At 32.5% G+C, this 72,089-nt stretch overlaps 1 pseudogene; it reads left to right on the forward strand.

Moving 5' to 3' along the window:
- Positions 1–37,175: 37,175 nt before the first annotated feature.
- LOC124994305 (probable mitochondrial glutathione transporter SLC25A39) lies at positions 37,176–39,612 on the forward strand (annotated as a pseudogene).
- Positions 39,613–72,089: the final 32,477 nt, after the last annotated feature.

Below are 72,089 nucleotides of genomic sequence, written 5' to 3' on the forward strand. Positions count from 1 at the left end.
TTGAAAATCTATACTCCAACAAAAAAGAAAACCTCGAAGACATCAACAAATTTCTAGAGACATATGAATTACCTAAACTGAACGAGGAGGACATACACAACTTAAATAAACCAATTTCAAGCAATGAAATAGAAGAGGTCATCAAAAGCCTACCAACAAAGAAAAGTCCAGGACCAGATGGGTTCTCAGCCGAGTTCTACAAAACCTTTAAAGAAGAGCTCATTCCAATACTCCTCAAAGTATTCCATGAAATAGAAGAGGAGGGAACCCTCTCAAACTCGTTCTATGAAGCTGATATCACCCTGATACCTAAACCAGACAGAGACACATCGAGGAAAGAAAATTTCAGACCAATATCCTTAATGAACATCGATGCAAAAATTTTCAACAAAATTTTAGCAAATCGCATACAAATATATATTAAAAAGATAGTGCACCACGACCAAGTGGGTTTTATCCCAGGGATGCAAGGTTGGTTCAACATTCGGAAATCAATAAATGTCATTCACCATATCAACAGACTTGAAGTTAAGAATCACATGATTATTTCAATAGATGCAGAAAAAGCATTCGATAAAATACAGCATCCCTTCATGCTCAAAACACTAGAAAAAATTGGGGTAGTGGGAACATTCCTTAACATTATAAAGGCCATCTGCGCTAAGCCCATGGCTAATATCATTCTAAATGGTGAAAAACTGAAAGCGTTCCCCCTAAAAACTGGAACAAGGCAGGGATGCCCTCTTTCACCACTTCTATTCAACATTGTCCTTGAGACTCTAGCCAGAGCAATCAGACAAACCAAAGAAATTAAAGGGATATGAATTGGAAAAGAAGAACTCAAACTATCCCTGTTCGCTGATGACATGATTATATATTTAGAGGAACCTGGAAATTCCACCAGAAAACTTTTAGGACTCATAAGTGAATTCAGTAAAGTAGCAGGTTACAAGATCAATGCTCATAAATCCAATGCATTTTTATACATAAGTGATGAATCTTCAGAAAGAGAAATTAGGAAAACTACCCCATTCACAATAGCATCGAAAAAAATAAAATACTTGGGAATCAATCTCACAAAAGAGGTGAAAGATCACTACTATGAGAACTACAGAACACTAAAGAAAGAAATTAAAGAAAACCTTAGAAGATGGAAAGATCTCCCATGATCCTGGATAGGCAGAATTAATATTGTCAAAATGACCATACTACCTAAAGTGCTATACAGATTCAATGCAATTCCAATTAAAATCCCAATGATGTACCTTGCAGAAATAGAGCAAGCAATTATGAAATTCATCTGGCAGAATAAAAAACCTAGAATAGCTAAAGCAATCCTCAGTAGCAAGAACGAAGCAGGCGGTATTGCAATACCAGATCTTCAACTCTACTACAAAGCAATAGTAACAAAAACGGCATGGTATTGGTACCAAAATAGACAGGTAGATCAATGGTACAGAATAGAGGACATGGACACAAACCCAAATAAATACAATTTTCCCATACTAGACAAAGGTTCCAAAAATATGCAATGGAGAAAAGATAGCCTCTTCAACAAATGGTGTTGGGAAAACTGGAAAACCATATGCAACAGAATGAAATTAAACCCCTATCTCTCACCCTACACAAAACCCAACTCAAAATGGATCAAGGACCTCGGCATCAGACCAGAGACCCTGCATCTTATAGAAGAAAAAGTAGGTCCAAATCTTCAACTTGTTGGCTTAGGATCAGACTTCCTTAACAGGACTCCCATAGCACAAGAAATAAAAGCAAGAATCAACAACTGGGATAGATTCAAACTAAAAAGCTTTCTCTCAGCAAAGGAAACTATCAGAAATGTGACGAGAGAGCCTACAGAATGGGAGAATATCTTTGCCACTCATAGTTCAGATAGAGAGCTAATTTCCTGAATCTATAAAGAACTCAAAAAACTCTACACGAATAATACAAATAATCCAATCAACAAATGGGCTAAGGAAATGAACAGACACTTCACAGAAGAAGATATACAAGCAATCAACAGATATATGAAAAAATGTTCAACATCCCTAGTAATAAGGGAAATGCAAATCAAAACTACCCTAAGATTTCATCTCACCCCAATTAGAATGGCGATTATCAAGAACACAAGCAACAATAGGTGTTGGCGAGGATGTGGTGAAAAAGGAACACTCATACATTGCTGATGGGGTTGCAAATTAGTGTAGCCACTCTGGAAAGCAATATGGAGATTCCTCAGAGCTTGGAATGGAAACACCATTTGACCCAGCTATCCCACCTCTTGGCCTATACCCAAAGGACTTAAAATCAGCATACTACAGAGTTACAGCCACATCAATGTTCATTGCTGCTTAATACACCATAGCCAGATTGTGGAACCAACCTAGATGCCCTTCAGTTGATGAATGGATAAAGAAACTGTGGCATATATATATAATGGAATATTACTCCACAATGAAGAATGATAAAATTATGGCATTTGCAGGTAAATGGATGAAATTGGAGAATATCATGCTAAGTGAGGTAAGCCAATCTCAAAAAACTAAAGGACAAATGAATTCGCTGATAAGCGGATGAGGACATATAATGGGGGGTGGGAGGGGTTAGCATTAGGTTTAGGGTTAGGTTTAGGGTTAGGGATAAGGAGTGTGGTAAGAATGAAGGAAAGAAGGTCTGTATAGAGGGAAAAGAGGGGTGGGAAGGGTGAGGGGGGAAGGGAAAAAATAGTGAATCAAACATCATAGCCCTATGTAAACGTATGATTACACAAATGGTATGCCTTGACTCCATGTACAAATAGAGAAACAACATGTATCCCATTTGTATACAATAATAATAAAAATTAAAAAATAAAATAAAAAAATAGCATAATATCAGAAAATTTCCCAATAAATAAATAATGGAAAATCCACTGCAAGAGACTTACAGGACTCCAAATGTACAAAATGACAGCAGACCCACACCAAGGCATATTATAATGAGAAAGACTAACATACAGAATAAGGATAGTATTTTAAACACTAGGAAAGGAGAAAGTCAAGTTATATATAGGGGAAAACCAATTCAACTCTCAGCTGATTTCTCAACCCATACCCTCAATGCCAGGAGGAATAACATATATCACACTCTGAAAGAAAATGATTGTCAACTGAGAATTTTATGTCCAGCAAAACTAAGCTTCAGATTTGAAGATGAAATTAAAACCTTCCATGATCAACAAAAGTTAAAAGAATTCACAAATAGAAAGCCTTCACTACTGAACATTCTCAGTAAACTATCCCATGAGGAGGACATGAAAAACAAAACAAAACAATGACAACTACCAAAGGGAGGAACTACACTCCTTTGATTAAAGGAGAAATAAAGTGAAATTACAAGCCAAAAAATGAACCAAAATGACCAGGAATACAAATCATATCTCAATAGTAACCCAGAATGGTAATGGACTAAACTCATCAATCAAAAGACATAAACTGGCAGACTGGATTTTAAAAGAACGATCCAACAATATGCTGTCTTCAAGAGACTCACCTCCAAGGAAAAGACAACAAACTGAAGGTGAAACGTTGGGAAAAAACTTGTCACTCACATGGACTGCATAAACAAATAGGAATCTCCTACTTCATATCAGAAAAAGTAGACATCAAGTCAAAGTTAGTCACAAGAGACAAAGAATGACACTTCATACTGCTTAAGAGAATCATACATCAACAAGACATAACAATCATAAATATATATGCCCCAAACAATGGAGCATCTATGTACATCAAAGAAATCCTTCTCAACTTCAAGAATCAAATAGATCACTATACAATAATACAGGGTGACTTTATCACATGTCTCTCACCAATGGATAGAACTTCCCAATGAAAATGAAAGAAAGCATCTATAGAACTAAATAATACAATTAATAATTTAAATTTAACAGACATATATAGACTACTTCATCCATTATTAAGCAAATACTCTTTCTTCTCAGCAGCACATGAATGGATCACTCTCTAAAATAGTCCATATGTTATACCACAAAACAACTCTTGGCAAATACAAAACAATAGAAATACTACCCTGCTTTCTATCAGGTCATAATAGAATGAAACAAGAAATCAATGTTAAAATGAAAAATTGAAGCTACTCCAACACGTGGAGGCTATTTAACATGCTATTGAATGAGGAATGGATAGCAGAAGAAATCAGGGAGAAAAAAATACCTAGAGAAAAATGAGAATACTGATACAATGTATCAAGATCTCTGGGACACTATGAAGGTAGGTGCTATGAGGAAAGTTCATTGCAATGTATTCCTTCATTAAAAGAATAAAAAGTCAACAAATAAATGACCTAACATTCCATCTCAAAGTCCTAGAAAAAGAAGAAAAAATCAATACCAAAGGCAGTAGAAGACAGGAAATAATTAAAATTAGAGCTTAAATCAATGAATTTGAAACAAAACAAAACAAAACAAAAATTCCATAAATTGACCAAACAAAATGTTGGTTCTTTGAAAAACTAAATAAAATTGATACACACTTAGCTACACTAACAAAGAGAAAGAGAGAGAATACTCAAATTAATAAAATTAGTAATTTTAGTAATAAAAAGAAATATGACGGACACTACTGAAATACCAAAGATAATTAGAAATCATTTTGAAAATTTATACTCAAATACAACAGAATATCTCAAAGACATCAACAAATTTGTAGTGAAATCTGATTCACCCAAAGTGAAGCAGGAGGACATACACAATTTAAACAGATCAATTTCAAGCAATTAAATAGAAGATGCCAACAAAATCCTATTGATCAGGAAAAGCTCAGGATCAGATGGATTCTCAGGTGAGTTATACAAGTCCTTCAAAGGAGAATTAACACTAATACTTCTCAAATTATTCCATGAACTAGAAAAGGACGGAAGGTTTCCAAAGTTATTTTATGAGGCTAGTATCACCCTGATACCAAACCAGCAAAAGCCACATCAAGGAAAGAAAACTTCAGAACAAAATTGCCGATGAACATAGCTGCAAAAATTCTCAATAAAATTCTGGCAAATTGCATACAAAAAAAATATTAAAAAAATAGTACACCATGACCAAGTGGGGTTCATCCAAGGGATGCAGGGTTGGTTCAAAAAACTTAATGGAAATCAAATCAACCTATGGAAATAAAAAAAAAATGTAATTCATCTCATCAATAGACTTAAAGACAAGAATCATATGATCACCTTAATTGATACAAAAAAAGCATTTGACAAAATACAGCATGTCTTCATATTCAAAATAGTAGAAAAACTAGGGATGGTAGAAACATACCTTAACATTGTGAAAACTATATATGCTAAGTCCAAGGCCAACATGATTCTAAATGGAAAAAAAAAAATGAAAGCATTCCCCATAAAAACTGAAACAAGACAGGGATGCCCTCTTTCACCACTTCTATTCAACCTACTCCTTAAAATCTAGCCAGTGTAATCAGAGCAATGAAGCAAATTAAAGGGATAGTAATAGAAAAAGAATAACTCAAACTATCACTACTTGTCAATGACATAATTCTATATTTAGGAGATTCAAAACATTCCACCAAAAAACTTGTAGAACTAATAAACAAATTCAGCATAATAGCAGAATATAAAAATCAATAACCATAAATCAAAAGCATTTCTACATATCAGTGATTAATCCTCTGCAAGAGAGATTAGGAAAACTACCACATTCACAATAGCCTCAAAAAATTGTAAAAGAAATGTTGGATTCAATCTAACAAACAGGTGAAAGACCTCTACAATGAAAACTACAGGCCACTAAAGAGAGAAATTGAAGAAGAACTTATAAGATGGAAAGATCTCTCATGCTCTTGCATAGACAAAATTAATATTGTCAAAATGGTCATCTTACCAAAAGTGTTATACAGATTTACTGCAATTCCTATTAAATCCAAATGACATTCTTATGTCAATATGTCTCTGTGGCTTCTATCGTGTACCATTGGTTTACCATGCTGCTTTTGATACTATTGCTCTATAGTAGAGTTTAAGGTCTGATATTGTGATACCTCCTGCATCATTCTTTTTTTTTTAATTTAATTTTTTTTAATTGTAAACAAATGGTATACATGTTATTTCTCTGTTTGTACATGGCGTAAAGGCATACCATTTGTGTAATCATAAATTTACATAGGGTAATGTTGTTTTATTCATTCTGTTATTTTTTTCCCTTCCCCCCACCCCTCCCACCCTTCTTTTCCCTCTATACAGTCCTTCCTTCCTCCATTCTTGCCCCCCTCCCTAACCCTAACTCTAACCCTAACACTAACCCCTCCCACCCCCCATTATGTGTCATCATCCACTTATTAGCGATATCATTCGTCCTTTGGTGTTTTGAGATTGGCTTATCTCACTTAGCATGATATTCTCCAATTTCATCCATTTGCCTGCAAATGCCATAATTTTATCATTCTTTATGACTGAGTAATATTCCATTGTATATATATATATATATATATATATATATATATATATATATATACGTATATACCACAGTTTCTTTATCCATTCATCAATTGAAGGACATCTAGGTTGGTTCCACAATCTGGCTTACAGAAATAGAGCAAGCAATTATGAAATTCATTTGGAAGAATAAAAAACGCAGAATAGTTAAAGCAATCCTTGGCAGAAAGAGTGAAGCAGGGGGTATCGCAATACCAGATCTTCAACTCTACTACAAAGCAATAGTAACAAAAACGGCATGGTATTGGTACCAAAATAGAAAGGTGGATCAATGGTACAGAATAGAGGACACGGACACAAACCCAAATAAATACAATTTTCTCATACTAGACAAAGGAGCCAAAAATATGCAATGGAGAAAAGATAGCCTCTTCAACAAATGATGCTGGGAGAATTGGAAATCCATATGCAACAGAATGAAACTAAACCCATATCTCTCACCATGCACGAAACTAAACTCAAAATGGATTAAGGATCTCGGAATCAGACCAGAGACCTTGCATCTTATAGAAGAAAAAGTAGGTCCAGAGCTTCAACATGTTGGCTTAGGACCAGACTTCCTCAACAGGACTCCCATAGCACAAGAAATAAAAGCAAGAATTAATAACTGGGATAGATTCAAACTAAAAAGCTTTCTCTCAGCAAAGGAAACTATCAGCAATGCGAAGAAAGAGCCTACAGAGTGGGAGAAAATCTTTGCCAATCATACTTCAGATAGAGCCCTAATCTCCAGAATCTATAAAGAACTCAAAAAACTCTACACCAAGAATGCAAATAATCCAATCGACAAATGGGCTAAGGAAATGAATAGACACTTCACAGAAGAAGATGTACAAGCAATCAACAAACATATGGAAAAATGTTCAACATCTCTAGTAATAAGAGAAATGCAAATCAAAACCATCCTAAGATTCCATCTCACCCCAATTAGAATGGCAATTTTCAAGAATACAAGCAACAACAGGTGTTGGCGAGGATGTGGGGAGAAAGGTACACTCATACATTGCTGGCGGGGCTGCAAATTAGTGCAGCCACTCTGGAAAGCAGTGTGGAGACTCCTTAGAAAACTTGGAATGGAACCACCATTTGACCCAGCTATCCCACTCCTTGGCCTATACCCAAAGGACTTAAAATCAGCATATTCCAAAGATACAGTCACATCAATGTTCAATGTTCATAGCTCCTCCCGCATTATTCTTCCTGCCCAGGCTTGGTTTGGCTATTCTGGGTCTTTTCTTCTTCCAGGTGAATTTCATGATTACTTTCTCTACTTCTATGAGAAATGTCATTGGGATTTTAATTGGAATTGCATTAAATCTGTATAACACCTTTGGAAGTATGGTCATTTTGATAATATTATTTTTTTCTACCTATCCAAGAACCTAGGAGAACTTTCCATATTCTAAGGTTTTCTTCAATTTCTTTCTTTAATGTTCTGCAGTTTTCATTGTAGAGATCTTTCACCTTTATGGTTAGATTGATTCTCAAGTAATTTTTTTTTAGGTTATTGTAATGGAATTGTTTTCTTCATTTCCCTTTCAGATATTTCATCATTTATGAAAGTTTTATTTATTTATAAATTTATAATTATATATTAATAATAAATAAATAATTAATAAAATAATAAATAATATAATTTATTAATCATCTATGAATGTTTTAGATTTATGCATGTTGATTATATATCCTGCTATTTTGCTGAATTCATTTATGAGGTCTAGAAGTTTTCTGGGGGGTTTTTTGGATCCTGTAAATATAGAATCATGACTTCAGAAAATAGTAACAGCTTGAGGTCTTCTTTTCCTATTCTTATCCCTTTAATTTCTTTGATCTGTATAATTGCTCTGGTTAGTATTTCAAGGACGATGTTGAATAGAAGTGGTGAAAGGGGCATCCCTGCCTTGTTCCAGTTTTTAGGGGGAACGCTTTCAGTTTTTCTCCCTTTAGAATAATTTGGCCTTGGACTTAGCATAGATAAGATAGATGTTGAGGAATGTTCCTACATTCCCTATTTTTCCTGGTGTTTGAACATGAAATTCATTTGGAAAAATAAGAGACCTAGAATAGACAAAGCAATCCTTAGGAAGAAAAGCAAAGCAGGAAGCATCACAATACCAGATCTTAAACTATACTACACAACTGTACTAATAAAAATAGCATGGTATTGGCACCAAAACAGACATGTAAACCAATGGTACAGAATATAAGACACTGGGACAAATCCACATAAATTTGTTACTAGAAAATGGTGCCAAAAACATATATTAAAGATAGCCTCTTCAACAAATGGTACTGGGAAAACTGGAAATCTATATGTAGCAATATGAAATTAAATCCCTATCTCTTACCCTGCAAAAGAACCCAGTCAAAATGGATAAAAACTTAGGTACTAGAACAGAGTCTTTGTGCCTAATAAAGAAAAAGTAGGCCTAAATCTTCATCATTTTGACTTAGGATCTGACATCCTTAACAAGACTCCTAAAGTGCAAGAAGTAAAATCAAGAATCGATAAATGGGATAGATTCATACTAAAATTTTCTTCTCAGGAAAGGAAACAACAAATAATGTAAAGAGAGAGCCTGCAGAATGGGAGAAAATCTTTACCACATGTACCTCAGATAGAGCACTGATTTTTAAGATATATAAAGAACTCAAAATACACCCAAAACACAAATAACCAATTAATAAAGGGGCTAAGGACCTCAAGAGACACTTCACAGAAGAAATGCAATCAATCAACAAACGTAAGAAAAAATGTTCATCTTCTCTAGCCATTAGAGAAATGCAAATCAAAACTACTCTAAGATTTCATCTAACTCCACTCAGAGTGGCAATTATCAAGAATAAAAGCAGTCATACATTTTGGCGAGGAAGTGAAGGAAAAGGTACTCTCATACTTTGTTAGTGGGAATGCAAATTGGTACAACCACTAAGGAAAAGTAGTATGGAGATTCCTTAGGGAATGGAACCATTATTTGACCCAGGCATCCCTCTCCTCAGTTTATACACAAAGGACTTAAAATCAGTATACTACCAGGACACAGTCACATCAAAGTTTATAGCAGCTCAATTCATAATAGGTAAATTATGGAATCAACCTAGATGCCATTCAACAGATTAATGGAATAAGAGAGTAAGGTACATATACACAATGGAATATTACTCAACCCCAAAGAAGAATGGAATTATGGCATTTGCAGGTAAATGGAAGGAGCTGGAGATTATTATATTAAGTGAAATAAGTCAAACCCAAGAAAACCAAATATCAAGTCTTTTCCCTGATAAGTGGATGCTTATCCATAATGGAGTGGGTAGGAAGGAATGAAGGAACTTTGGATTGTTCAGAGGGGAGTGAGAGGAGGGAAGGGGTGTGGAGATGGGAAGGATGGTGGAATGAGATGGATATTATTAACCTGGATATATATATATGATTACTTACTAGTATGATTCTGCAACATGTTCACCCAGAGGGAGGAGAAGTTGTGCTCCATTTGTGCTCAATGTACCAAAATGCATCCTACTGTCATCTATAACTAATTAGAACATTTAAAAAAAAAAAAAAGAATAGATTTTGGGGGGTCAGGTTTCAAAATGGTTTTCTACAACAAACAACTTTTTGTTTTTGAAAAAAAAAAAAGTATTCCAGGAAGGAGACTATAACATCTTGGTTTTATGGGAAGAGAAGGGTTGATGAAAGCAGAAATAAAGAACAAGAGACAAATTGGTGAACCCAAAGTTATTTTCCTTGAATGGCACTGGTGGGTTGACAAGATAATTAAAATCTAATTGGTTTTCATCAGCTTACTTCTAATATATTTGAAACATCATTATCACATCTATTGAAACTGACCTGCTTGGGAAAGGTGATTATTATCTCTCCTTCAGTCTTGAAAGTTCAGATAACAAGCTAGTTTTGGTTTTATAAACTGGAACTTGAGTATGAGAGACTCCACTTCAATTTTTAATCTAGTCTGTTGGCACTCAGTCCAGGAGTCTAGTCACAAGAATGGCCTAATATGTCGGCTCAACACTTAATGTTGATTACTTTTAATATACTTCTCATGAAAGAAAGTAAATAGAAGTGGAATTTTTGTGTGTTTGATTTTACAAAATTATAAAACCAAGATCCATGTTTAAGTAGTTTTTTTGAAAAAAATTAAGGTGTGGAAATTTCGATTTTTGACAGGAAGTGTTTCTAAAGCTACAAAATTAGAATAATTCATTGATCAGTTGAATTATATAGATTTGAAGGGAAAGGAAAATTCTGTAGGAAAAATAGCAATGCCAAGAATCTTAAATCCTTATAATTAATACCTTTAGAACCTTTATATAACTCTTCCTGCAATGGATTATACCTAGTTATGAATGATATGCTCAATCAACAAAAATGTATGGAAATTTTATTATTTGCATTTACCAATCCTAAATTTGTATTTATTTAGGATAAAGCACTTTAGTAATTCATTAAGTAATATTTAAGCACAAGTAAAAAGATGTTGAATCAATTCTCCACCACAAATGATTGTAAAATTCAACAAAATATATGATTCATTTTTTAGATGTTAAGCAACAGATAGTGAAGGTCTATAATTCTTGACAGAGGTAGAGAGGCAATGTGAGCTTCTCATTTTTTCATTTCATCCTGCCTGGGGGCATACTGTATGGAACATGAACATAGAGTACAGACAAAACCAGTGGGACTCAGAAGAGAAGAAAAAAATCAAAATTCTGTGCTACTTAAGTTGCTTGAACTTATAAGGCAATAAAGAAGGATCTGATCAGAAGGGAGTATTCAGAAGACTGCATGACCCTGACCCATGATTGACATATGCTATACACAAGATAAATTTTCATAATACCAAACCAAAAGTATTTGGTGAGACACTAAAAGCAGAATGGAGTTACTACTCATTGGAAATATTGGTGCTCTGGAACAACTACTATACACATACTTCACCAAGGAATTTAGTTACTTGAGACCCCCAGATAGGACAAAGAGTGACAACTATAGCATATTGTAAATAATATGTTCAAGGATCAATGAAAAATCCAACATACAATAGCTGTAACAAACAATAAATCAAACTTGAAATACTCAGATTGATCCTGTCATTAATTGAGCCATCTGCCAAAACAAAATTCAATACTATTAAAATTAAGGTCAAATTATTTAATGTATCATGCAAATATTCAGTTTTCATGGGTATACACTTATTGACAAATTCACCAAATTTTATATATATTAAACATGCACATCTCTTCATATGTTAAACAAGCCCAGTGAAATGGTTCTAAAGCCATATAGCATAAAACAAAAATTATGTTATGTGAAGACACATAAAAATGTGACCCAAAAACAAAAATTATGTTATGAGAAGACACATGAAAATGTTTTTTAAAATTAAATTGATAGAGACTACAATTTTAAAGATCTTGAAACATCAACACAGGTATTTTAAATAAGTTTAACTCCTATGAAAAAATAAAATGACACCTCAAAAACAGTGGCAGGAAGAATAATAGGGAGTGGCATTTTCAAAGTACTGAAAAGAAAGCAAACAATAACAATGACTCACTCAATCAATCTAGAAATCGATATCCAGCAAGAACATTCTTTACAGAATAGGTAAAACTAGCATATATTCTGATGATTCGAAGATGAATTTGTCCTCAGTAAATCTGTACCATTAAGTTTTAAAATCACTTCTTCAGGCGGAAGGAAATGGATTCTTAACAATTTTAATGAAATGGAACAATATTATGAAACACAACCAAAAATACTAAACACAAAAATAATAGGATGCATATTGTAACCCAAGGATCTGTGAGACCAGCAGCATATGGGAGAAGAGAGAATATGTCATTGCAATGTGAAACATTGGAGAGAGTGTGATTTGAGCGCGCTCTCTCTCTGTCTTTCTCTTTCTTCCCATATAATTTGGAAGAGGCCTAAATATCAGGTCCTGAGGACACTGAGGTAGCCACTGAGAAGACCCACATAGTGAGGGACAGAAGCTTCTGAACTTCAGCCAGGAGAAATCACCACCTCTCAACATTCCTGTTAATAAGTTTTGAAGCAGATTCTCCAGGCCCACTTGAACCTTAAGATGATTGTTGCCCCATCTCCCAAACTGGATTCTGACCTCTTGAAAGATCCTGAGCCACAGTTACCAGTGAATTTCTCTCAAATTCCTGATTCATAGAAATTCTGTGAGATAATCTTTGTTGCTTTTTAACTGCTACCTTTAAAAGTAATTTACTGTTTAAGAATATTAACTAATACATGACAATACTTTTGACTAAGTGGATAATATAGACTATTTTCCTAGAAGTTACAAACTATCAAAACTCATCTAACAAGAAATAGATAAACTATATATCCTTTTATGTATTAAAAATTAAAATAAAACATAAAAAAGAAAACTGAAAAATATTGCATTTTCAACTGGGAGAAAAAAAATCAACATTAGACATCCAAATAAACAGGTTTCAACTGAAGCAGTGCTAAAAAGGAACTTTGTTTTTCTCTACTCTTTTGTTAGAAAAGAAGGAGGGCTTTCAATCAATAACCAAAGCTTAGGAAATGGGAAAGAAAAAGCACAAGGAAAGAAACAATAAAAAGTAGAAGTCACTCTAGAGAAAGAAGGATACTGTAGAAAAGTTAATGAAATCAGAAAATTAATATTAAGAAGATCAATAATATTGGTAATGTCCTTGTTTTACTAATTCAGGAAAAATACACAATTTATAGTATTAGATATTTTACATTATCATCTATTTCAAAAATCTAGTAAGCACAGTATCTGTTGAATAATAGGTACTTCCTTCAAAAATTATCACTACTCATATGAATTCTTGAATCAATATTTCTTATATAAAGTTCATTTTCATTAATATTTTTATGTTATAAAATTGTGATGATGTTTCAATTGAATTGGAATAAGAAATTTCCAATATTATAGCACTAACTAATCATGATAATTACAATATGACAAAATATGCATTTCTTGTACCACTAAGCCATAGGACTGGTAAAAATTGGTTCATTTCATTGACATCTATGCAACTTATTGAATTACTGGTATGAAATGTAGGAAATCAATACATTTTTGTTGTATAAAGAACATTTTCAGAGTGAAGGTTTAAATGTTGTTTACTGTCTAGATTTTTATAAGGAATATTTCTAAATATTTGCTGGAGTAAAAAACTTCTCAGGGTTTTATTTTAAGTTTAAGAAAACAATGTTAAATTTCAGCTAAAAATATAAAACAATTATATGACAAACTATTGTTCTATTATTCTTAGAAGAATGGTTACTAAGTTGGATCTATAAAAGCACGTTTATTTATGTGGTGGTCTTTGATTTCTTTCAAGTAATTGTTAATGACCAAATTCATGGGCAATATTCTTATTCCTATTTTCTTTATATGATACCATGTTTTCCAAATTTGGATGTGTTGATATCCACTGCACTAGTGCACATTCCAAACAGAATCTTGAAGACATGCCTAAATCCTTCTGTTTGATGATTTACTCTGCTTGACTTTTTAAAACTGAAATCAATGGATTTCTCAGGAATCCCATCAAATAGTATTCTCTTGACCTTAATTCTTTATGTTTAAGCATACCCTTTGATTTACAGCCATTATTACCACTTTCATTTTTAGATAAGAGCATATTCTTTTCCACGAAATCTTTGCAAACTTTTCCTCTGAGCAGCATCGCTAACCTTACTAGTTCTCTGTATATTAGTTTGTATTTTGCTATTGGGGACTAGCATTCAATCTGTAACTATGACCAAAACTTACATCAATGTCAAAAACAACATTTCATAATTATCTGGTATTATATGGTAAAAGAGGTTGTTATAATTGTTTAAATAATAATTTTACTTTACATTTTAGTTGTACAGGTTAAGATTATTTGAAATTCAGCACTGAGCAATTTATATTAAAATATAAATAAATAGTTTGTGCCTTAGTATTAGAGGGATACATTTGTGAAGTACCAGTATTAAAACTGAGGAATATAAACAGAATATCTGTAATTACTCTTAATTAGCTATTAAAGGCCTATCAAATCAAAAGCTCTTACATAGTGTCTTAAATTAGTACATTGCCATAAATCTTGGAGATAAATTGCTGAGGTATTTTCTTATGAGATACAGTCAAATAAGTCTATTTCTGTCATAGGAAGAATGGAAGACCACTGAAAGGTTTTAAGAAAATAAAAATATTGAACATGTATTTTAAAAATTATTTCTACCACTCCTCAGTAAAGAACAGATTATGAAAATAAGAGAGTGAAAGAAAGAAAATTAGTGGCTCAGTTTTTCTAGCTGTCCAAGAATAAGATAATGGTAGCTTTGGGCTAAGACACTGTTTTTGTTTTTGTTTTTGTTGTTGTTGTTGTTTTACCATGTTGTCTTTTGTTTATTGAAGCCATATACATGTAACATAGAAATTACCATTTTAACCATTCATAACAGTATAATTCAATAATGTCAAATACATTTACATAGATATGCATCCAATCTCCAGGACTTTCTTCATCATGCAAAACTAAAACTACCATGATATCTTTTAAAAGGCAATTCTTAAACTGAAGAGACATAATTTTCTAACATGAAATTAAAGTAGTTCCTCCCCACTACACATTGATATACACTAGTTTTGTCAGAACACTTTCAAATAATTCAAGATTCAAGCCTGAGTTTAGCCTAGTCCAGCGCAGATAACACCATTAAACTTTTGAACAGTTTTCCAAATTATACTCTCTTTAAATTTGTGCATAGAAGCATAAACATCTATTTTTAGTCTATAAAAATTAATCATTTCAATATTTTAACATTTTAATATTTTGAAATATTCATTGAATGGCTCCTACTAAAATGTACGTGTCCTTCCCTAGGAGCTGACACATTATAACCATTATTTCCACGTCTCTTTTCTTTTTTTTAATTATTTTTTTATTTAGCTTTTAATTTTTTAAGACTGCATTTTGATATATTGTACACAAATGGGGTACATCATTTCATTTCTAAAGTTGTACACAATGTAGATTCATACCATTTGTGTAATCATACATGTACATAGGGCAATGATGTCTGTCTCATTCCACCATTTTTCATACCCACCACCCTCTCATTTCCTTCTACATATTCTAAAGTTCCCCTATTCTTCTCTCACTCCCCACTCCCCGACCCCCATTATATATCATTCTCGACTTATCAGGGAAAACATTTGGCCTTTGGTTTTTTGGCTTGTCTTATTTCACTTAGCATGATATTCTCCAATTCCACTGATTTATTTGCAAATGCCATAATATTCTTCTTTATGACTGAATGGTATGGATAAGACTTCCTCAACAAGACCCCCAAAGCACAAGAAATCAAAGTAAGAATCAATAAATGGGATGAACTCAAATTAAAAAGCTTTTTCTCAGCAAAGGATACAATCAGGAATGTGAAGAGAGAACCTACAGAGTGAGAGAAAATCTTTTCCACACACTTCAGATAGAGCACTTATCTCCAAAATTTATAAAGAACTTACAAAACTTTGCACCCAAAATACAAAGAACCCAATCAATAAATGGGCCAAAGAACTGGACAAACACTTTACAAAAGACACACAGGCAATTAAGAAATATATGAAAAAGTGTTCGACATCTCTAGTAATTAGAGAAATGCAAATTAAAACAACTCTAAGATTTCATTTTACTCCAATTAGAATGGCTATTATCAAGAACACAAGAAATAATAGATGTTGGTGTGGATGTGGGGGAAAAAGGCACACTTTTACATTGCTGGTGGAGTTGCAAATTGGTGCAGCCACTCTGGAAAGCAGTATGGAGAATCCTCAGAAAACTTGGAATGGACCCACCTTTTAACCCAGTTATCCCACCCTCAGTTTATACTCAAAGGACCTAAAATCAGCAAACTACAGTAACACAGCCACATCAATGTTTATAGCAGCTCAGTCACAATAGCTAGATTGTGGAACCAACCTAGATGCCCTTCAACAGATGAATGGATAAAGGAACTCTGGTATTAGACACTGGTGTTTAAGGTGAGGTCCTTGAACTTTTCAGTGAATACAATGAAAGCCTTCACCATTTGGAGAATAGAAGTTCCTTCAATAAGTTTTTATACTTGGTCTGAAAATATAAAAAGAAATTGTGCCAAAAGCATGCAAAACTGTTAAAACCAAAAGAACTTTTTTTAAAAAATATGTTAATGTTAAAAAGAAAAAAAGGAATGGGGTCAAGTCTAGAAGTCAAAGTGTTTACCAAAGACTGCATTCAGAGATTTAATTGAAATGCAACCTTTGTACAGTATTTGAGAGTATAAACTACAAAGACAAATTTAAAGATGCCATGAAGCAAGTGCTTTCTTAAGAAATTTCTGACAGTTCTGATTCCTAAGGTATTTTACCTTGCATTTATTTTCCTCTAGAACGCTTACTATATATGTATAGTATGTGTTTTCTTCTTTGTTGATGGTTTTTTTTAGCTACTAGTCTATAAGCTCCTCGAGGGTAAAAACTTTATGACATTTGTCAACTACCGAGCCCTAGTGATAAACACAGTGTCACATGGAATTCCTCTATGGACACATGTTGACTGCATAAAAAAATATGGTACTTCCTCAGAGCACAGGATGCTTTTCCTTTGTGGCACTGACACACTGCTATTTTCCATTTTTGCACATTTTTAATGGTGTGATTATCTATGATGTACTTATTGCAGTCAACACGTGGGAAACATCTAAGACAATATGAACCATGGTTAGTGGTGTTCAACTATGTACATCCAGTACTTTTACACAAAAACTAGCATTCTCAAGTAAATTAAAGGACTCTTTAGACTATCTGAAGGTGAATAGAAGTAGATGATTCCCCTTATACATGGTTCTGAAGAAATGAATTTAGAAGACATTGTTCTAAGGAAACTCTTCATTGTTACATAGTTGGAGGTAGGGGAAAGGTAAAATATCAAGTTATACGTTGCTTATTAAATTTTTCTTTGTAAAATCTGAAATACTGAGCAGATCAATGACATAGATTTAAGTGCAAACTCCCGCATAGGCAGATAATCTACTGCATGTATGTTTAGTGGCTAATTACTGACTCACACAGGGTTTGACCTCAATCATTTACTGAGCTATAATGAAGAATAAAAAGCCGCCTGGGATCTTATGGTTTTGTTGACCTTGTGTTGGTAGATTTAAGTAGTATTTTGCTGTAGGTTTTTTTCTTGAGATTATTAAAACAGTATATTTTATTCTTTTGATCAAACTTTTATTTATAACCCAATTGCAATTAAGAAAAATGAAAGGTTTGCTACACTCATTTATCTTTTCTTTATCTTTCTTTCTTCTATCACGTAAATACAACTCTCTCACCTTTACAATTTTCTTTCTTTATAACTAATTTATTAATATTTGGTCATTATTTCTCCTTCATATTTAAAATAGGTTTTGTTGTTATACAGAGATTTTACTTGGTAGATTAATTTATCTCTCATCCTTTTAAGTATTTCATACCCTTCTCTTCTTATTGATGTTGTATCTGAGGAGAAAACAAGTGTAATTTCTATTTTTATTACTCTCTATATGAGGTGTTTTTCCCTCTTTTTCTCTCATTTAAAATGACATGTCAGTTATACAGTTATACCTAAATAAAATGCAGTGTGTTACTATTTATCCTGGTTAGTGTTCTCCGAGATTACTTTATTTGTAATTTAGTGTCTGAGATTCATTTAGTGAAATTTTCAGTCATTGTTGGTTTAAATGTTTCTTCTGTTTCTTTCTCACTCTCTTCTCATTCTAAATTTTCCAGTATAAAAAAGTTAAAAGTTTTAAAGGAAAACGGAAGCGAAATATTGTAACAATATCTGTGATTTTAAATGTAAAAGTCTTAAAACTGCTTTATATAATCTGCACATTTTGAAGATGCATTAACAGGTTTCTATAGAGTCTTATTTCTCAACTTATTGTAAGTGTGTACCCATTTTTTAAAATAGTTTCGTTAGGTTCACAAATGTGTCCATCACTCATTCAGTTTAATAGCAATGCTATGGACTTGAAGCACCTCTCTGCCTATCACAAGGTTACTAATGGGAGAACCAATAACTCAAACCGCAGCATAAAAATCTCTAACCCTTTACTCAAAATTCTGTCCTCACATGACACTGACTTAAGGAGAGTTAAATTCTTCCTGCCTTTGGACCACACTTGTTGCTTGCCTCTTATATAGAAATTCTTACTTTTTATATACCATTTGTAAATGTACTTCCCACAAAAATATACCCCTACATTTAAAGAGTGTATTTGATACAGTTTCTGAATATTAGGGATTAAAAATTGTTTGCTGAATAAATATCAATGCTAATGAAACATACACTGAATTATATGAAATTTAACAACACTTAAATTAGTGTCTAAATACTAATAAAGATTCTAAAATAAAATATGTACACATAAATGTATTATGTATATGTGTGTGTATAAAACAGTTTTATTGCATGATATGGGTGTCTAAGAAGCAGACATCTAGATGTTATCACAGTAAAAGATTGGTTGGGCTTATAACATCTGTGGAAAAGGAAAAAATGAATGGAATTACCAGGTTTTGATGGTGATCAGGTGAATTCTTCATTCACAGGGTCACATGAGTCTTCAGACCATGATACAGATGTGATGAAATGTGTACCCATCCAGTGCATTTGAATAATGTCTTTTGAAGGGGAATCTATGGCATATACCCCATCTCGTCCACCTATATTTTCTGAGTGCATCACAGAATGTTCTACAAAAGTACTGTTGAAAGTTTCACTCAGAGTCAAAATGTCTAAAAGATGTTAATTATTGTGAGCATTGATAACCGCTAATAAAACTATAACTGTTATTATTACAAAATTAAAGTTATCTGTGAAAAAAATTTAACATCTTTTCAGCTATTTTCTTTCAAAAATTGTTGGCTTTTGGAGTACATAAATGTCATCCTGAAAATATTTTCACATACTTTCTATGTAATGTGAATGCCAAATAAGAATCCTGGAAAGTTAAAAATAATTAAATCTCTAACATCCATCCTGGTTCAGCAGAACATCAGACACTCAGTAAGATAATCACAATTCAATATCAAAACTTCCTGCTGAAAAAGAATGTCACATGCTGACAGAACAACTCAAGGAAAACCAATGCAACCAACCATCACTGAATCATATTTCTCAATTTTCCATCAAACAACCTACAGCCCTTCAATTTTAATTTGGAGCTATAGAAGTAACTTTTATTTTTTATGTAATCTTTAAAAATATATGACAAAATATTTCTTAAATATAGCAACAAAAGTTAAAAAATGAGACCTCAAGGATTTTTTTCTTTATTTTATTTTTATTTTTCAAGTACTTGGGATTGAATCTGGGACTTTGTGTATGTTCTATCCCTGAGCTGTATGCCCAGTCCTTAAAGCCTTGATTGGTCTTCATATTGTCTCAGTCAATGGTTGACTTCAAACTGTAAGTCAGTCACTGAATATACTACATAGTGTAAGAGCTGCCTATGTCTGTTTCTTCTTAAATTACTGTCATTGACCTATTCAGTAATTCTGATATTAGAAAGAAATATTTAATAAGCAAAAAATATATTTTGATAATTTAATTGTTTGTATGAATCAATTGTTCATTTTGGGGACCAAAATATGGGACAGGAATAATTTAGAGGAGGAAAGATTTACTTTGTCTCATCGTTTCAGAGGTTCAGTCTATGGTTAGTTGACTCCAAGGCAAAAACATCACAGCAGAAATGTAAGATGGAGGAAAACGGCTCACCTCTTGACATGTGGGAAGCAGAGAGACAGAAAAAGAGAGAGAGGAAGGGTACATGGAGAAGATAAACCCTCCTGGGTTATGTATACCCCTGGTGATAAACCTACTTCTTCTAACTAGGTTGCACCTCCCAGAAGTCTGTTCATCTATGGATAAATAAATAATTTGAAACTAATTGAATGGATGAATCCACTAATTAGGTCAGAGTCTTCATAGTGCAATCATCGCTTCCAATCCCCACCTATGAACTTTGCTGCTTTGGGGTCCACGTTTTCAACACATGAACTTTTGGGGGGAACAAACCATAACACTTTTCCCTACTTCTAACTATGTATCTTTAAAGAGCTTCACTTAAAGAATATCTGTTAAGTTCTTCCAGAACCATGATTAAGGGATGATGGTCCACTTCTGCCCACCTTCAAATAGCCAGGGAGTCACTTAATTTACCAAGATATTTATTGAAACTCTTGGGCAAGTTATTATAGAATGTTATGGCTACACTTTATATTTTTAGTTTTCTAAAATTTTGGTGATTACATTAAAATTTTCCACAAATAGATTATTCTCATCATTAAAATCTGATGAGAAATGAATATCACAATTGATACCTTTTATGTTTTGCTCAAAGATTTTAATCTTACACCTAGATTTTGATCTAAAATTTAAAATTAAGGATGCTATGTTTTCCTTGCTACTGCATTTGATTTATAGTAAAGAATAGATTGTTCCCTTTGTTAAAGACTTTAGTTTATTCTGTATCCTCAGTGAAGCATTTGAGAGGCCCATAATATACCTCCAAAAAGTTAATAAAATATCCACAAAAAGTAATGATTAAAATAATTCCATTTGATTTAAAATAATGATTAAAAAACTCATGGAACAATGTGTAATTTTTATGCCATATTTAGGAAAGAAGACAGAGGGAGACTGAGAAAAATTGGATTTTATATACCAGCTAAAATATTCGTTTTAACATATGGTAGCTGTAGATTATTTTCACAGTCCACAGATCTGTGCATATGACAGTAAACATATGCTTGAGCTCTAAGCATCTCAAATGAAAATATTCATAATTTAAAATAAATAATTTCCAGCACTGATCAAAAACTGTTTTACTTATCTATTAACAGGCCGTCTGTTACTAATATAATTACACATGATATTTATGATACTTGGCACTTATATTGAAGCAGAGGGGGAGAGAAATTACAAGGAGACAGTTAGACCAACAGAGAAAATGAAGAAAGCACACGTACAAAATGCCACAGCATGCAAACTGTAAAAAGGGAATGAAGATATCTATAAACATCACACTTGAAAAGATCAGTTCTATTAATTTTAATTACCTAAAAATCTTTGTTTATACATATCACTAATTACAATTTATAATTGTCTTATAATGTGTGTTCCTTCTACTAGAATATGAACTCTATACCGACACTACTTCTGGCTTTTTGGTGTATCTCTACCATTTACCTCAGTGGCTGGTGCAAATTAGGAACTCAATACATATTGGGCGAGTGGATTGGAAGAATATATAAATAAGTGAGAAGTGTCCTGTACCTGAGAGATTAAGGAAAATCTTCAAAGAGAAGAAATTTTAATTGAATCTGGGGTAGTAAGAAAGGAAATTCTGCAATGTTTGGAAAACAGTTGCACAATAATGTCCGGGAACATTAGTACTTAAAATGTGCTAAGACATAATACAAGACACATTAATGGCAGCAAGAGACATGGTTGGAGTCACTACCTCATGAAACAATGTAATGTTAAAAGAAAAGAGCTGCATATTTTTCTCCCATTCTTTTTGATAAAGCCGAGTAAGTGAAAGGAAGGAAATTGCAAGAGATGTTCATGAGAAAAAAAAACAAAACAAAACAGTAACTTATTCTTATATTTTACATAGGCGAAATAGTTTCAAGAATACATGACTCCTGTGGTTAATCTTTCACTGGCTATTTCTAATACTATTATGTCCCAGTATCATCTAACATTAACATTAATGTGAACATTTAGTAAATTTCAACAACATTGTTTAATTTGAAAGTTTAAAGAGTTAATTACTGGGATTTCTTAATGGTTCAATAAGAACAAGTTATTTAATTCAATTATGGTATATGTACCAGAAAGGCAACAATTAAGATGTTGAAGGCTACATAAAAATTATGGATTTATAATATCTCTATTCCTATTCCAATGGTAGGACACCCCAAAGTTAACTCATTAATTATGTTTTTGTATTTTGTATTTCTATTAAACTTTATTTGTAAATAATCATCTTATCTATATTATGTCCAAAACAATTACTAATCCACAAAATCTTATGCCTGCAGCAATCCAATATTCAAGTCTCTTTTTCCTTTACTCTCCTAAATGGAATCAATATCTATTTTGTTCAAGTCCAAACTCTAGGATTAATTCTTTCTTTTCTCTTCTCTCTCATACCATCTCTCTCTTTCTTTTTTAAGGTACCCATTTATCAATCACAATCAATGCTATTTCTATACTATGAGGAAATATACTATTTATGCATCCATTGATTTTTGTATTTAATCAATAATTTAACAAATACATATGACTGCATGTTGGTAAACACTGATTGATTGATAGGTATAGGGGAGTAGTGCAAAAGGATAAACCATTACTTCTGGACTCTCACACTCTAGAAAGAACACATTTAATAAGATACAGCAAAAAGTTATGACTGTTATGATAAATCTTATCTCAACAATAGATGTGCATGTGAACTTGTGTTATCATGATTTGAAATCTAGCAAATGAAAAGTCAACAACTGAATGACCATACATTACATCTCAAAGTCCTAGAAAAAGAACATATCAACACCCAGAGTAGTAGAAGACAGGAAATAATTAAAATCCCAGCTGAAATCAATGAAATTGAAACAAGAGAAATGATTCAAAAAATTGAAAAAACAAAAAGTTGGTTCTTAGAAAAATTAAACAAAATTGATAAACCCCTAGCCACACTAATGAAGAGAAGGAAGGAGAAAACTCAAATTACGAGAATTTGTGATGAAAAAGGAAAGATCATGACAGACGCCATTGAAATACATAACATAATTAGAATCTACTTTGAAAATCTATACTCCAACAAATAGAAAATATCGAAGACATTGACAAATTTTTAGAGACATATGATCCTCCCAAACTGAATCAGGAAGACATACGCAATAAAAACAAATCAGTTTCAAGCACCAAAATAGAAGAAGTTATCAAAAGCCTACCAACCAAGAAAAGCCCAGGACCAGATAGATTCTCAGCTGAATTCTGTAAGACCTTTAAAGAAGAACTAATACCAATACTCCTCAAAGTATTCCAAGAAATAAAAAAGGTGGGAACCCTTCCAAATTCATTCTATGAAGCTAGTATCACTCTGACTCCAAAACCAGACAAAGATTCACCAAGGAAAGAAAACTTTAGACCAATATACATGATGAACATACATGCAAAAATCCTTAACAAAATACTGACGAATCAAATACAAAAATATATTAAAAAGATAGTGCACCATGATCAAGTGGGGTTTATCCCAGGGATGCAAGATTGATTAAACATGTGGAAATCAATAAATGTAATTAATCACATCAATAGACTTAAAACTAAGAATCATATGATTATTTCAATAGATACTGAGAAAGTGTTTGATAAAATACAGCACCCCTTCATGCTCAAACACTAGAATAAAAAAAGGATAGTAGGAACATATCTCAACATTGTAAAGGTTATGTGTGCTGAGCTCATGGCCAACATCATTCTAAATAGAGAAAAACTGAAAGCATTCCCTGTAAAAACTGGAACAAACCTGGGATGCCTTCTTTCACCAATTATATTTAAGGTTGTCCTTGAAACAATCACCAGAACAATTAAATAGATCAAAGAAATTAAAGGGATACTAGGAAAAGAAGAACTCAAGCTAACACTATTGGCTGATGACATGATTCTATATGTAGAGGATCCAAAAATCTCCACTAGAAAACTTTTAGGACTAATAAATGAATTCCACAAAGTAGCAGGATATAAAATCAATACTCATAAATCTAATGCATTTCTATTCATAAGTGATGAATCCTTTGAAAGAGAAATTAAGAAAAGCACTTCATTCAAAATAGCCTCAAAAAAAAAAAAAATACTTGGGAATCAATCTAACAAAAGAGGTGAAAGACCTCTACAATGAAAACTAAACAAAGAACACTAAAGAAAGAAATTGAAGAAAACCTTTGAAGATGGAAAGATCTTCCATATTTTAGGATAGGCAGAATTAATATTGTCAAAATGGCCTTTCTACCAAAGGGACTACATAGATTCAATGCAATTCCAATTAAAATTCCAATGATATTCCTCATAGAAATAGAGAAAACAATCATGAACTTCATCTGGAAGAATAAGAGACCTCAAATAGCCAAAGAAATCCTGAGCAGAAAAAGTGAAGCAGGAGATATCACAATACCAGACCTTAAACTATACTACAGAGCAAAAGTAACAAAACAGCATGGTATTGGCACCAAAATAGACAGGTAGACCAATGGTATAGAATAGAAGACATAGAGACAAACCCACAAAAATATAGTTCTCTCATACTAGAAAAGGAGCCAAAAACATACAATGGAGTAAAGATAGCCTGTTCAACAACTGGTTCTGGGAAAACTGGAAATCCATATGCAGTAAAATGAAATTAAACATCTATCTCTCACCCTGCACAAAACTCAACTCAAAATGGATCAAGGAATTAGGCCAGAAATCCTGCACCAAATAGAAGACAAAGTAGGCCCAAATCTTCTTCATGTTGACTTAGGATCAGATTTCCTTAACAAGACTCTCAAAGCATAAGAAATTGAAGCAAGAATCAATAAATGGGATGGATTCAAACTAAAAAGCTTTTTCCTCAACAAAGGATACAATCAATAATGTGAAAAGAGAGCCTACAGAATGGGAGAAAATCTTTTCCACATGCACTTCAGATAGAACACTAACCTCCAAAATTTATACAGAAAAACTTTACACCAAAAATACAAAGAATCCAATCAATAAATGAGCCAAGGAACTGGACAGACACTTTACAGAAGAAGATATATAGATGTTTAATAAATATATGAGAAAGTGTTCAACATTTTTAGTAATTAGAGAAATGCAAGTTAAAACAACTCTAAGATTTCATCTTAGTCCAATTAGAAAGGCTATTTCAAGAACACAAGAAATAATAGATGTTGGCATGGATATGGGGAAAAAGGTACACTTTTACATTGCTGGTGGAGTTGCAAATTGGTGCAGCCACTGTGGAAAGCAGCAGGGAGAATCCTCAGAAAACTTGGAATGGACCCAGCTTTTGAGCCATTTATCCCACTCCTCCATTTATACCCAAAGGACTTAAAATTAGCATACTATAGTAACGCAGTCACATCAATGTTTATAGCAACTCAATTCACAATTCACAATAGCTAGATGGCAAAACCAACCTAAATGCCCAATGACAGATGAATGGATAAAGAAACTGTGGTATATATACAAAATTGAATATTATTCAGTCATAAAGAATAATAATATTATGATATTTGCAGATAAATGAATGGAATTGGAGAATATTATGTTAAATGAAATAAGCCAATCCCAAAAAAACCAAAGGCAGAATGTTTTCCCTGGTAAGTGGATGATTATACATTATGTGGGTGGGGGGGTGGGGGTGAGAGAATAATGGAGGAACTTTAGGTAGAGGGAAATGAGAGGGAGTAGGGAGCAGGGTATGGAAGATATTGGAATGAGACAGACAACATTACCCTATGTACATGTATGATTACATGAATGGTATGAATTTACGTCATGCACAACTATAGAAATGAAAAGATGTACACCCATTTTTGTACAATGAATCAAAATGCAGTCTATAAATATAATAAAAAAAACTGTACTTGAATATTCTAAATGAGGCAGAATCCAAATCATTATATGTAAAAAACATAATCAATTAACTATTTTTCTTATTCTCTTTGACCTCCTATACCAGAGTACCACAAACTGGGTGGCTAATGAGCAACATTCATTTATCTTCTGGAAGCTAGAAAGTCCACGGTTAAGATGCTGACAGATTCAATGTCTGAGGAATATCCGTGGTCATATGTCTTCATGTGGTGAAAGGAGAAAAGAAACTCCCTGGGACTTACTTTCTGAGGGAAATGACTCCATTAATCAGGGCTCTGCCCTCATGATCTACATCCTCCATAAGCAACACCTCTAATTCAGGATAGGTTTTCAAGAATAAATTGTTGAAAAGTCATATCTCTCTTAGAAAATATGAAAGTTTTGATACATTAATGTGGTTAATTATGTTGAATATTAGAGTAAATGCCACTCAAAGTTTAATATGTCAATGATCTATTTAATTTAATATTTCTGGTTTGTTCTTTATAGCCCTGAAGACTAAATTGTATGTAATAATTGGTGATTTTATGGTTTTGATGTAATAATATGAAACATTTATGGAGTTTATAAATAATATTGTATATGCTATGAAGAATTCTAAAAGATTAACATTAAAAAAACAATCAATAAATATGTGAAGGAACTAAACAGACACTTCTCAAAAGAAGAATTACAAATGGTCAACAAATATATGAAAAAATGTTCAACATCTCCAGCAATCAGAGAAATGCAAATGAAAACTACACTGAGATTCCATCTCACTCCAGTCAGAATGCCAATTATCAAGACTACAAGTAACAATAAATGTTGGCAAGGATGGAGGGAAAAGGGTACACTCATACATTGCTGGTGAGATTGCAAATTGGTGCAACCACTACGTAAAGCAGTATGGCGATTCCTCAAGAAACTAGGAATGGAGCCATCATTTAACCCAATTATACCTTCTCAGTATATATTCAAAGGAGTTAAAATCATCACGCTACAATGATACAGCCACATCAAAGTTTATTGTAGCTCAAGTCACAATTTGCAAACTATGTAGCCAAACTAGGTGTTCTTCAATAGAAGAATGGATAAATAAAATGTGGTACATACAAAATGGAATATTTCTTAGCCATAAAAAATGACTTTATGACATTTTCGAATAAATGAATAGACCTGGAGAATATCATGCTAAGTGAAATAAGCCAAGCACCCAAAGACTAAATGTTCTCTTTGATATGTGGATGCTAACACACTCAAGAGATAGGAGAGGGGAAAAATAGATGGTCAGTGCATTAGACAAAGTGGAATGAAGGAAAGGGTGGGGGACAGGAATAGGAGGAACAATGAAATGAATCTTAATCTAAATTTTGTGCATATATATAATATATATATATATATGAACACACCACAATGAATCTCCACCTCATGTATATCCACAAGACCGCAGTCCTAATTAGAATAAGATATACTCCATGTTTTAATAAGTATGTCAAAATTCACTCTACTAACATGTATAACTAAAAAGAACTAATAAAAAAGTAATATATGGAAAAATAATGTCTACTAATTCATCTCTTTTATAGGCACAGCAATAATACAGGGATTAAGCCTATGTCTTGCATATAATTTCTATGCATTAATTGAGTGCCATATCTTCATTGCAGAAGGAAAGACATGCAAGGAAGGGTTTACGGCTACTTTTACTGTGCATATGTGTGTGTTTTGTTTTCTTTGTATCACAGGCCATATATTTTATAAAATTTTGACTTGTCACAAGACTAAAGTTTGTCTAATCAAAGTGCTCCCTCCTTTTTGAAACAGTGATTCTTCTGAGATTGGACACTTGATTCATACTCTAGTGATGAGGTTCATATGAGAAGTTCTATTAAAATTAGCAAGAAATGGGCCTTTCTTTTTTCCTGAGAATGTTAAACTGTGTGGAGTATGGCATGCCTTAGGAGAAACAATCACCCAAGGCAGCCATATTAAGTTTCCTGGTAATGTACCATGGTTTGAATATGAGGTATCTCCCAAAAGCTCCCCAAAAGTTAATGGAAGAGGTAAAAATATTAGATTGCATGACTCAAATCTAATAGTGGATTTATCCATTTCATGGATTAATAATTTGAATGGACTAACTGGGTGCTAAATGTGATCATGGAGTGTGTGGCTGGAGTAAGTGGGCTAATGGGGTCAGCCTTTAGGGCTTATATTTTGACTCTGACATCTGCCTCCTGCCTATTATGAGGAGAGCAGCATTCCTCTGCTTTACTTATAACTCAAAATGATAGATTCTGCTGACTATGAACTGAACCCATGAATCCATTAGGCAAAACAAACTTTTCCTCCTCTAAATCTATCTGGTCAGGTGTTTTGGTCATAGCAAAGAAAGTCAACACATTGTGTTTAATTATATTTCTTCTTTTGGAGATCTCAATTCTATGAGCTAACACATTACTTTCTGATTACATTAAATTGTTTTCATCTGAAAAAAAAAATTCACAAAATTAACCCTTAATTATCCTATGATATACAAGGATAATAGAAACAAATATATTTTTTTAAAAGTGTATATATGACTTGAAATCCAGTCATGCACAGAGTATATATAGTGATAGATCCTGGTCATCATATAAAATCTCATGCAAATAATTGAAAATTGATTTTACTTTGATTTATCTTTGTTTTCATAGTTCATAGGACCTGCTCAGCATTTATTATGGTCACAGATTCTAATTTTATATGGTGAAAACTATTTCATTTCTAAAATTATCACAGAAATACATTTCACTATGTGCTTAGAACTAAATGCTGATTAACATTGAAAGTCAGTTGAAATCAGATGGTGTTCATTAACATACACTGTAAAAGCAATTTGTGATGTTATTTTAAAAAATAATTTAGCATTTACATTATTAAAAATAACATGCATTTTATATTTTATATTCATATAGAGTAAAATCGGAAAATAATTGCAGGTGTCTGCTTCATAAAAGACATGTAAAAATGTAATGAAAATTATTTTCCTATCAATGTTTCTGTTCAATACAGACAAATTATTTTCATCTTTGAATTCTGGAAAATTTGGAGGAAATACTTCTTTTTTCAAGGTAATTTTCTTTACTGCCTTGAGTATATGCAAAATGATTTCAGACAGTATTCATATATATATATATAAATATATATTTTGTTGTTACACAATTATATTTTAGCTGCCTATTAAGATAAATATTTGAAATTAATTTCTTCAACATTTTGAATACATTATTTTGCAACTTATCTAACACTGTATCCAGTGTTGCTATACACACACACACACACACACACACACACACACACATATGTATGTAAGTGAATATCTTTATATATGTATATGTATTTTATCATTATCTAAATTAACTGTATATCTCCCCCTTAAGATATATGATTGTCTGTTTTCCTAAATGTTCAAAATTAATGTCCATTAATGTGTAGAAGCATAGCTTTTCTCTTTGTTTCTGAAGACTTCCATGTCATTGTTTTGAGTATTCACTGCACTCTTCTGTATAATCCTGTTTTCTATTAGGCAAGTGTTGCAACTCCTGAGAGTTCCTTCCCTGATTTATAACTTAGTTTTCATAAGCTACATCTCTATATGCCTTTGTAATATCCTCTCAGAATATTCTTCAACTTTATTTTCTAGCTCACTAACAGGTTCCTCAACTGGGTCTATTATATATTCATACTATCATCCTATGTATTGAGTAATCCCTGATCACTTTTCATTTTTATGGTATTGTAGCATCCAGTATACTGTGAATTACTCTGTTGATATTAGCTATTCTTGCTGTGACATGATTCTATACAGCCTACCTATTAACTCTATTTCAGGCAACTTCTCTGATTTTATTCTTTTATGATGCTGCCTTCTACCAATAGCTGGTAATTCTTTGTTATGTGCTGACTACAATTGAGTTTTGCTGGTTCATTCTATGTACAGTGTGCAGTTGATCTGAGGTGTGTGTGGCACCCATGTAATTTGGTCATTGCCTGCCATAAAATGGAAGAGAGTCTTTGCGTATAATTGAGAGGGATCATTTCGTCTGTGTGTAAACAATGTCAGCAGTTCTGCAGCTTTTGAGTCTCTTGCATAAGGTCTCATGTCTTCTGTCCCAATTGTAATCAAATCTCTATCTTATCCCATTCCTACTGCCTGTCTCAAGGATAATGAGGAAGGACAGGTATTAATAGGCCATACTTCAGTTCTCTAAATACAATCTTCTACTCTCAGTGTGATTATGTGCTACGTAGCAGGTCTAGAAATGTAGAAAAGTGCGAAGTTAGGAATAAAACTAGAAATCATGATGTCATATAATTTAAGGAATTAAGTGTTTCACCAAAGATAAGAAGTTAGTAATGTCAACATTTCAGAACATATTTAAAAATAAATGTAAATGATTCCTTTTATTTCCAGTGTGGAGATGCATAGTGTCTCTATCCATAGAATATTAACATGTATAGTGGCAAACAGTGTTGATTGGAGTGAGTCAAGAAGATAAAAATTTTTAAAAAATTACTGAAGAAATCGAGTCATCAAATATAGTCTTTTCAAAAGGTTGACTGAAAGGGAAAAGAGTAACTTAAATATATACCAGAGATTCAGTGGGCATTTTCTATCCCATATCCAGTATTCATTTTTATTACAACAGAACCCTGATTTTTGTTTATGGCAGCTGTGTCAAATACTGAGAATGACTTCACATACTTGCACTTGTATGATTCCCTCTCCTTAGAGTGTAGGTGGAAACTGTAAATATGATGGAATATCTCTCCTTTGGTGGTGGTTATATTATATGGCATAGCCAATCTTAAGACAGGTGGGAAAAATATAATCACATGCCTTTTAAAAGCAGAGAATATTCTCCAACTAGTGGCAGAAGAGTATGTCAGATTCAAAGTCTGAAAAGGAATTGATAATTCACTACTAATTTCAAGATGCAGGGGAACTTTTAAGAGAGAATGAGTTACCCTAAGGCACTGAGAGATATTATATTCAAAACACAGCAAGAAAACTGGGATCCAGAGTCATAAATACAAGGAACTGCATTTGCCAAAATCTGAATAAGCGTGGGAGTGATTATTCCACAGGGCCTCCAAGATATGAGTCTAGCGTGGCCAGTATATAGATGCCTGCTTTGTAATACACCAAGATAAGCATGCCCAGAATTCTGACATAAAGAGTTCTGAGCTAATAAGTAGATATTATTTTAAGTCACTAAGTTTTTGGTAGTCTGTTATTCAGCTGTATAAATTAATATGTCAGCAATGTTCCTGGGAAAAAATTCTATTCTTCCCAGAATTCTTCACTTAGGAGTGAATATGATTTAAATATTCAGTAGATCTGAAGTAGAAGACTTCTTGAGCATTCTGGAGACATTTCTATTTTCTAAATAATAGTCTTTATCATCTTTTTATTGCCTTTTCATCCTTGGAATGCCAAAGTAGGAAAGGGTTTTATGGAAGCTATCTTGGGATTATGAGGTAACAAATATCTGGATAAAACTTATTCATAGGGATAGCAAAATGAAGAAAAGAAAATACATTTTGTATCTGGAAAGTAATGGAATAAAGGAAACACACAATACTAGTTTTGACTAGTTTGGGAGTGACTTTTCTCTATGTTAGAACATATGCATGCTCTCTGAGCTTAAACTATTGGGAGCTGCTGCTTCACTAACTAGCATCATACATAATCATCATTATTTTAAGGGTAAAAAGGCACTTTTAAATCATGTTTTGTCTTTTTATTTTTGCCAATAGAAGGGGGAACTCAAGTGCCTATATAGGTTAGTGTACGACTGTAGGTCAATAGAATGGAGCCCAAAAATTCAATTTAAAAAGGGGATTCAGTAGATAGTATAACACGGATTAATTTAAAAACAGAGGTCTGTACCCTGAGACTGAGTGCAACTCTGCTTTTAGTGAAGTTTGTCAGCATTGTATGGAGCTAGAGGTGGAAAATGATTGCCTTATCACTTTAATAATCAGTAAACAGGAGGTGAGGCATTGGCTGGATGTGATGAAGATTGGAAATTGAGAAGCAAGGAGAATACTGAGACATTACTTGATGAAGTATGACACTGTGGCGTTTAAGAGAAAAGAAAATAACTTTCGAATACTTTGGGGTTCAGAATAGTTTATAGGCATTCATTCAAATATCATTAATCTCTAATGAAGTAGTTTTTCCCCATCAGTTCTATAGAAATACTAAAGAAATGGAAGCAAAGCCTTAGTATTAGAAAACTGATTCATTACTGAGTTGTTATTTTATTTATTTCCAGAAGTATTCCACTAAAATAGTACAAAAGAGTGTTTTCATTTATGTTCTTCCATGTTGTGCTATGTATCAGTACTACATTAATTTTATTGCAAAATAATCTTCTTTTATATGGATATCTTACATTTTATAAAAAGGGACTGTTAGATGTTCCCAGTTTTTAGAATAATGCTGCTGTGCACATTTATGTACAAGATGTGTTTTTATTTCTGAAGAATACATAGAATGGACTTTCTGGGGTATATAGTATCTATATGTTTAACATTTTAAGGAATGGTCAAAATATTTTTGAAGCAGTCATACCATTTTATAATCCTACCAACAGAAAGGTTCCAATACCTACAATTTTTACCAACATTTGCTATGACCTTTATACTGTAGCTACCCTCATGATGTGATTCGGTAGATTATTGTGGTTTTGATTTGCATGTTTCTTTTGTTATGTTATTTTATTTTTTTAGAGTTTTATTTTACTTATTTATTTTATTTGGTGCTGAAGGGGGAATCCAATGCCTCACTAGGCAAGTGCTCCATCACTGAGCTACAACTGCTGGTCCTGATTTGCATAGTTCTAATATTTAGAAATTCAGAAAATCTTTTTAAAAGTTTTTATGATTTTAGATATTTGCTTTAAAATAATATCTATTCAGAAATTTTGTACATTTTAGCATAATTATTGTTTATTATTAGAAATTTTATATGAAATTCCCTATTAGATATGTAATTTGCAAATATATTCTACAAATTTGCAGATTTTCTTTTCATTTTCTTGACTTGTATCATTGGTAGGACAAAGTTTTTATTTGGAAGTCCAATATATGGATTTTTTCACTTTCATTTTTGTTTTATATCAAAAATATAGGGAAGAGTTGCATCTAAGTTTTTATTTTTCAAAGAATTTGGGATTTTTAGCTGCAATATTTAGATAAATTAGTCATTTTGAGTTAATGTATGTGTGGTGGAATGGAGGAATTCAAGATGAACATACTTCCAAAGGTGCTATACAGATTTAACACAATTCCAATTAAAATCCCAATGACATTCCTCATAGAAATAGAGAAAGGAATCATGAAATTCATATGGAAGAACAAAAGACCCAGAAGAGCCAAAGCAATTCTGGGCAGGAAGAGTGATGCAGATAGTATCACAATACCAGATCTTAAACTCTACAACAGAGCAATCGTAACAAAAACAGCATGATCTTGGCACCAAAACAGACAGGTAGACCAATGGTACAGAGTAGAAGACACAGAGACAAACCCACATAAGTACAGTTACCTCACACTAGACAAAGGTGCCAAAAACATATATTGGAGAAAAGATAGCCTGTTCAACAAATGGTTCTGGGTAAGCTGGAAATCCATATGCAATAAAATGAAATTAAACCCTGTCATTCACCCGTACAAAACTCAACTCAAAATGGATCATGGATCTAAGAATTAAACCTGAGACCCTTCAACAAATAGAAGAAAAAGTAGGCCCAAATCTTCTTCATGTTGGCTTAGGACCAGATTTCCTTAACAAGATCCCCAGAGTGCAAGAAATAAAAGCAAAAATCAATAAATGGGATGGATTCAAACTGAAAAAGCTTTTTCTCCGCAAAGGAAACAATCAAGAATGTGAAAAGAGAGCCTACAGAATGGGAGAAAATCTTTTCCACACACACTTCAGAGAAAGCACTAATCTCCAAAATTCATAAGGAACTTACAAACTTTACACCAAAAATACAAAGAACCCAATCAATAAATGGGCTAAGGAACTGGGCAGACATTTCACAGAAGAAGATATACAGGTGACAAACAAATACATGAAAAAGTGTTCAACATCTGTTTTAACTAGAGAAATGCAAATAAAAACCATCCTAAGAATGGTTTAATCATTCCAATTAGAATGACTATTATCAAGCAACAATAAGTGTTGATCTGGATATGGGGAAAAAGGCACACTCATATATTACTGGTGGAGTTGCAAACTGGTGCAGCCACTCTGGAAAGCAGTGTGGAAATTCCTCAGAGAACTTGGAATGGAACCACCATTTGACCTAGTTATCCCATTCCTTATTTTATACCCAAAGGACATAAAATCAGCATACTGCAATAAAGCAGCCACATCAATGTTCATAGCTGCTCAATTGAAAAAAGCTAGATTGTGGAACTAACCTAGATCACCTTCAATTGATGAATTGATAAAGCAACTGTAGTATATATACACCATGGAATACTACTCAGTCATAAAGAAAAATAAAATTATGGCATTTACTGGTAAATGGATGGAGTTGGAGAATATCATGCTAAGCGAAATAGGTCAAGCCCAAAAACCAAAGACTGAATGTTTTCTCTGATAAGTGGATGATGATACATAATGAGGGGGGTTGGTGGTGGGTAAGAGAAGAATGAAGGAACTTTGGATCGTGTAGAGGAACATAGGGTGGGTGGGGGTGGGGAAAGGAAAAATATCGGAATGATACAGACAGTATTACCCTATGTAAATGTATGATTACAGGAATGGTGTGACTCTTCATTGGGTACAACTATAGAAATGAAAGTTGTACTCCATTTGTGTACAATGAATCAAAATGCGGTCTGTAAATATAAAAAAAAAACATAAAAAAAGAAATTTTGTATAAAATTCCTTATTAGAAATGTGATTTGCAAATGTATCCTACAAATCTGCAAGTTTTCCTTTCATTTTCTTGATTGGTATCATTGGAAGAACAGTTTTATATTTGGAAGTCCAACATGCAGATTTTTTCACTTTCATTTTTGTTTTATATCAAAAAAATATAGGGAATAGTAGCACCTAAGTTTTTGTTTTTCTAAGAGTTTTGGAGTTATAGCTTTAACATTTAGATAGATGACCCATTTTGAGTTAATGTCTGTCTGGTGGAATGGAGGAATTCAACTTCATTATTTTTCATGTAGTTATTTATTTGTTATGTCTGTAGTTTTGAGCAATCAACAGACACTTTGACAGAAAAATCCTGAGAGAAGTGTTGAATCAGTAGTTTTTTATAAACTTCTCATATGATTCACAGGCAGACTGAGTTTGAGAATGACAAGATTAGAATTATTTATTGGACAAAATAAAAAATAAAACTCTGTAAAACAAAGGTGGGATTGGCAGTATGAGAGGTGGCGGGAAGATAATTTTATTGAAAAGGGGTTGGATTTTCATTATGCAACAGGGAGCAGAACTTCATGATGATGAGGGTCAATGTGTGACCATGGAGAGGTTACCTTAAGGATAAACACACGTATGTCATTGGAATTGAGGTCAAGAAAGTGTGAGGCCTGGCTCCACTGTGTTAATGGACTCTAATGACAAATTTCACTGGAGACCTCATGTTATTTATAAATATTTAATTCTGCATAAAGAATTGTGCAAGTTAAAGTGACAGTATTGCCTTGATGTTTTTAGGTTGTATCAACACTAGGATATAAATGATATATAATGAAGAATCAAATATTACCTTTTTATTCATTTGTCTTCAATGGTGAGGATATTGTAACTTCATGATGAGATTTATTAGCAACGTCATTGGAAGTAACTCGCTTCTTTTTTTCTTTTCTTTTCTATTTTTTTTTTTTTTTTGCCGGGGGTGTGTTGGGAGGGTTACTGGGAATTACTCAGGGGCACTCGACCACTGAGCCACATCCAGCACTATTTTTTTGTTTTTTATTTAGAGACAGGGTCTCACTGAGTTGCTTAGTGCATCACTTTGGCTGATGCTGGCTTTGAGCTCTCCATTCTCCTGCCTCAGCCTCCTGAGCTGCTAGGATTACAAACACGTGACACCACGCTGGGCTGGAAGTGACTCACTACCAGCCCAGCAGTGTGTAATGGCAAGCTGTTTTTGGTAAGTATGTTAATCGGCATTCCATTCAGGCAGGCTATGTCAGCAAATAAAATCACAAATGAGCTGGTCATGGTGGCACACGCCTGTAATCCCGGTGACTTGGGAGGCTGAGGCAGGAGGATTCAGAGTTCAAACTCAGCCTCGACAATTTAGAGAGGCCCTAAGCAACTCAGAGAGACCCTGTCTCTAATAAAATGTAAAAAAAGGGCAGGGGATGTGGGTCGGTGGTTAAGCACCCCTGAGTTCAATCCCTGGTATCTAAACAAACACATAATAAATTACAAATGAAGGGAATCAAATACTAATATCTTCAGTAAACAGAAAATGAAAAGGCCATAAAAATAAGCACTTTTTGTTCCTTCCTGTGCTTTCTACCAATTAAAGAAAAAAAAAGAAAGCAAGTTAAATGTAAAGTAAATGTTACTTTCATAACTATTAAAGACAATACTGGACTGATGTGATCCTACAATATGCACAATCAGAAAAATGAAAAATCATACTCCATTTATGTATGATTTGTGAAAATGCATAAATGTGTTTTACTGTCATGTACAACTAATTAGAACAAATAATTTTTTTTAAAAAAATACTGGAGAATCTGGCCTATTTTGCAGGAAAGCAGAAACTTAGAATAGATTCACCTTGTCTATCTTAGTCTGCTTTAGCACTCTAACAAAATACTACATATGGAGTGGTTTACCCAACAGAATTTTAATTCATACAACTCTGCAGGAAGGGAAGTCCAAGATGAATGTGCCAGTGGATCCCATGACTGGTAAGGAATTCTTCCTGGTTTGCACTTTTCTATTGTGTGCTTATGTGAACTTTGTTTGGTGTGTGCTCATGGAAAGAGATAGATGCATATTAATTTTCACCTCCAGATATCATCTCATTAGGAGTTAGTACTTCAATGTATAAATTTTGGAAGGACACAGATATTCAGTGCAATACATAGTCCTGGCAATAATGGATCTCCTGTATAGAAATTGTACTGATAAGCTACCTGTGTAATTGAGAATAACTAAAATAACATATGTTCAGCTTGTCAGACCTAATTTCAAAGTAGAAAGACAAAGTATAAGGACAATGTACAGATACTTAGATGCTTTTCAAAATCCATCTTTCAGTGATAGAGTGAAGGGACACAGTGAGGAAAACAATGTTGAACCTACAGAGATCCCTGCTCATGGATAGAATAACCAGGAGTGGAACTAAACCAATATATCACATAGTTTGGACAAATTAACTCTTTGACTTTGATAATTAATCTCATGAGCTCAAAATCATAGGGAACTCTTTGGGATAACTCTTGGCATTCTACTCCAGAAAATTGTATTTTGATTTTCATAAGGTACTGTACCCAATACCAAATACTGTTCGTCTTTAAACAAAGGTGACTTGGGAGATTCAGAATGAGATTTTTGACTTTGAAGATAGATAAATGAGTTCAGCAAATTGTTGTAGAGTTTCTACAAGCTGGAAAGGACAAGGAAATGGGTGCTGTCTCATAGACTCCAGAAATAATGCAACCCTGCCAATAACTTGGTTTTAGTCCATTTCAGACTTCTAACATCTAGAGCTTTAAGATAATAAATTGAAGTTTTCTTAAGTCACTAAATTTGTGGTAATTTGTTAATGCTCAATAGTTACATAAGATAATCAGTGTGAGAATCTTAGAATATTTACTACTTTTTTATTAAATTTATCACCTAGAAATCTGGCACAGTACCATAAAGTAACAGCTAACAAAACACATTCAGCAACTAGTTGAGTACTTAGAACCCTGCAATTCAAAGAGCTGTCCACTGACAGCAGCCTGACTATTCCTAGGACGCTCCTAGAAATGTAAAAACCATATCTCCCTCAAGCCCTAACTGAATCAGATTCTACTTATGAGTAGGTTCCCAAGGCAATTCATGATTACATAAGATTTAGAAACCCTGATTTGATGCATCTCACATTTATAATTACAGATTTTTCTTGGTTTCTCACTCTTTAAGATGCTTACTCTAGGGGTAAATATGCATGCTCCTTGCACCACGATCTGCTATGGATCCACTGGGCCCCTTGGTGACTCCCCAGGCCTGCACCTGCTTAGAACCAGGATTGAAACAATGGGTTGACTGATCAGGACCTTGGGCGCATTAGCCTCCTCCAACAGATGTTAGCCTCTGGGGCTGGGACTCTGGTCACCTCCCACTTCATGACATCAGTGAATGTGGAGAAGGTCCACTTGCAGTCCAGCGCCCCTCAGTAGTCAGCTAGTTGAGGACTTCCTCCAGTCTCTGGAACTTCTCCTACACCAAATCACCCTCCTCTCTCCAATCCACAGGGCAGTGCCTCCTGCACTGCAGTGCTGTCCTGGAGCCCCTGTCCCTATGCTCAGATCGTACCCTGTACCTGGTTTCATGATCCTATCCATTTCACTGGCACTGTGGATGATTTTGTGAGGATTGTGAGACATGAGGGCTCCAGGACTCTGTGGAGCAGCCTCCCAGCCACCCTGATGATGACTGTGCCAGCTACCACCATCTACTTCATTGCCTGTGACCAACTCCAGGCCTTCCTCTGTGGGCAAGCCCTGACTTCTGACCTCTATGCACCTGTGGTTGCAGACACACTCACTTGCTTGGACACTGAGCCAGTGATCAACCGCCTTGAACTTGTGCAAACAAAGCTGCAAGCTCAGCATGCATCATACCGTGAGCTTGGCACCTGTGTCAGCCTGTGGTGTCACAGGGTGGATGGCACTCACTATGCTGGAGTGGGGCCCCACAGCACTTCAAGAAGTGCCCTTCTCAGCTCTGCACTGGTTCAACTATGAGGTGGTGAAGAGCTGGTTGAATAGGCCCAGACCATGTGACCAGACATCAGTGGGCATCAACTTTGTGGCTGGTGGCATCTCAGGGACATGGCAGTCATCTTGACTCTACTTCTGATGTGGTGAAGACACAGCAGCAGGTTGTGCTGGGAGCTTTAGAGGCTGTGAGGGTGAAGCCCCCATGTGCTGACTCCCTGGCTGCTGCTTTCCAGGATTCGGGTTGACTCAGGTACTACGGGTCCCTTTGCAGTCTTCCTCCTGAGGATCAAGTCTGCCCACTCCCATGACATCATGATCAGCACTTATGAGTTTGGCAAAAGCTTATTCCAGATGCTCAACCAGGAAAAACCTCTGGGTCATTAAAGGGGGACTGGAGATGACCTCCAGCCTTCTGTGTATGGGGTGCAGGGGAGACTGAGTCAAGTGCCTTTTCCTCAGCACTCAGAGGAGGGGCCTTACTTTCCTTTTCTCCCAACCAAGAACCCCAGGTAGGGATCCCCACAACACTGGGCCCCAGACCTTCCACAGACCCAGCTTTCTTCCTGTTGCTACCTCTTTCCAAGATCATCACTTTCCCACCCCCAAGTTCAAGACCAAATCTGATAATTTAAAAAAAAAATTGCTTGTTCTATAAGATGTCTTCACATAAATATCATTTTGAACTTATGTCCTCTTCAAAATGTCCTCAGTGTTGACATAAAATTTATTGACTGGTATTAATATGATGTCACACTGAATCTGAAATGGGGTGATTACTTTAAATCTTTCTTTGTTACTTCTTTTATTTTAAAAACAGAATCATTTTAGATGAAAGCAGTCCATATGTAAATCATCTGACTTTAAACTATTTTCTATCTGAAAACAAGTATCACAAAATTTCTAGTTTTGCTAAATTTCATTAAATTATAAAACATGGCAATGTATATTCAATACTTTAAGTGCCCAAATGAAAGAAACCAGAAAGACATCCTGTAACTTTAAAAAGTAATAGCCATAGAGAATGGCAATGAATAATTTTATCCATTTTTCCTTTTTATACTTAGGAAAATATGGATAAATGATTTTTCTCATCCTGAGCTAAACCATGGCCAAATTTTATTACATGAGATGAGGTTGTTAATCATGTATTTATTTAAAAGTTTTGATACGTAGGATTTTTATAAGTTCATATGTAAAACTGATTCCCTAAAGAAAAAAGTACACTGTATTTTGAAACACACACACAGTTTCACACATACACTGACACATACATACACATTTACACATACTCATATTTTATGAATGACAGAAATTTTTACTGAATGAATAAATTACAGATGACATTTTAACCTTCTCTGTGTGTGTGCATGTGTGTATATATCATATATCTTTATGTATATTACATATTTTATATATAATATATATCATATATCTTTATGTATCATATATTTTATATATATCTTATAAAATGTATATATAAGATGTATATATATGTATGTGTGTGTGTGTATATATATATATATACATATATTTATCTTTATTTTGAAAAGTGAAAATGAATTGTTTCTGTGGCCAGAAATTAAAAGGTAAATTATTTTATTTTATTTTCATCTATATTTACATGGAAGACATTTTAAATATTTTTATTTGTTGCTGGACACAATACATTTATATGTGGTGCTGAGGATCAAACCCTGTGACTTCCCTTACACATGCTAGGCAAGTGCTTTACCACTGAGCTACAATCCCAGCCCCTATGTAGAAGCATTTTTTAAGTCAGAATTCACAAGCACTTATAAACATTATAAAAAAGCATTTTTTATCTATCCCTTTGCCCTTGTCAAAATTATTTTGTAATAGACAATAACTTAAAAAACATGTTTTACTGCATTTTCAAATATGTATTTATTATAATGTTTCACAAATTCTTTTGTATGAAATACAAAAGTCAAATCAAATGGGATCATTACTTAATTTTAAAGCTTTATTAATATGGAAATGGTTATACTTATATTTTAAAAGGGCGATAAGAAAATACATGTACTTTTTTCTAAATGAAAATTCATATAAATCTGACTTCATCTAAATAACAAAAATACAATATGGTTTCTAATGCAGAACATATTCAAAGCATATTTGTTATATGTTACACTTAACTTTGTTAGGAAAATCTTATATATTTCCTACCCATAATTTTTATTGATATATGTATAAATTCATATCTATTTACCAATTGATTAATTGGTCAATTGCTTTATGTTTATGCACATGTATAGTTTCTTTGGAAGTAATTATATGCTATAGTAGGATTAAGGGATCAGAAAGCATAAGGTCCCAATCTGTTGACTTACAAAGAGATGCTGAGGATCTCAAATTCCTGTTTTAAATTTTGACTGCCTTGTTTTAAAAAGAATGTGAGATTTGAATATTCTTATTTCTGCATTGATCAAAGTAACAGAATGGAATTTTACATATCAAGCATTGTGGAAATGATAAATAATGAATATGAAATGTTTAGCAAAGGGCTTGACATATAGAAAATATATCCAATTTTGTCCTGGGGTTGTGGTTCAGCAGTAGAGCACTTGCCTAGCACATGTGAGGCACTAGGTTTAATCCTCAGCACCCCATAAAAATAAATAAATAAATAAGTTATAAAAAATGTTGTATAAGTATACATCCAATTTTACTTAAGATCATTACCAATTCTAAAGTTCCATTTTCAGAAAACTAGTTTCTCTTCATTTCCTTTGCTCTGTATTGAATGAGAACATAGTACAACATTTCTACCGATTATTCCACTGTGCTCTTTCCCTTCTCCTTTCAGGTCACTGAAGTTACAGCACTTAATTCAGCTGTTAACCATTTTAACCTGAGGGGTTGTTGAAAATAAATCCTCTTTAGAAGGCTTTCTAAGGTCCACTGATGATTTCAAAATAGCTTGAGAATCAATCAGATTAGGTAAAACATTTTCTACTCAAACATCTATTAGAAAACTGGTGTTTGTATAATGATTCTTTGACATTGTGAACCTCTATCATTTCAGATCTACAAAATGCATACCAAAAATTAATACAGAAAGGCAGATTTGTCCCAGTGAGGACATTTTCTGAAAATTATCATTTTCAACTAGCATTAAATTAATACAGCAACTTTCTTTGAAAATTACTAGTTGATGTTTTATGAATTTCCCTCTCTCCCCACCTTCCCATCTCACTCATACATATATATGATATATATGACATTTAATTGGTTATATATGATATATATTATGTATCATAAATAATTGAAGGGTTATAGAAGTGAGTGAAAATTGGAAATTTAGAATATGCTTGAAAATATTTCATATCAGACACAGTTAGAAAACCTGAGTCTGATAGCATTTAGTTGTTAACTTTGAAGAGTCATTCAACCTAACTAGACTGCATCTAGCAATCACCTATTAGGATTGTATTATGTCTAAAACACTGTAAAATATATCTCTGAGATATCTGTTACCATGAAGTTCAGCTTTTCTCAGGAAGAAAGTATATCTCATTTATTCTATCAACAAATTCCTGGAAGGTTTCCACTGTGTAGTACTCTTCTAATAAATGTTAATATACAAATTATACAATTTAAAGAATTTGATGAAAATTTGAATGGAAATTTTCAAGATCAAGAGGTACAGTAGAGTACATCAAATAATACATAAAGCACATACATCCAAATTCTAAGATACTTTAAAGATTAAAATTTTAAAAAATTTAATACAATTAGCTTTCCACAAACTTATTCTCTTATGCAGGCATGTGTGCTTTCATGTAAAGTTAAGGACAAAATTTTATTTCTAAACCAAATGAGAAATTGAAACCTTTATAGTATTCACATTATCTACTCTGATAACTTGCTTTCACTTCTAGTGGGCTCCCAATAAACATCCGTTGAGTTAAAGTAACACTAAAATGTTGACCTCCAAAGTCAAACACCAGAAATATGTTGTCATTTTTGAAAGAAATTGGTTTTACATAATTTGCAAAACATCTAAAGGTACTGCTATCTCTTGAACAATTTAAAACTGAGGGGAACTCATTCCTTCAGTCGCTGTGGCAAATGAGCAGCTGACTGCATTTCAAAAGATACTTCACTGATTTCAAGTACCCTTTACCATAGAAAATCAAGAATATCATTGAAATGGTTTCTAAAGAAAGAATTTCAAGGGAAATTGCCACCTGGTTCGTTTGGAGATTAAAAAAAGACTATGCCAATAATATTAACATGGAATGTCAACTCTCACTAAACATTCCTAAGTCCTAATTGGCACTAAGTAATACAATTTCTAGCATATAAATTGAATTTGTTTTTATGTGTCAACCCTTATATGTATTATATGAACTTAAAGTTATAATTGTCCTATTGAGCTAACAGTAAAATATGATTTTTCATATCCTGCATGGAAAGAAACAAGAAAAAAATGGATCTGAGTTTGAAAGTTGAATTGTCTAATCAAGATTTAAGTTCTGCTGTTAAATTACATTGTCAACCTTGTAATAAATTCTGATTAAGAATTTACACCTTTGTGAACAGATTAGCAGAGCTAATTGATTTTGATCTGTTAACTTCAATTTGCAGTTTAAAAAGGTGTAACCTCACCCAGATTTATGATTTGAAGCTCTTATGTTGGAATTAATGAATTTTCCATCTGATCTTATGTTCAGAAGCATTTTGGTGAAGTTCATATATTTCTCTGGGTGGAAATTATTTGCTTTAATTCCTGGCATTGCATATGTTTCTAAGAATGTCCCCATTTTTAATCTCCAAACATATGAAGCAATAATTTTATTTCTCATTTATGATTTGTAATCACAGCAGCTTCTACTTCCATGCAATTATGATGAGAACTTATCCTATGTCTTTATCATCTCGTCTTCCTCCTGGACTTTGCCTGCAGTGATAGACATATGGTTGGAATGTTCTAATTTAGTTGTTAACAGACCATATTGCACATAACAATCATTTATCATAGAAGCTGTTAGAAACTCTGGAAAAAGGCAGTCACAATAATTATACATTATCCCTTGTAATTATATTTTAAGTTTCTAACAATCGTGGTTTGTAGGAATTCATTACATGACAACAAGCTCTTTTTCAAAATTAATATGGAATCTGAGTGTGGGGCTCTTATTTCATATACTTCATTAAAACTAGGCAACAAATTAATTTTAAAAATGCTTAGGCTACTTAAACCATATGATCCTATATCATACAAGTCTTAGACAAATTCAACTAATTTTAACATCATAAAAATTAACTTTTTGTTTACACAAACATTAATAAAACTTATTGAGTTTAAGTTAGCCTTCAAATAATTTCAGTATTATTTATAAGAAGAGGTATTTGCTGTTTTAATTAGTACCATGAAAAAAATTTAGGCTTTTCCATTAAAATTATAATAATATCACTTACTTAAAAAATTATAAGGTGTAAAAACTCTAAAAAAAATCTAATTTTTTACTTTCCTTTATACTACCTCTACTCAAAAAAAAAAACTTAATCTCCTTAAGATCTCTAGATTTCACCACTTTAATTCAGATTGATTATCCCTTATTTATTTTCCCATTTTCTACATGAATCAATTAAGACTGTAGGTATTTATGTAAATTAATTGAAGTAATAACTACTTTTTTATTACTCATTATGTGTGCTTATTTTTTGCTTTAGTCAGTTTGGTTGTCTGGTTTATTCTCTTACTATTGTTTTGTATATACCCTCAAATCCATGTCCTCTTCACCCTCCTACAAGTGTGGGACAATGGTCACATGACTAAGACGTTGCCTTGGGCAAAAAATTTAAGGAGACATAAAAGAAAAACCCACATAATCAAGATAAATAATATTTAATGCAACATTTAAAAATGAAAATTAATGCAAAAATTTGCTAAAAGTAAAATACCAACTTATAAGTTCAGACAAGATCAGTATTTTTCCTTTTGTCTCAGGTGTCAACATGACTCAGGAAGGCATCTGTCTGCCAAAGTCATATATCTCCCCATTATCTGCTAATTTAACTTCATTCTATTCCAATGCCTTGTCAATTCTTTGTCTTTTTCGTATGCAAGACTAGGTATAATATTGGAAAGAACAGAAACTGCAGTCAGCTTAATTGGAGTTCATGTTTCTTCTTTGCTGTATATTATTTGTTTACTTTGATTATTTTACATGAATAACCAAGATCTTAGTTAATCCATGTGTAAAATTGGGGCACACATAAGAGATAATCAACTTGAATTAAGTAAGTAATTACAAAATGTGGTAGCTAACTTTCAAAAATGCACACTATTAGAGAACATCTCCATTATAGGAAACAATGTCAGCTAGTACTCTGCAATATTTGTGGAAGTTGAAATCATTTGCGCAGTTATTTTTTTAAAGAGTGCCTTCACTAGTAAATTGCAAGTTAGGGTTCAATTTATTTCTTTTCCAATAGGTGTCTTTTTCCAAGTATATATAGCATAGTGTCTTATAAATAGTAGACAATCAAAGTAAACAAACAAAATTATTTTTCTATGATCACTGAGTATATGATCTTAAACTTGTGTTCACTGATTTTCTATTCTCCAACATTCTAATAGAAGATCTATGATAAAGTATTCAAATCATTTACCTTATTGAAAGACTTCACAACATGTTTAGCATGGCAAGTTTATGCCTAGACTTTCAGGATATTTTAACAACCTTAAAGCTTATTCTTTTAGTCTAGTGTGTCAGAAATAGAATTCTCCTGATTATCTTCTGTTGTGCTTTAAATACATAACCTATAATTCAACAATTATTTATTTTAATAAATCTTGAAACACTAAATAAAAATTTAGATTCTTAAATGACTTAAGGTACATTTTTAAAAAAGGTCAGAAGAATACTTAATAGCCAAGCATTAAAGCTATTTGCATACTTTTGGCAATCTAACTGTTGAACAGAAATGAAAAATATTACTTAGAAACCAGGATGTAAACAGATCAAAATTTACCTAGAAATCCGTGTTGTGAATTCACTACTTCCTTGCTGTATGACTTTCACAAGCTTCAGAATTCTCACCCGTATAATTTTGTAAAACTCACTGCCATTTGCAAGCCAAAAAATGCCCTTCTCAACTCTGTGACACGATACAAATATTTATCCTTATTGATATATTTTTTACATAGAAGATGAATTTTCTGATCTAGATGAATTTTGGGAGTTGATAAAATTTATTCTAGCACTGTACTGAATTTACCTAATGTTGTGATTATACCTTTTTTTTAAAGACCAAATCCACCAGAGCTAAGCAATTTACAACATATTTGTGGCATTTTTCTTCAGGAAATTATTGTCCTTTCTCTTTGAAGCAATAATTGGTTCTCCACTAAATTATGAGGAGTGGTTTTCTGTCCCCAGAGATTTCATTGCTTCAGAATATGTATCAAAATTCATCTCAGGTGTCTGCAATCCAGTATGTGTGTTTCATCTTTAGTCATGATGCCATGCTTCAAAGGACAGCATAATAGGAATGTGTTACTCCATGACAGCTAACAGCCTTGCTAAGAAAATCTCGGCCCTAGAAAAACATAAAAATCTTAAGTCTAAGTTGTGATCAAGTTAAGTTCTCCTCACACCCAGACTGATTCACAAAAAGCTGAGTCTGAGGTTACTAGGCTGTAAAATAATAGTGCTGCTGTAAGGTGATCATGGAACTTTCTTTTATTTCCCTGAAAATACACTTTATCAAATCTACTGGATTCAGTGACCAAGATGAAAGATAATATGTGAGACAAGGTGTTCTCATGTGAAACTAACACAACTTTTGGTGAACATGAGAAAGTTACAGCAATTATATTTTATAGATTTTCAATTAAGTCACATAAGAAGAAGCATTCAGGGTACAAGCTCTCAAAATATATTTTCAAATATTTTGAATACATAAACAAATGTGACTTATCTATGAACCTATTTTATATCAATCATATGATAGCCTAGAAATTACACAAAAGACTTCCAAATTTTTCCAACAGATTCACTGAATTTAACTACTATGAATTTTATAAATGAATACTTTCTGGGAATAATCTGCCTATAAATCCAAAATCACAGTTTAACACATGATAACTTTGCAAATATTTGTAAATTTGTATTTTGTTAATTTCACATACTACATTTAGTGTTATATACGAGGAAAGTGTGGATTTTATTGTCACTAGTAAACTCAAATGTTGACAGTTTTATTTACAACCAAAATTAAAGTACACTTGAAAAATCAGTAAAAACAAATTAAGTTTTCTTCTTAATTATACACCTGAGGAATGTAAATAAAATCAAAGACAAGTGAGGCCATGATGGCACATGCCTATAATCCCAGTGGCTCAGGAGTGTGAGGCAGGAGCATCACATGTTCAAAGCCAGTCTCAGTAACTTAGCCAGTCCCTAAGCAACTTAGCAAGACCCTGTCTCTAAATAAAAAATGAAAAGGGTGGGGATGTGGCTCAGTGATAAAGTACTCCTAGGTTCAATCCCTGGTACCTAAATAAATAAATGAATAAATAATTTTAAAAAATCAAAGACATTCAGCACCAGGGTTAATGTTAGAAACATTCCTGTAATATCAGTATACTGAGAAAGAAAAGTATGAGTGCTTGCAGGTACCAATTTCCTGGCTACTGATGAATCAGAATCCAAAGACCAATTTTTTTTAATGTTAGTACACCACATCATAGTGAATATTATTATTATTTATTTATTAAAACTATTAATTATTTTATATTATTTCATATTATACATAAATGGAGTTTAACTTACTCTAATTAGGATCCTATTATTACAGTTGTACATGATGTGGAGTTTCAATGGTCATGTATTCACCTATGAGCATAAGAAAGTTATATCAGATTCTTCCTACTTTCTTTCATATTCCTTTTCTTCTCCCTTCCCTTCATTCCCCTTTGTCTAATCCAATGAACTTCTATTCTTCCCTTCCCCTCATTGTGTATTAGCATCCAAAATACACTTTTTTCATGTATATCTAAAAAGAATAAAAATGCAAATTAAAAAATAAATGCAAATTTACTTATGAAAACCTAAGATATTTCATCACCGTAAATTTATGTCCAATCACATGTAAATATGTTAGACATACATTTAGATTAAAGTGAAGAAATTGTCTTCTTTTATATGGTCATAAGAAGATCTCTCTCTCTACAGAAAGAGAGAAAGAGAGAAAGAGGAAGAGGGGGTGGGGGAGGGAGAAGGGAGGTGGGGAGAAAAAAGAAACCTTTGATATTATTAAAAGAAATTAATATTATTTATATTGATATTTAATTAATACTATTATTAAATTAAAAGACACCTTTTATATTATTCTGGAAATATCCACCCAAACACTTAAATATTTGTTTTATTTCCTGTCCTAAGAAGATACTAATTTCTACGATACCATGTAATTTGTGGTATACATTATCTATACAATTGAATATGACATATTCAATTCCATATTAATCATCTTTTTGCAGTCAAATATGATGATAATTGTAAAAAATGTTTACAAAGGAAATAAAAACCAACAAATACCTCATAGACTAATAATAAAAATTTAGCCTCTGAATTAGCCAAGGGCAGCATAAAATGAATTTAAATGCATTAGAAAAGCTGCAGTAAAAAAGATGTAAACTAAAATATATGAAAAAATCTATATATTCATACTTAAAATTATCATTATTTTAGCCCAAAATATGAATACGTCAAAATTTGTCTCTGACTGATTTTCTATAGAGTGCTTGATAAAATAAGAATTGTGCACTGCATGAAAAACCTGTCATACAGTTCTGCCATTTCCAAGTATCACTCCTTAAAACATCAGTTTTCCCCAGGGAGTCTAGTGAGCACAATGTACAATGTGATTCTTTAATGGCATGGATATGAACAAAGTGAATGTGCCCAATACATAGATGAATTAGGCAAGAAGGAAAATAATATTAGACATTAATGTTAATATTTAAGACCACTTTAATAATTTAAAAAATGTGAACCCAATTCTCAAATTAATTTTAACCTGCTTAAAATTATATTTCTAGTGTAGTATAGTTGATAATTGGCTCCTTTAGTTTGCTCCATTTATCTAGCTAGCTAGCTTCCTTGCTGAGACTAAAGGATACATATTGGTATCCAAGGATGCTAACTTGAACATTAGAAAACAAATGTTATTTTTCTTAGATGATTTTCTTTATCTTTAGTATATTAATTTAAGTCTAGGGTAGCAAATTTTAGAAATAAATATCAATTATAAAATATTAGAATAGTCAGAAAACTAACATGATATTATTATTTATATCAGTGATAAAATATTTAAAATCATTCATGTGTTTTGAAAAATTTATCTGTTCAAATGACTTCAGAAAGGAAAAATGAAAATATTTTTTAGTAAATTAAATAAATAATTTGAAAGACAAGGAGGTTCACATGAATATGACACGGAACTTTCTAACTTAAACCGTCTGGATGAGAAACAGCTGGTTTCTTGTGATTAGAACGTTCCACTAATAGATATCAACATCAAAGATCTGAGTGACAGTTTGTTCCATGATGAATATGAAGGGTTTCAGGAACTGAAGGCATTTTGTACTAAAGCAATATTTATGATTATATTAGAAGTTCATTGTGAAAATTTAATATTTGCTATTCATTATAATGTCAAATGCAAGCTATGTCAATATCATATCTTATATGATTTTATACAGCAATTACAAAGAGACCATGACAAGGTTGTGGGAGTGGGGAATGAGGTACTTATGTAAATGTCTTTGAAAGTCATGAAAGCTAATGATAAACACTTGTGAATAAACTACCCAATCTAAGAATATCACCAACACAGATGAAGCACACGTTGCCTTCTTACTAGAAATATACCTGATCATTTTAATTCCTTCATTGTTATTCTTTCAAATTATATTTTCACCATTCTTAGAATAGTTAGGGAAGTAGTTACTCTGGTCACTACACTTAGAAAGTATTTCTTTATCATGATTCTGAAAGCAATATGCTTTTTAAGAATGAATGTTCATTTTTCTCATGATCTAGCCATCAGTGCTGGCAAATTAAGAGACAGAACTAAAATCCACTCTTGTGACTAGCCCCTGGGAGGATATTTTATTTCTCTATATTCCTTAAGTCCTTGAGGAAAAAAAAAATAAGTACCTGCTGTGAATATCAAGTTCCACAGGTATGTAGAACACAGACATTACTTTTGAGGGCAAGGACTTGAATGATTGACAGAATTAATTAAGGAAAAAAAGGATTTAGTGAATGTGTCAAAGAGTATGAATTGCAAAATTTCTTCCATGAGGGCATTTTCCAGAGTACCAAGCATTGTCTTTTCTTCCCTTTGAGTTTGCTTGATTAAATATAACATTGAACAATTCATATCAATTGTTTTTATGGATATATACAGAGAGATGATAAAAATAGACTGAAACAGAAACAGAAATACACCTGAACACAAATTGGTGTAGAAGTGGCACCAATAATATTTAATAATGATTATTTGTATTACTAGAGGGATCTAAATGTTATTTTATTATATGACAACATTTTCATATAATCTATCATCTCATGTAGCTTCACTAGCTCAATATCTCTGTCTTGTGTGCTTATGGAAAGAAATCGAATATTGTGTTTCTCATGCTTATTCATCACCATATCTCTCAACCTCTGTTTCTTATTTTCCATCTCCTCATCTTTATAAAACAAATTTTGGATAACAATGTTGCTTTCATATGTATATCTTGGTTTCATATATATCAGGGATTGAACCCAGGGTTACTTAAAACAGAGACACATCTCCAGCACATTTTATTTTTTGTTTTGAGATAGGGTCTCACTAAGTCCTTAGCCTCTTGCTAAGTTGTTGAGGTTTGTGCCAAACTTGCCATCCTCCTTCCTCAGCCTTCAGAGTCACTGGACATATATGTGTGAGCCACCATGCCCTGACGGTTAGGTTCTTAACATCAGTAATAATGTTGATTTTTTTTTATACATAAAAGCAGTTATTAGTATTTGTCAAAGTGTGTTTTCATTTGTAATGATATTTTAGTCATTAGTGACTTTATTTTTTAATTTAAAAATGTTTATATATATATATTCTTTTTACAGTTTCTAGCAAAAGTCAGAACTGATTTTATTAGTACTCTTTTAATTTTCTATTTTCTATTGACTTTTCATGAAGTGTCTTTTTTATTATTAACATTTAACAAATTTGTTTTCATAGAATTTTGTCTGTGAACCTCCAAGGATGCAATTGGGTAGTGCTTTATGTTAGAGAAAATTTGAACTTATTTCTATCAAGTGTAGATTAGAGCTATCAATCTAGTTTCACTTTAATTTCTTGCTTTGTACTCCATGCATTTGCAAAGTGGTATAAATTGGATCTCTATGCCTATGTGACAGAAGGCTCACTCTTGTTTGCAAAATATCATAAGAGAATTGAATTGTTTTCTCCCTGCCTTTCAAAACGTTGGGTAGATTTCTAATTATTCTCCAGACAGAGATTACCATGAGATTCATCACCTTGAAATATATAAAAATTCAACAATAATGATAGATGCACCCCCATCAATTATTTCCTATCCCCTAGGTTACATTTACTGCCTAATAATCTTAAACTATCAAAAAGGTAGCTAACCATAATTTGAATGAAAAAGTTACATTTCTAACATTACTGCTATTAATAATATGAATATATGAATGTGTATGACAATCACATTGATATCAGTACATTATCAGCCTTATATTAATTTGCTTCATATGAGAAGAGTTACTGAATTGTCAAAGACTTGGAAAGGAATTTGTACAAATTAAAATTGAGGAAAGAATTTATTTTCCTTTCACTCTACATGGTTTCCAAGGGTCAGGGTCTTCCACTTTCAACATTTCTTAAAACCTTATTAAGATATATATTTCATACATATTTCTTGTTCAGGAATAGTCTTTCTCTAATCAAGGCTGATAATAGTATAAGAAACCTAGAAAATCAATAGATCCCTTGCCTTTTATTAAAGTTGATAACAGAAATAAGGTATATATACACATATATAAATGTGTATATATATATATATATATAAATTACAAATATAAATATATATGTATATATATTACAAAGAGGCATAAGAAAATGACACAATAAAAATATGTGCTTGAGAATGCTATATAATTTAAGATCTTTTTTTTACTTTATCTTTTTTTGTATTTAAAATGGGAAGAGGGTCACTCTTGGACTAGCACTTAGAGGTTAAATAAGAATGAATTTTTGAAAATCTAAGGGGTTTGATGGAGAGAAAGAAGAACTTGGGGAAAAAATATAAACAATAAAAACAATAACAACAAAAGTCACTGTTGTCGGGGAAATATACCAGAAATCTGGCTTACAACTTGATGGAAGTATATTCTCTATTGATAAATTAGAAAAATTCTATGTACTCATGTGTTCAACTTGATTTTTAATACATATTTAACTTGCCCATTCCCTACTACCAATCTTAAGAAAACTAGGGAACATTCTCTAGGATTTCTAAAAATGCTCTAGGATTTCTTTGAAAATGAAAATAGAAACAAGAAATCAAGAAAACATCATAATCTATTAATGAGTGCAAGATATGTTTAAAGTCATGATTAAGTAGATTCTTAAATGCTGGGTAACTGCACATTTATATAACTGTGCACCTATTATATGCAAATTTGAAGCTAGAATTATGTTGTAATACAAATCTGGAGTGACAAGTATGGGAAGAAGTATGGGAAGTAACCACCTGATCTGTTCTCTGGTTTCAGTGTGTCATAGAAATTATGATTCCTGATTTTCCTTGTTCTCCATGAACATAGATAATGATTAGTGGAAAACGTGTACAGAAATCACTGTATTTTGTAGTGTGAATGAGCCCCTAAAATATTATATTGTGAAATCTTATACTCAAATTCATTTAGCTGCCTGAATGTTTTTTTTAAACCTAATAGGAATTTCTTTTTTGTATTGTATCACTTTTTCACTGTATTTGAAGATTTGTTTATGGCGACAATTCAAAATCAGTGGTTCTGAACAAATTCCTTAAATAGATTTCAGTAAAGTAGGTAGCTCTTTAAATATAAAATTAAAATAATAATATTGATATATGGAGGTTCTCTTATTGGTTACTGGGGATAAACTTCGGAGACTTAAGAAATCTGTTTCTAACCCTTGTTTTATCATGAATAAGCTTGTGATCTTATTCCTCCCAAAGTTTAAGGCTTGGTTTCCTCTATGTAAAAAGATAATAATAATACTACATTTTTAGAAATTGCAAAGCTCCTTTAAAATCGTCTGAAAAATATTTAGTACTATTCTTACCCCATATGAGCTGCTCACAATTGAACCATTGTTAGTATTATATATATAAAATATATAATATATAATAAAACATATATTATACATATATCTGTATGGATATATGTAAGATATCCATATATATCCATATATTATATATATCCATATGGATAACAAAACACACACACACACACACACACACACACACACACACACGGTGCCTGTTTTACAAAGAATTCAAGGGAATAAAGTTATCTAAACACCAAAGGAACACTTCATAAATAATATTATGAAATAAAATTAATGAACGCCATTGCATCAAAGTGAAAGCAAGTATCAGCACTTAAGTTGTCATTGAATGTACTAAGGTATTAGCTCCCGGAGGCAATGAGGGACAGCTGCTATCATCTCAGGATGTGTGATGCAGTAAAGACCAGTGACTGCTAAAGGGAATCCTGCTGTCACAATGAATGTACAAGATCTCCCCAGAACAAAAGTTTCCTTACAACTTGTCCCCACACACTCTAAGTTGTTGAGTCTCTTTCAGATTGGCAATATCAGCTCCACATCTGGACAGCTCGCATACAACCAGTGATGTGCTCTCCCTCCTGAGGAGCTGGCATTCTCTCTGAGCCTTTGTCCAAGCTCCCTTCCTCAGTGCGTATTTTCTTTGTAGAAGGCATCTTTGAATTTACTTTTGCAACACAAAAGTAAAACCAGTAAAACTGTAGAGAATCATGCTGAGCCTTGCTTAGTGAGAAGCTTGAAGTACACAGGGTACTTTTTGTATCCCAAAGTAAACAGCATGGTCTCAAACAAAATAATAAAACATGCTACTCTCAGTTTTTACTGGAGGAGAGATATGTGGCAGTTACCTATCTATACACTCTATGGGTAGTGCCCTAGCTTTAATAGCCTTTTCTCTTTAAAGGTAAGTATTAGTGGACCATTTCCAATTTTTCTTATTCTTTTGGTGGCTGATGAGAGTTAAATGACTAAAGTCAATTTTAATTTGGATGTTGTAAAATAATAATTTTTCTGTTTATCACTTTATGTGTTGGGTCTTCAAATTATCTTCAATTAAAAGATTTAATTAAATTTTAAGAACTCTTACTACCGTACTATTAATTAGAAAGCAAAAATGTATACTATTTTCCATTGATAAATGACAACCATATATTTTGACCTATTTTACTTTCTTACTTTTTTTAATATGACTTCTTTGATGATAAACAGTATTGGGAAAAGATGTATTAGGTTTTTCTGGACCATAAATCATTAACATTTTCCTAAAATATACTTTGAACAATAGTTTGCAAAATGAGACTGAGAAATCCCTGGAAGATCCTAAGTACTTTTCAGGGGAGTCCACTGGTCAGTTTTGACATTTGGATATTATGAATCCTTTTTGTGTCTTTCAATACTTTTTATTAGTTATACATAGGAGCTGGGATCATCCTGCCAAACTCATACATGCATGAAAATCAATTCCAATTCATGATCCTTCCCTTTTCCTCCCACCATCCTTCCCTCTTTCATTCTCCTTCCTCTACTCAAATAGACATCCTGATCTACTCATTTGTATTCCATTAGTTCTTTATATTATCTCATCCATCCCTCCTCCCTTCCTTTATTATACTCTAGCTTCTGCAAATCAGAGGAAACATTTGACCTTTGGATTCTGAGCTTGGCTTATTTCACTTAGCATGATATTCCCCATTTCCATTCTTTTATTGGCAAATGCCATAATTATTCACTTTTATGACTGAGTAGAACTGCATTGTGTGTGTGTGTGTGTGTATCATAATTTCTTAATTCACTCATCTATTGACAGACTTCTGCTTCATAATTTAGCTATTATGAGTTGTGCTGCTATAAACATTGATGTAGCTGTGTCACTGTAGTATGCTGATTATAGATATTTGGAGAAAATATCCAGAAGCAAAATAGTAGGGCCATATGGTGGTTCCAACCTGAGATTTTTGAAGACTATTCCACTGATTTTCATGTCTGTTATGATGCCAATACCATGCTGTTTTTGTTACTATAGCTCTGTATTATAATTTCAGATCAGGTATTGTGATGCCTTCTGCTTTTCTTTCTTCCTTAATATGGTTTTGACTATTTTAGGTTTCTTATTCTTCCAAATGAATTTAAGAATTATTTTTTACTAATTCTGTGAAGAATTTTATTAGTATTTTGATAGTGATTGCATTGAATCTGCATATTGCTTTTGGTAGTATGACCATTTTAATAATATTAATTCTTCCTATCCAAGAACTAGACATAGGATCATATTATTGGGAAAAGAATATAGTTTGACTTCTTATGTTCCCTTTGATTTCCTTTTCTTGCCTGATTGCTTTGGATATTGTTTCAAGGACTATATTTAATAGAAGTGGTGAAAGTGATCTGCCTTGTTTTGTTTCTGAATTTAGAGAAATGCTTTTACTTTTCTCTATTTAGTATGACAATTGCATTGGGTTTGTCATAAGTGATATTTATGATGTTAAGGTTAGTTCTCTCAATCACTACTTTCTCCAGCATTTTTAGCATGAATGGGTGTTGGGTTTTATCAAAGACCTTGTTTGCATATATCGACATGGTCATGCAATTTTTGTCCTTAATTCTGCTTAAGTTTGCTGTTCTTTTACTGTATTTTTTTTTTTTTAAGGTATAAAGGTAACTTCTTTATTGAAGTCATTTATTTTGTTGATGTAGACAAATGCCAATATCTGTATGTATTTTCATTTGATAAAATTTACTGCATCTCCTAAGTTTTTATATGTAATAGTTTGTTTTGATTCTTTTTCAAATGCTTTCCTATTTTTTTTTTTTGTTATTTTTGACCCATTGGTTGTTTAAGGGTGTTCTTTTTCTATATTTTTTGTGTGCTGCTGCACTTAAGCTGGTATTTATTCAAGTAATATTTTTTCTAAATTTAGGATGTAATATATAACCCCTATGGTAACTACAAATGATAATTCACTGTTTGTGAATTATCCAGTTTTCCTTTGGTTAAAGATGTCTAGATGCATTTCATTATCTTAAGATAGCTTGTATGATTCCAAACTTAAAATCTACAGAGATATGTTTGAATATGTATTGAATACCAAAGCTATGCATTGAATAGTCTGTTATGTGTGTATATTAGCACTATTTGGCATTTAGCTGAGCAAATTTCTTATTTATTTAATGATCTTTCCATTAAGGTCATGTCAAAGTCTCCAACTATAATTGTAGAACTGCCTATTTATCCCTACAAGTCTGTTAATATTTACTTCATATATTTTAGGTCTCTGAGTTTGATAATGTATGCTTATAAATGTTAAATTTTCTTGATGAATTGGCAGTTTTATCAATGTATGGAACTCTGCTTTGTCTCTCAAAACAGTTTTTGACAGTATATCCATTTTTTCTGTTTTAAGTATCAAAATTCTAGCTCTCTCATGGTTACTATTTGCATGAAATTTATCTTTCCATTAGCTTATTTTAATGTACTTTTTTTTTATTCTAAAGTGATTCTTTTTCAAACAACATCCAGTTGGATCATTTTAAACAACTGTTTCTAATTGCTATACCTCTATTGAAAATTTAATCTGTTTATATTTAAAATAACTGCTAATAAAGAAGAAATTACTTCTACATTTGCATTCAGTTTAATGCATAAATCCTAAATTGATTTTGTCCCTTATTTCCTCTGTTGCTGTCTTCTATTATAATTAGTTGATTGTTTTTTAGATTTTCTTCTAAGTTTTTTTTTGTAGTTACCATAGGAGTTATATATTACATCCTAAATTTAGAAAAAATATTACTTGAGTAAATATCAGCTTAAGTGCAGCAGCATACAAAAAACTCTTCCTTGATATAATTATATCCTTTCCACCTTTGTGTTATCATTATGCATTACATCCTCATACATTGTGTGCTTAATAACATAGATTTACCATAACTTTTTCTTTCTTGTTTAAAATTCTATAGAAAATAATAAGTGGAGTTATAAATACAACTACAACTTCCTGAATTTTCATTTGTCCTATGCATTCACCTTTACTAGGAATCCTGACTTTTATATGACCTGGAATTACTATATAGGGTCTTTCCAATCCAATGTGAATCACTCACTTTAGCATTTCTTTTTAGGACAGTTATACTGGAAATAAACTCCTTCAACATATCTTCTCCTTCACTGTGACAGTTTTGTTAGAAATAGAATTATTTATTTACATTTTTTAATTCTTTGAACATTTAATCCCATCTAGGGTCTTCTGGTATTCATTAGTATGCATTAGTAATTGACTGATAATGTTGTTGCACTTCCATTGTATATATGAATCGCCTCTCTCCTCTTACTTTCAAGGTTCTCTGATTCTGGCTCTTGTTAGTTTGATTGTAATGATTCTAGGTGGAGTCTTTGAGTTTACTCTGTAATATGTTAAACCTTTTGAATAGATAGAATCATGTCTTTTTTCAAAGTTGTGAAGGTTTTGGTCACTATTTTTTCTAATAATTATTCTCCCCTTTCCCTCTTTCTCTGGGACTTCCATAATATTTATGTCAGTTAGCTTGGTAGTACCTCACAAATTCCTTTTCTTCATTTTCTTTACCGCTTTATCTTTTAATCTTCAGATTTGATAGTTTCAAATATCTTTCCTTCAAACTCACTGATTTTGTTAGCATAGGGAATATTCCTCAAGCTTATCTGATAGTAGTCACTGACACCATGGTCTAAATAAGCCAAACAATCTGGACAGAGAAACTGAGGTAATGGTAAAGACTTGCCATGGACTGAAGGTCTTTACAGTTGCTGAGGCTGAGTTATGAGCTGAGGGAAGGCCTTGCTCATCAAGCATCCCAGCAAGTTGTGATGTGAGCTCGCCTGCCTTGCCTCGCCTCATGCTGTGTGCTGGAACTGACCATCCCCTGAGTCCTTTGTCTCAGACTTGTTGCTGGGCAGAATCACTGAAGCATATTTGGTTTGTTTACATTAAGTTCGACATATAGCTTGCCTATAGGTTGGTTCTGTTATGTTTTAACAAGTATGTTAACCTGATTGGATAAATGTGCCTATATATGTCTTGTATCCTAAGTAAAATTAGATCTTTGCCTTCAGAGCCTGGTCTCCAACATCTGAAATGGTGTAGACATCGTCATTCTTACTCTCAGCAGGACCCCTCATCTCTAAACATCAACATCTTAGTGCTCAAATCTGCTATTGGGCTGTTCTTCTGAATTAAAAAAAAATATTCAGTTATTGTATTTTTCAGCTCTAGAATTTGTTTTACTCCCTTTTCTCTTTTCTTTTCTGGGGTAACAGATATTGAACTCAGGGGCACTCAGTCACTGAACCACATTCCCAGCCCTATATTCAATTTTATTTAAAGACAGTGTCTCACTGAGTTGCTTGGCTCCTTGCATTTGCTGAGGCTGAACTCTTGACCTTCCTGCCTCAGTCTCCTGAGCTGCGGGGATTACAGGAATGCACCATTAAGCCCTGCTCACTCTTTTGTTTTCTATTACTTTATTGATATTCTCAGTTTGTTCATGTTATTTTCCAGATTTCCTTTACTTCTTGGTCCATGTTTCCATTTAACATCGTGAACATATTTTAGATCATTGTTTAAAATTTGTCTAGTAATTTCAGTGTTTTACTGGAGAATTTATCTTGATCCATAACTTTCTATTATGGAATTCCCTATATCTTATGATTTGAGATCAGTATTGAATAACTTGTAATTTCAATATACTATTATAGCAAATGTCAGAATAATTTTCTCTCCTTCCAAAAGTTTGCTTTCTCTCATTTGATTAAAATATCAAATATTTTAGCGATCCATTTTTAGAGGTTTTCCTTAGTTACTATTACAAATAGCATGTTGTTAATCCAAGTATGATCACTATAATATCTACTATTTAACTGTTTAATTAGAGACTTTTGGAAAGAAATTTTTTAATCTCAACTTAATAAAAATCAAAACTTCCCCAATGAATAGATCCCATTCTTTGATGACCCAATGTGATTGTGCATTCCTTTAACACTTAATAAATATTGTATTAAAGTTTTAAATGCTTATATTATCGCATTACAGTTTTACATAATAGTTTGGTTTATTTGGACAAAATTATATGTGCATTGAATTTAGTTTTCTCTATTTCAGTCTCCAGTGTCTCCTGTTTTACTCTCTTCTCTATTCCTCTTTTCTCCTTCTTCTAATTTACTGGTCTTTCTTCCATTTATTTATTTATTTATTTATTTATTTTTGTAATTGGTACTTTATATACACACAAAACTGGAATTCACTGTGGTATATTTATACAAGTACAAAACATAATTTGTTCGAGTTCATTCTGCAATTCCTCCTACTTCCTTTCTCTCCTCCCTCCTGGTCAATTTCCTTAATCTACTCCACTCATCTTTCCAATGTTTTCATGAGATCTGATCCACCTTTTATTCCTCTTGCTTTGTTCTAGTTTCTACATATGAGAGAAAACATTCCACCATAATTTTTTTGAGTTTAAGTTTTGAGATCAACTTAAAGCAAAGTCTTAGGCTATTCCTAAACTTTGTCAGAGCATGCATCTTTCTCCAGTTATCTATACAACTTAATTTCCCATGAATATATTGTTGCTCTTGAATGATCTCATTTCCCAAAAATTCTCCCAGGGTTTTGCTCCTGAGCCTCTTGTGTTTTACTGTATATCTCCACTGTAATCTTTTCCCAAAGTAATCTGATAATGATTACTTCAGTCTCTACTAGTTTAGGACTAGTTTGAACACTTTTGCAGCCTGAGCTCAAGTTAGGTAAAAAAGAAGGTCTGTATATCAGTCCTTCAAATAGACCACAGGTAGGTTAGAACAGATACATACAGTTATTTGGTCTGCTCTTTTCTCTCTGAAGACAGGCACCAGGCAAAGGATGCTATCTACTTTAAAACCACAGATAAACAATGAGGGAGCAGGACAAAGGTAAGAAGAAAATGATTTTCTACCTTGACAAAGTCATCATTTTCTGGATTTGGTTTTCACATTGTTCTCATAGAAATTTGACTATTTCCAGAATTCTAATATAGTTGATTCTGACACATTCTACTTCATATTTCTTATAGGAAGTAATAACTTGGGAGTTGTCTACTGCATAATTTTGCTTTTGCTTTTACTATATTTTTTTCCATAGAAAAAATAATACTTGCATTCTTTTTTAAATCTACATTTTTGGGCATAGAATTATTTGTTGACAATCTCTTTTTTTGTTTGTTTCACAATAAACCTTATTTAGGAAAGCAACATACTATCACAGGTATTTCAAAGAATGCAATAAAGTACAAATGTAAGATATAAAAGACAACTGGAATTCAACCAACTGACTTTGGCTTTCAAGGCACTGGATCTTCTTATGACAATCTCCTCCTGTCCCCATGTATTCGACACTTAAAGTGTTTTGCTGATGTATCATCTTAGATTCTCATTTTTTTTTCTGACAATTTCTTTTATCTTCATCATTCTTCTCTGATATGTAATGAACGCACACCAACCCCATACTCACTTACTTTTAAATATTGGTCATTATTGGTGGCTTTCATAAGGGTGAAAAATATACCTATACATGATTTTCTTTGTATTTATGGAGCATGGAGTTTGTTAAGCAGGCTGTGTTTGATCAAATTTGGTTACATTTGTTTTGGTTTTCATTTGGTTTTATTTTTGTATCATATTTACTTTGCTATCTATTTTTTTGAAGTATACATATTTTTCCTGTTTCATTCTATCCTGTTCTTTAAGATGTTCAGTTGTGCCTGAGTTATGCCTCAATTAGACCACCCCATAGTGCTACACAATTTGAGTTTCAGTTCCCTTTTATTTTTTCAGTGTTTTAGTTTGAATAGATACGTTTCATATGTGTTTATTCTTTTTCTCTTGTGGTTATAAGTTAGATTCAACATTTATTTATCTTTTCTTAAATTTTAGGCATCGTATTATTCATCTGTATGAGTTTCATGTGGTTCTTCTTGGTAGATTGTCACTATCACCAGAAATATACCATTTCTTTAATCACCTCTCGTCAATATATTTTCTCCCATTTATTAAAATACATTTTAGTGTAGTTTTAAGGAATTTATCAATGTATCAAAGAGTCTGGATGATTTTTGGTTCTGGTCTCATTAATTGATTTGTATCCCTTATACTATGCTTTACATTTCCCATGAATTTTTAAATATAGTTTCTTTGAATATATGCTGAAATTTTCCCCTCTCAGTGAGGTCTTTTACAGTTTACTATTTGATATTGGATTATAGTTTTTCTTTCTCAGTCATGAATATGCTTGTTTAAAACCAAGACAATTTATTTTTTTTATTTTCAAACCCTCTGCACTTGCAAACACAATGGACATAAAGAAGACATGAATAATTCTGTTCGATAAATGAATTTATTGTTCTTGATTGACACTTGATGTATTTTAAAAATTATTTGAAATTATTCTACCTCCATGAATTACTATTTACTCTAAGTCAAAGATATAGAACCTTTCTCAAAATAAAACTCCTTCAGTGCTTAGTGAGAAATTACTGTTAAATATTTGGAAAAAAAATACTGATCTGGATAATTTTCAGAAACTCAACTTATATATATTTCCAAACCAAATGATAACTGCATAAGAGTCTGTAGGGAGCATTTTGTCATTAAAATTACTAAAAGGACTGAGTAAATGACAAATAGATCATTAAGAGTCTCCTGGGACACTAAGATTGAGTTAGCCTACCTCTTTGTACTTCAAGATCTTAAAGATTAAAGAGTGCGAACATTGATTTTATGTGTTTGCGAAATATTGCATATAATAATCAAAACCCTTAGCTGTCCATGTGTACATTAAAAAGATTCTTAACTAAAATATTTTATTTAAAAATCTTCATTTTAAGAAGTTATTATCAATGAAAATACAGATAGGAAAAATAGGTTATAATTAATCTAAACAAAGGCATTTATACTTTAACAATCAAGAAGCTAATGTGTTTCACTTACTTGTCGGAATATACTTTGGGAGAAAGTGGAGAATGATAAGTTGAGGTTGATATGTTTTTATTATTAAGAGTAAATTCATTTGAATCAAACATAAAACACATTTTAATAAATTTACAAATTATCTGGCACATTATAGAGTCTCTTAAATAGAATTAGATATTTTTAATTTGAGAGCGATTTATAACAAATTAGTTATCCACCTTACCCATATTTATGTTGTAACTTACACTACTCACTTGGGATTTTGAAGTCCATTGATTAAAGTGGATGTTTCATGCAATCATCATACTAAAAGATTCTGCTTCAGCCGTACTTAATAATCTCTTTTATTTGGTATAGTGCGAGTATCACATGAATGATATCAGCAATTGTTCTATCTCCAAATGGAAACCAATATGTGTGTATGATCTGTGTGCAAGCAGGAAAATACATTATTATATTTTGATATATTCATGTCATAAATTATATTACATGATAATATAAATGAAGTTAAGAAATACAACTAATATGCATGGATTTCAGGAACACATTGGTAGATGAAAAAGCAAGTGAATAAAAATATCTATAGTGTGATCATATTTATATAAAATTTAGAAACAGAAAAGTAAGGAATACTTCAATTAATATTAAGTTGCTAAAATTAAATTTGTTAATATTTAACAAATATGAACATGGAAAGACTAAATAAAAATTTGAGAATAATGATTGCCTCTTATGTGAAAGAGGACCATATTTTCATAAGATCTCTTGTAACTATAAATGCTTATTTCCTAATTGTTATTTTCTGTGTGGACATTTTCTTTCAAACATTTTAAATGAATGGGCTGAACTAAAAACAATGAGTTTTAGTTGGTAATCTAGATCTCAGCTTCCTACATTTGATTGAGCATATAGATATCCTGGTTACTATATTAAAATTACATTTTGGTTCAATAGGTTTAGGGTAGGATCTAATATTATGCATTTTAAATGCATTCCCAAGTTAATCCTATGTTTTCAGTTTAAATTCATACCTGAAATAGAAGTAATTTCAATCTTTTGAAACAAATAAGTAGACAAAAATGGAGACAAAGAGACAGAAAGAAAGACAGAGATGGATAGACAGATCATAGGTAAATAAGCACATATTGAAAATCAAATATATAAAATACAAATAAATATCTGATATAGTCTCAGTTGAATCTTAATTAATTTTGGCTCAATATTTGTATACATTTGTGGCAAAGCCAGGATGGAATTTCAAATTAAAATATAATTGAATCCCACAATTTTAGTTGTGAAAATATTTTGAAGTTGAACTATTTTCGCCTCAACTCAATAATGAGGAATATGATATCTACTTCTTTGAGAACCTGTGAAGAGTAGGTATAATTTTTTCAGAAAACATTTAACATAATTCCTACTATGTAATGTCATGGTGTGATACAGTATATAAATTAGATTAGATTTTTGTGGTGTTTTTAAATTATTTATCATTTATTTATAATAGTTTTTTTCTTTTATTATATTTTTTATATTTATTTCATTAAAAATAACAGAAAATTTGACTATGTTGAATAAACTTACATTGCAATCTTGTATACTGGACTTCCTCTGAGATCTCTAGAGCTCTAGGATTTAATCCTTCATGTCCATTTTTTCTGACAATTGAATCCTCGTCAAATAACTAACGATATGGAACTATGCTTGTAATAATGATATAAATGAGTTTCCTAAAACCCTCCCAATGACTGCAGGGGGTTTAGATAAATTAGAAGCAGTCCTTACTTTGCAACATTCTCATAGGCACAAATTTCGGATACCATGACTTAGCTAAATAACAGAGTTATTTATGTTTCATGAATATGTTTCATGACTTAGCTAAATAACAGAGTTATGAATGTTTCATTGGCCATGGTATATAATTTGTCGGTAATTATATGAAGTACAAGCTTAGCTGTTTCTGTCCACAAGTACATCACTAACTACATAAATAATAGATGGACACTGTGATCAGTAGCAAATCATAACCAGCATGTCTGTTGAAGATTGCTGTCTGTGCAGCTGTTGTTCAGATCATGCACACAAGGAAAACCACAGTTTTTCTGACTTCTTGTCTCTCAAAGTAAATTCATCTTTATCTTTTGACCAAATGGATAATTCAAGTTGCAATTTGTAAACAAACATGAAAGTACAGCAAATAAATTAAAATAATTATACTGGAAAAACAATTAGAATTCAAAAGCAAATGGAGTTATAGAGAAAATACCTGATGTCGAATGTTGATACTCTTGCCTTTCCCAAGACTCTCAAAGAACAGTAAAAATGAATTCATAAACACAAACAAGGAAAGTGATGGTGATAAAAAAAACTGAGATTGTCCTGTAGAAAATAACATTACCAAAGACTTCAAATTCAAGGGAATCAGGTATTTTACTGCGTTTAGAAACAAAAGAATTAAATATGGGTGAACATTCTAAAGTTAAAAATAAGAATATTTCCCAATACTTAGAGAAGATGGTTAGTTCATTTGCTATGGCTTGGATATGAGGTGACCCCCAAAATTCCTGTGTTTGTGAAGAAATGTTCAGAAGAGCAGTGATTAGATTGCGATAACTATATCCTAATCAGCTCATCCTGTTTTGAATGGACTGACTGGTGTTTAACCATAGGTGCATGGGGTTTGCTGGAGAAGGTGGGTCCATGGGGTGTGCCCTAGAAGGATTAATACTACTTTACCAGAACTATTAAAACTCTCCTGGATAACTTTCTTTACAAATAAAAAGACAATTTAATATTTTAAATAAAAGTGAAAATATGTCTTATATATGAAAATATTTTAATTACCATTCAAATTTATAAAAGATATTGAGAGATTTTGATGTTTTTACAATTTTTGTGGATTTTGGAAACATCATTTTTCTTACTGATATTAGAACATTTCCATAGTTCTAGACTGCACAGTCATTTTTACAATCCCATAGTACTATACAAAAATACCACTTGAAGTTTAGCCCCGAAGATGATTCTCAGAACAAAACTTATACTTGTTACTATTTTCATGAGCTTTATGATGTATATATTTTCTTTCAATTGATTATGACAATTTTTGTAATTAAATACATAACTAAATTTCCAAAGTAATGTGTTTTTTAGTACATTTCTTGATTTTTTTAATTTTGCTTATTTTGGGATTCATTTTTTTGGCTTTACCCACTGATTCCACTGTGGTGCTAATATTAAGAGTTCATGGAATTTTCTAAGAATAATTTGTATTGCTTTAGCAATGGTCACAGATGTTTAATTAGCTTCTGTAGAACTACATGCTTATTAAAAATATTAGTGATTCACTTATAAATCCCTTGGAACATTCAGATATGTTAAAAAAAGCTTGAAATAGTCTGAAAATTTATAAAATCCAAGTAAAAATTAAAGTTGCAAAAAATGAACATATGTTTAAAGCATATTGCATTTATTTAATTTGCATGCATTTGTTAACTTAAATAAGGGAAAATTATGTATTTTAATAGAAATAAGCCTAGAAAGTATTACATGAACAATTCAGATACAAAATACAACATAACCCGAGGCTTCAGATAATCAGACATCCATGACATTAGGATATGAATACTATAACATTTCATGTGCTTGTTTTGTTTTGTTTTTTCTTTTTTGCTGTTTAAGACCACTCAAATACTTCAGATAGAACACTAACCTTCAAAATTTATAAAGAACTTATAAAACTTTACACGAAAAATACAAAGAACCCAATCAATAAATGGACCAAGGAACTGGGCAGACACTTTACAGAAGAAGATATATAGATGTTTAATAAATATATGAAAAAGTCTTCAACATCTCTAGTAATTAGAGAAATGCAATTTAAGACAACTCTAAGATTTCATCTTACTCCAATTAGAATGGCTATTGTCAAGAACACAAACAATAATAGATGTTGGTGTGGACGTGGGGAAAAAGGTGCACTTTTACATTGCTGGTGGAGTTGCAAATTGGTACAGCCACTTTGGAAAGCAGTGTGGAGAATACTCAGAACGCTTGGAATGGACCCACCTTTTGACTCAGTTATCCCACTCCTCAGTTGCTTTCCAAAGGATTTAAAATCAACATACTACAGAAACACAGCCACATCAATGTTTATAGCAACTCAATCCAAAATACCTACATTATAGAACCAATCTAGATGTCCTTCAACAGATGAATGGATAAATAAACTGTGGTATATATAAACAATGGAATATTATTCAACCATAGAGAAGAATAATATTATGGCATTTGCAGATAACTGGATGGAATTGGAACTATCATGCTAAGTGAAATAAGCCAATCCCAAAAAAACCAGAGGCCAGATGTCTTCCCTGATAAGTGGATAATGACACATAATGGTGGTGGGGGTGTGGGGAGTGAGAGAGGAATGGGGGAGCTTTAGATTATGTAGAAGAAAATGAGAGGGAAGGGGGTATGAAAAGTGGTCGAATGAGATGGACATCATTACCCTATGTACATGTATGATTACATGAATGGTATGAATCTACATTGTTCAAAACCATAGAAATGAAAAGTTGTACCCCATTTGTGCACAATGAATCAAAGTAGTCTGTAAAAATAAAAAAAAAATTAAAAGAAACAGAAATTGGAAAGTTTCCATATAAGAAAAGAAAGTTGGAAAATGTATCATTCAAGACCTCCAAATCATCTTAGTTCTACTAATTTCTTGAATGCTTTCCTGAAAATGGAACCCAGATGATGACAGGTGGCTTCATGATAAAGCAGATTTGATTTGATGAGCAGGGCAAGTAAGAAGCCTCTCTAGTGATCCTCAGTCTGCACTACTTTTCTAGGTTTATATGTCTTTTTAACTGAACACATCTCCATGTTCTCCCTGTATTTTTCTAATGAGCCAACTCAGGACAGGAAGGCTACATCAGGCTACCACTGTGTGAGTGTGCTCAATGTTATTTCTTTCCTATCCTCCTTCAGAGAAGCAGGTGGAAATATTAAATATGCTGGGTACCTTAAGTGGAAGTGCAGTATAGACTATAGGATTAAAAAAATATATAGTGGAGATTCTGGCCTTATAAGGTTAGCAGACCTCTGGTATTAGCAGAATACTTGATTTATTCCCCCCCTTTTTTTTTTTGCCCCATTGCTTCTTATTACATATAAGATTGCCCCAAACTTTAAAATATAGGACTATCATTGCTTTTAACATTAATGTAGATAAGGAATAATTTGATCTTGGGTGCAAGTGGGTAGAAAAATCTTCTCAAATATAGATCTTGAAAAGAAGAGGAAGGGGACTGTGTACAAAAAATAACTGGAATTCATTTTTAAAAAAAGTAAATATACACTAAAAATAAATTCAATATTTAATTAGAGATGGGGAACAAAGAAGTGAGGAATGAAAGTTTATACTCAGAAGGGCGTGGCAAGCCTGCTGGCTGGCAGGGAAAGGTGAACTAAAGGGAGAAGCCTGTAGAACATAACCATCTACCTGCCTGAGTACCTTGAGTCTAACTACCTGGGATGTGGTTTTGCCCCCATCAACTGATATAAAAGAGCATGATAAATGTAGTCAAGTCTAATAAGTTCAGAATTAAGGATATTGAAATACTTGACCTATTACTTACTCTTATTACCAGTGGAGAAATGAGAAGTCTAGTACCAAAAGCATCCTGAAGAGTTAGTATTTATCTGCTTAGGGATGGTGTTGTCCAATATTATGGGAGACTCCCAAGTCCTTCTCAGACTTCAAATTCATTGTTTCCTTTTAGAAGACAATGTGGAAAATTCAAGACAAGTTTTAGACAGGTTTTCAACTGATTCATTTTATTTTCTACTCAAAATAACTCCCCTTTACCTAACCCAAAGTTCCTCCATTCTTTCCTGGTTCCCCTCATTTATGGATCAACATCCACATATCAGAGAAAACATTAGGCCTTTTGATTTTTTGGGATTGACTTATTTCACTTAGCATGATAGTCTTCATCCATTTACCTGCAAGTGCCATAATTTTATTCTTCTTTAAGACTGAGTGATATCCATTGTTTATATATATCACAGTTTACTTATCCTTTCATCTTTTGAAGGGTACCTAATTTGGTTCCACAGTTTAGCTATTGTGAATTGACCTGCTATAAACATTGATATGGCTACATCACTGTAGCACGCTGATTTTAAGTCCTTTGGGTATAGACTGAGGAGTGGTATAGGTGGGTCAAATGGTCTTTCCATTTTATGTTTTCTAAGGAATCTCTACTCTACTTTCCAGAGTGGTTGCACCAATTTGCAGTCCCACCAGCAATGTATAAGTGTACCTTTTTCCCTACATCCTTGCCAACACTTACTGTTGCTTGTATTCTTGATAACTGTCATTCAGACTGGAATGAGATGAAATCTGTTTTGATTTGCATTTCTCTAGTTACTAGACAAATTGTACATTTTTCCTTATATTTGTTGATCAATTTTATATCTTCTTCTGTGAAATGTCTGCTCAGTTCATTAGCTCTGTTTGCCTCTGTATCTTTTATTCTGTACATTGGTCTACATGTCTACTTTAGTGCCAATACAATGCCATTTTTGTTACTTTAGCTCTGCAGTATAGTTTAAGGTCTAGTTTTGTGATGCCTCCTGCTTCACTCTTCTTGCTAAGGATTGCTTTGGCTCTTCTGTGTTTCTTATTTTTCCAAGTGAATTTCATAATTACTTTCTCTATTTCGATGAGGAAAGACATTTGATTTTAATTAGAATTGCATTGAATCTGTATAATGCTTTTGGTACTATGGCCATTTTGACAATTTTAGTTCTGCCTATCTAAGAACATGGGAGATCTTTCCATCCTCTAAGGTCTTCTTTAATTCCTAATTTAGTGTTCTGTAGTTTTCATTGTAGAAGTCTTTCACCTCTTGTTAGATTAATTCCCGGGTATTTTATGTTTTTGTAGCTGTTGTGAATAAAGTAGTTTTCCTAATTTCTCTGTCAGAGGATTCATCACTAATGTATATAAATGTATTAGATTTCTGGGTATTGATTTTATATCCTACTAATTTGCTGAATTCATTTATTAGTTCTTGAAGTTTTCTGGTTGCATTTTTTGAATCTTTAAATATAGAATCATGTCATCAGCAAATATTGATAGTTTGAGTTTTCTTTTCCTATTTGTATCCCTTTAATTTCTTTCATCTGTCTAATTGCTCTGGCTAGAGTTTCAAGGACTATGTTGAATAGAAATGATGAGAGGGGTCATCCCTGTGTTGTTACAGTTTTTAGAGGGAATGCTTTCAATTTTTCAACATTTAGAATGATGTTGGCTTGGGCTTATTATAGTTTTTACAATATGGAGGTTTGTTTCTACTATCCCTAGTTTCTGTAGTGTTTTAAACATGATATATTTGTCACATGTCTTTTCTGCATATATTGAGATGATCATGATTCTTTTCTTTAAGTCTATTGATGTGATTATGTTTATTGATTTTTGTATGTTGAAAGAACTTTGCATCTGTCAGGTGAACCCCACATGATTGTGGTGCATTATCTTTTTACTATGTTCTCATATGTGATTTTCCAGAAAGAGAAATTAGGAAAACTACTTCACATAAACAATAATACGGTAATATTGGGTGACTTTAATAGACCTCTATCACCACCGAATAGATCTTCCAAACAAAAACTAAACAAAGAAACTATAGGAGTCAATAATATAATAGTCAATAATATAATCAATAATTTAGACTTAACAGACATATATAGAATATTCCATTTATTAATGAAAGAATACACTTTTTTTCTAAGCAGCACATGGTTCCTTCTCTAAAATAGACCATATGTTATACAACAAATCAACTCTTAGCAAATACAATGAAATAAAAATACTACCCTACATACTATTAGATCATAATGGAATGAAATTACCAATTAATGATAAAATAAAAAAAAGAAGCTACTCAAACACTTAGATACTAAATAATATGCTATTGAATATGTATATATAACAGAATACTTCAGGGAGGAGGTTAGAAAATTCTTAGAAGTAAATGGGAATATCAATACAACATATCAAAATCTGTGGGACACTATGAAGGCAGTGCTAAGAGGAAAGTTCATTGCATTAAACTCATTCATTAAAAGAGTAAAAAGTCAATAAATAAATGACCTAACAATAGTACAATTCTTATACTATGGGTATCCTAAAAAATTAATTTAAATTATCTGCCTGATCTTTTCTAAATGATGATAAAAATAATCTGTTAATTCGAACATTATATTCAAGAAATGGAATGGAGACCTATATACCTATAGATACTTTGAAAGCTTAAAAACTGGAACAAATAAATGTATTTCCTTGGAAAGTTCTTTTGAAATTCTCTCTGTAGCCATGGTCCTCCCCCCCACAAAAAAAAAAAAAGAAAGAAAGAAAAGTGTTAGTGAAGGGTCAGGGAAATCATCAAAAATGCAGGATTGAATTTTCTGTTGAGGGAGTCCCAAGACCAAAAAACTCCAGCAGCACTATGGACCGTGGGTTTGATTGGAGGTCTAAAGTGAGGTATGAGTGGAAAAGTGTACAGTATTGAATCATAGTGGTGACAGTGTGCTTTAACCTGAACAGACCTCTGTAGGCACTGGAAAATATTCCTGTCCAAGGTCTTGGATAAAGTACCATAGCAATGGAAATCCAGGGATTAGAATGAAGATGTGTGAAACACAGGACAGCCCAGAGGAGGAGCCTGAGTATTGTCTACAGTTAATCTTTAGTGAGTGCAATGTCCTAGCCATGTACCAAGTCTGGTGAGGGGCAAATCGTTTTCCTCACCAAGTCTTCAGGTAAAGCCTCAATCAGGCCTGAGAAAGCATACACACATCTTTAATCAGGTGCTTTAATCAGGTAAATTCATTCTGGGGAGATGTGAATTACTATAATTTGGAACTAGCCCAGTTTCTGGCATTTAGTAAGTACATAATGGATATTTCTTAAAAAATAGTATTTTTAATGAAAACTGAGATTTTCCTTTTCATTTATGACTTAAAGAACATTAACACAGCAGTATGGTTTTGACAAAATATACCATGAGTAAAATTGAAAACACGAATTTAATTTTAAGTTTTCCATTAGAGAATGCTGAGTTATTATTTCTAGTACTTCAGTTTACTTAAACAATATTTATAGTTTATATAAGCTGCAATTTTTCTTCTTTGCTCTATTGTTAGCAGTCGTTTTCTCTCTTTTATTAATGCTGGATCATAGGTAAATCAGTATATCAGGATGCTCAGGAAACAGTTTTATTATTCACAAGAACTATACAATCTTAATATGAAACATAAATTTTTCAGTGCTTTAAGATTATATAGTACTAGTGAGACTGTTATTAGGAATAGAACAGAATATCAAAAATTCTCATATACAGTTGAATACTTAATAATATAATGCTAACATAATATTTTCCATATCTTTTCTTTATTCAAATTTCCATCTTTACTTTGTTAAATCATTGAC

Source organism: Sciurus carolinensis, chromosome 10, assembly GCF_902686445.1.
Source record: "Sciurus carolinensis chromosome 10, mSciCar1.2, whole genome shotgun sequence".
NCBI classification, from domain to species: Eukaryota; Metazoa; Chordata; class Mammalia; order Rodentia; family Sciuridae; genus Sciurus; species Sciurus carolinensis.